Source organism: Xenopus laevis, chromosome 2S (assembly GCF_017654675.1).
Source record: "Xenopus laevis strain J_2021 chromosome 2S, Xenopus_laevis_v10.1, whole genome shotgun sequence".
In the NCBI taxonomy this organism is placed as follows: domain Eukaryota; kingdom Metazoa; phylum Chordata; class Amphibia; order Anura; family Pipidae; genus Xenopus; species Xenopus laevis.
In genome coordinates this window covers 99,876,882-99,942,283 of record NC_054374.1, presented here as the reverse complement: position 1 = coordinate 99,942,283, position 65,402 = coordinate 99,876,882, and the positions used below count along the sequence as shown (strand labels likewise).

Below are 65,402 nucleotides of genomic sequence, written 5' to 3'. Positions count from 1 at the left end.
ATCAGATCAGAATACAAAACAGATGCACAAGGCTCAGGAAACCACAAGAACTAAGTTCTATCACAGGCAAAGGGCTGTACAAAGAATGGCCCTTAAATGGCATACAATTTTCACGTCAAAACGCGCTGGCGCAAACACGCAGCGTGCCTGCGCCTCTAAGAGGCGCGCAGGCGCTCCACGCGTGCCTTAGAACAACATGGCGTCGGAGCCTTAAAGACTATGTGGCGGGCGACCCTGCTCTGCCGCACAGGTACTTTTATTACATAAATAAAAAGATCACAGTAAAATTTTGCAATTTTCTGTCAGTATTAATATGATCTTCACAGACAATAATATGAATTCATGAACCTGATGGACTAAAGTCTTTTTCAGCCTTAATTTCTATGTCGCAAATCAAAATACTGGCCACAAATTGAATCATTCTGAAATAGTATATAAAACCATTTAAGTCTCCTGCCTTTAAGTTTTCAGCCAAGTCCTGAACTGTCCTTATATTAAATATCCCTCTCCCCAAGCAGGTTAAGCCACCTTAATATTAATGCTGGGAAGCTAATGATAAACATGCTCCTATAACATTTACAGGCTTATAAAAGTTAATGAAAGCTTGATCAAAGGTAACACCATGGTGACTCCACTTAAAGTTAAATTAGTTTTCAGGATCCCCGTGAGCATTTACTACATAATAAAAATGGCGCCATTGTAAGCTCTACTGGGCAGGGCCTTCTTTACATATTGTGTCGGCTGTAATTTTGTATGTTGCCTGTAGGTTCAATGTATACACCCAACTATTCTATAGTGCTGCAGAATATGTTGGCACCTTACAAATATGTGTTAATAATAATAATAATTGTGGTGGGCAGAATTATTAATATTGAACTGGGAATACCACCAGAAGTATTCCCAGCAGTTTAGTGTTTTTTAGGAATCATCTGTCTCCCTGACTGTGATATGTAGAATGTGCCATTACCTTTGGGATAATAGTGCAGCTCAGCAGCAGCAATACCCAATCCGAATTAAGAATACCCAATGCAAATCACATGCAAGGATTAGCAATTCAGTAATTTTCTGCTTTGAAATGAATCGTTTCAGCATGGGAAATAAATTGTTAAATCCTACACTCTCTCTATGTTTTTAACATTGATACTGCTCGTAAAAAAGGATAACGAGATTAAAAAAAGCCCCTTGGTTTAGAAATGATAATGAACTTAACAATATTTTTCTTGAAAAACAGCCAATATATTTTATATGTCTTCCGAAATAGTGTATCACGCCATTGCAGTATTTATCATTACCCAGACACTGTGCATTTTCACTTGTTTGAGGCTGTTTTGTTTGACATTGCTGGGAACATGAAAATGTTTTTTTGCCAAGGAATTTTTCATTTACTGTATATTTTTGGACCAAGCAAACTGGCACTAGATCAGAAGTGGAAAAAAAAGGTTATGGGTTTGGCCTCCCCAAGGACGGCCAAATCATAGTGAGGGGGCAATTAGGTTAAGTTTTTTATTTTAAAATGTTTTGTTGTCTTGGCTATAGCTGGACCATAGGTTAACTACTGTTAAAAGAAAACTATACCCCCATAATGAATACTTAAGCAACAGATATGTTTTTATCAAATGGCATATTAAAGAATATTATCAATCAGGAATATATATTTAAGTAAAAATTGCCCTTTTACATCTTTCCCTATTTTATGATATTCTCTGTGCTGCCTCAGAGGTCACCTAACCAGAAATAATGCAGCTCTAACTGTAACAGGAAGAAATGTGGAAGCAAAATACAGAACTTTGAGTGTTAATTGGCTCATGTGACCTTACATGTATGTGTGACCTGGGTTTGTTTGTGTGCACCGTGAATCATAGGATCCCAGGGTGTGTGTCTTAATTCTGGAAATGGCAATTTTCGATTTAGTATTACCCAGTGGCACATACAACTAAGAAAGTATATTATTATGAAAATGGTTTATTTACATAAAGCAGGGTTTAACATATGAGCTGTTTTATGCAATACTGTGTGGATCCTTTGAATAATGAACTTCTCCAAAAAAGTTGTTGGTCAATAAATGGCATGTAAGATTCTATATAGATATTAATTGGGTTAATAAATGGAAGATATGGCTTCTTTGCAGAATGCCTTATAATGATTAATCAAATATTGGCAGAACTGTATGGGATAGATTACTCTTTAAATGAATAATACATTCAATTAGAGTATTCATGTAATAGGAACTTTTCATAATAGTGTCAAATCATTATGCATAGGCTAGTCTTCCACATCGTTTGTACAGGAACAGAAGGAAGAGAACATTTGACCAGCTTTTGTTACAACTTAAGGGGATAAAACCATTTATTGCATCTAAGTCATATACTGTATGATACAGTATATGCTATATCCTATTCTATATACATAAATGAAGCAATAAAGATCAGATAGAAGAGTATGCAACTTCTTGCAGTCTTTTTATTTGATTACGTGCACTCCTACAAGGTTTCAAAGAATATTCTTGCTTATATTCCTGGTTGCGTTTTTCACTGCAGTTTTTTGCGAATCAAGAAAAAAAATGCAAACTCAAATTTTGATAAACTGGCCCTGTAGTATTACCCGATAGAATGAGTACATGAAGCTTCAGATCAATAGACTGCTAGTTTTTCTTTCTTGAGGACTATCCAATAATCTGTTCAAAACTTTAGAACTTGGACACCACACTCACAGTCTCTACATTCTTTTACCCACCCAAGTTTAACTATGTAGCTGAAATGTGAATTACAGTTAGATATGGGCAGAACTAACGGGAAAATGGTACATTGTTCCCAGAAATGGTTAGTAGATATGTGCAGGGTCTTTTTAATGCACAGTTAAAACAATAATATCCTATGCTCCGGTTAATAAGGGCCATTGTTTTTGGCTCCCACCCCAGTGTAAGACTGTTCTTGTATTCCTCCTAGCTATAAAGGCTTATGGAAGCTAATTTACTGAAGCAAACTTCTTCCATTGCTTTGCTATACGATTCCAGCAGACCAGTCTTTGCTTAGAAATGTTCATTAAAAACCATGTTTAATATCTCCCTGATATGTTTATTATCTGATTTCTGCATTCGTATTCCAAAAACATGTTTCATGATTTGACCTCACACTGTTGGAGGTGCAAAAGCTTCTCTTATGGTGGTGTTAGTCATTTCAAAATTCAGCGCTTATGAGAAGAATTGATTGAAATGCAAATGTACCTTTCACTGTCCATATCAGCCACCAAGAATAGCTTTATCTAGACCTTGCAACAAAGTGCCACTTTGGCTCTTGTCTTTCAACTTTTTCGTTTTTACAGGAATGATGCTTTTAAACATGATGGGGCCTTTTCAAGATGCAAAGCAGCCTTAGGTCCCTTGAACATAAAAGAACCCTGGGAAAGTAAGTAGTCAGAGAAATTTTCTTTTACATGCAACAGTGATTAAAGAAGGGGCACAGGTCTCAGACTGCTGCCTTTTCTAATTATTTTAATCTACCTATGCAAAATAAACTCATTACACAACTGACCTGAGAAGTGCTAACCTTTGCATACAATCTAATACATAAACAAATTAAATTATTGAAATGTGGCAGTTCAAATGCCTTTTACAGTAAATGATCTACATACATGATTTCTCTGTTGTTGCTAAATTCGTTTTGAAGGAACAAAATCTGACGTTTTTTTTATAAGTTGGCAGGGACATTGAAGAAACTTTATGGCCGGACACTTAGAAATAGAAGGGTACTAAATTTAGATGCTATTTTAAGTGTTATGTTCCAGATTTATCATTTCCTCTTATGTATTAATTAATAAATTCTAATTACTATTTATTTGTGCTTTCCTTTACCACTTTGCATTAATCTTTTCAGCCCGGAACATCCTTAAATAAATCAGTTGCTAATTTTTCTTTTTGTTGGCCTGATGGCCATTTAATGCTTTCTCCCCCCTTTTTTAGGATGAAATCTGTGAGATCACTTTGATGCAGCAATACACTTCAGCCGGGTGAATTATGGGCTTTCTCATTCTGCAAATGATTAATCCTGCAGTGCTCAACAAATACAGACATTTTATCCTCTCCATTCCATGTACTTTAACACTCTGCTCAAAGAGCTTATTTAGAACTGTAATTTTTCATGGAAAAGGTTCAATTGCCTCCTCTTAATGCATTGCATTTTAATTGATCATGATCAGGACTTTTTTGACTTAGTAAGGTCAGTACTTGAAACAAATAAGGGGACCTTCCACCCCACTTTCCAAAAATTTCCTGTTGTGCCCATCACATGTTTAAAATCTGGCAATGCCCTAAGTCCTTTCCCTCCTACCTGATAAGTTCATGTGTAGTACAGTAAATGCACATGTGCAGTTAAGAGAGGGGTACTTACTCTCCACCTCAGCTCTGCCACTGAATTTAGCTTAATAATAGTCAGAAAACAACTTCCTGCTTTGCGGGTCTCTTGGATTCCACCAATTGGTTACCAGGCAGTAACCAATCAGAGACTTGAGGGTGGGGGGGGGGCACATGGGTCATAACTGTTGCTTCTGAATCTGACCTGCATGCTAAGGATCAATTGCAAACTCAAGAAACAGTTATGTCCCATGTGGCCTTCCTTACAGTCGCTGACTAACTCAGAGTTAGAGAGCTGCAAAGCAGGAAGTAGTGTTCTGTTATGTTAGACATCCGGTCACTGCGGCCTTTATATATTACTACAATACTAACTATATTAGAAACATTTTTTATTTTGCACAGCCTATTTATTCAGTTTTTATTGTTACACTGAACTGTTCCTTTAAAGGTATGCCAAAATACTCATTTTAAAACAATGATGCTAATACATATATATGCTACTTAAAATCCTGCAGTGTTTGATAATATGCTTCAATGTACAAGGTGTACATAACTCAAGGGAACCTCCGAGGTGGTATAATTTGCAGGGTTCAGTTAGCACACCACACCAATGCTTTTATTAATGCCATGGCCCAAACATGCTTGGTAAACCACCATCAGGCATGCAGAGAAACAGGCTCAGTATTGCATTCACGTAATTGATAGATTGTATAGCTCCCTGTTAGTATACAGTAGATACTGATACTCGGTTCAGTTTCCCATTCCCTGATGCTGAAAAACATCCCCACAGTATAATGTTGCCGCCACCATGTTTCACTGTGGCAATGGTGTTCTTGGGTGATGGGATGTTTTGGGTTTGCGCCAGACATAGCATTTTCCTTGGTTGCCGAAAAGTTACATTATAGTCTCATCTGACCAGAGCACCTTCATTTGGAGGGTCACCCACATGCCTTTTGGCAAACTCTAAATGTGCCTTCTTATGTTTAACTTTAGTAATGGTTTTTTTCTGGCCACTCTTCCATAAAGCCCAGCTCTATGGAGTGTACGGCTTATTGTGATCCTATGGACAGATATTCCAGTCTCTGCTGTGGAACTCTGCAACTCCTTCAGGGTTACCTTTGGTCTCTGTGAGTTTTGGTGGGTGGCCCTCTCTTGGCAGGTTTGTTGTGGTACCATGTTACACCTGTGGGGCCTTTCAGAAAAGGTGTGTTTATACTGACAGATCATGTGACACTTAGGGGCAGATTTATCAAGTGTCAAAGTGTATTTTCGAATGAAAAAAAAAATCGAATTTCGAGCTATTTTTTGTGTATTTCGACTGTCCAAATTTTTAATTCTTTTTTTATATATTTTTTCTCATTTTATTACACCAACTTAGACTATTTTGTGCAGATCCATCACATAAAATAAGATTAAGAAACATTTAAATTACAGGTTGGAATGTCACAAAACAGGTAAAAAGCCAAGGGGGTGATTACTTTTGCAAGGCAGTGTATGTCCTGGAGTGTACTGTATCTGTAGTAAAAGTTATATGGGCAGATGATTTAGAGCTAGACTTTATGAACATGTCCACAATATTAGACTTGAATCACAAGATCTGCCTTTGTACAAGCACTTTCAGGAGGTACATAATTCAGATAGTACATGTTTGTCAGTCTGGGCTGTAGAGCAGGTTCCACTGGATGTGAGGGGAAGTAATAGAGAACAGGTGTTAGATCAGTGTGAGACCTATTGGATAGTTACATTAAATACAGTGGTCCCTGATGGGTTTAACCTATACTCCCCCTTTTGATCCCTGGAACGCCTATCCCACGAGCACTACCAGCATGACTACAGCCAGACACCACAGGAAAGAAACCAAATATGTCCCATTATGGCTACAGCCTGAGTTTTAAGTCTAAAATGGTCTTGTTGATGAATATTTGGACCATGCTGATCAAATGGTTTTTATTATTTGTGTATAGTCATTATCTCCATATCACCAAACTATTTTGGCATTTTCTTTAAAAATAGTCTTTGTCTTCCACTTTTTCTGCAGCACCTAAAGCTAGTATTTTTCCTTATCCCTCATTTCTTCATATTCTTTCATGCTGATCTGATTATGAAAGGAGACAAAACATTCCTTCTTCTGAGAAACAGTACCGCTTTGCATAAACCCAAACCCACTGTACGTTTATTTTCCTCAGCAAGCGCTTGTGCCTTGTCTGCGGGGAGCACAATTTCACCTGGATGCCATTTATTCTTTGATATTCCCTTTTTCTTATAATGAGCTTGTCCTATAACCCACTACAATTATATTTTATAGAACCCTTTGTAGTTTATTTCTGGAACAACTCGGAGCAGCTCTCATTATTTTCTGTACCTTCAGTCTTCTAACATTAAGCCTGTCATTCTGAAATATATCTTAGATCTGCTAACACTTTTGATAAGCATCTACAATGGACTCCCTATAGTGCATAAATAGATTATAGTAAAGGTAGCTGGTAATATACACTTGTTATATATAATCATTTATTTTAATATGTCCATATTGTATATCTCCCTATAGTCAAATGTATGCCTAGTATATGTTTATAAAAAAATATATCCAGCTCTCGCACACCACAATTCAATTAGATATCTGGTGCTCTGTGGTAGAGGTTCGGCAACCTCACAATCTGTTTGAAGTACAAAGTATCCACGGCACACAGCTTAGTGTAAGCAAGGGTCTCCTTGCACGTTTATTGCGGTAGTGAGCAACGTTTCGGGGTCACGCCCCTTTGTCAAGCCTTGACAAAGGGGCGTGACCCCGAAACGTTGCTCACTACCGCAATAAACGTGCAAGGAGACCCTTGCTTACACTAAGCTGTGTGCCGTGGATACTTTGTACTTCTAGTATATGTTTATCCCAGGGCCAGTCATAATTAAACAAATACAAGGAACTGATTGAGTGACCACTAGCCTGTCATTTTCTATAATGTAAGTTTATAAGTTTGTGGTATACTTAAATACTCATTACATAATGTTAGCCTGTCTAAATGGTTTTAATATTCTAATGACGTTTAGTTTTAACCATTCCACACTCCAGTTTATTTTTCAATTCTTAATGTTTTCATTATTTTAAACAAAAGATGGAAACAGAAAGAAGAAGGGCAGGGGAAAGGAAATGTTCAGTAAACATGCAAAGTCAATGGGCAGCATCACCAATAATGTTGCCATAGCAACCCCTACGATCAGGGTCGGGAGGGTGCAGTGCCTAGGGTGGGGAGCAGGTCTGGGTCAGTGGAACTAGCGATACACCGAATCGGTCTGGGATTCTGCCTTTTTCAGAAGGATTCGGCCGAATCCTTCTGCCAGGACGGACCGAATCCGAATCTGAATATCCAAATTAGGGAATGGGAGGGAAATCGCGTAACTTTTTGTCACAAAACAAGGAAGTAAAAAATGTTTTCCCCTTCCCACCCCTAATTTGCATATGCAAATTAGAATTCAGTTGAATCTTTCACAAAGGATTCAGAGGTTCGACCAAATCCAAAATAGTGGATTCGGTGCATACCTAAGCGGAACCCACTGGGGGTTTTCCCAATGTCCTGCCAGCTCGGTCCCCTGCCCTTCCCTTAATCAACTTTCTTTCTAACTCAAACATTTCAAAATGACATTCCATCCTCTCTACATACAAATAAAGTGTAATTTTTATGATCAAGCCCATTTACAAATGTCAGTTGTTGCTGCCTCTCTGCTCAATTTATATTACTCTTCATTGTAATAACCTGTGTGCATGATAATTCTAATACATGTTGTACCATATTGCTGAATCTCATTACATTACTATACAGATATGGGACCAGTTATCCAGAAACCCATTATCCAGAAAGCTCCAAATTACGGAAAGGCTAGTCTCCAATAGACTCCATTTTATCCAAATAATCTGAATTTTTAAAAAGAATTGTACTTGATCCAAACTAAGATACAATTAATCCTTATTGGAAGCAAAACCAGCCTATTGGGCTTATTTAATGTTTGCAAGATTTCCTGGTAGACTTAAGGTAGGCAGATCCAAATTACGGAACGATCCATTATCCGGAAAACCCCAGCATTCTGGATGATAGGTCCAATACCTGTACTAACTTGTTTTTCAGCTCTAGAACTCAACAGGGGTTATGCCGACTTCAAAATGTTTTAGTTTGGCATTAAAACTGTCACGGCCGGCACCCAATACCAGAACAAATGCCAAGCACCCTGGTCTCGGCTCGGCTTTACCAGTAGGAGCCCTCAGCTTAATTGGGTGCCACCTGGACTTAACGAGGGGTACAAGGCGAGGAGTTCTGGCTGGCAAAGGGGCACGACCGGATAGCAAGAGTCTTTGCGCAGAAGGTCAAGGACAAGGCGTCAGGTGGAAACGAAACAGACCGGATCAGGACAGGCAGATAGCAGAATCTTTAGGCAGGCAAGGGGTCAAAACTAGATAATCAGACAGACTGGATAAGGCAGAAGGATGGTCAGACAGGCTGGGTCGAGGCAGGCGGATATCAGAATCGTCAAACAGGCAAGGGATCAAACCGGGTGATCAAGCAAGGGGTTAAGCAGGAAGAGTTGTCGTAGGCAGGCAAGGGTCAGGATACAGAATGCAGAGTAGTCAGGAACAGGCTGGGTCAAACACGGATAATCAGTCAGGATAGCAAATTCAGAAACAGGTAGCAAAAGCACAGGAAACCACAGGATAAGATCCTATAAGGGCACTGGCTACAGGTCTGAATGGGCCTTAAATAGGGATCCAATTGGCGCCAAAACGTGCGCAATTACGCGCCGTTGCGCGCTGGCGCAATCACGCCAGCGCCTTTAAGAGGCGCGCCCTAGTAATCAAAGATGGCGCCGGCAAGGGCAGGATAGGAGCGGCGCAGCGGGCGTCCACACCAAGGACGCGGCGTGGACCCTGCTGCCCACTAGACCACCAGGGTAAGTTTCTTACAAAAACACAGGAACCGTTTGGTAGAAATGTTTACATTATTATATATTTTAGGGTATTGATAGTTATCAGAATAAATCATTTTTCATTTTGCCCTAAATAAGTGTTTAATCGCTTATTTTTCTTGCATAGCAAAATGTATTTTTTTTGGTACCTTTGTTCTGGACTCTACTCCGCTTCTGATAATATGAGCAGTCCTGTGTTGCTTTATGTTTTGGAAAATTATATAGAGATTTAGGGAGTAATAAATGGAATAAAAGGTGCAATATTTGCTATAGTCCCCTAAATGCAGGCTAAATTCAGCACTCATCTGTTTGTAGGCTGCTACAAATGGGAAGATTTTTTGTTGCAGTTAAAACAACAGTTCAAATCATAGCTAGGTTAATTAACATCATTGCTGCTCAGAAATTGCTGTGATTTGTTAAGATATTATGTGGAAGAGATAAAATAGATTAGCTGAGGCAGAACAAAGAACATTATGTAAATGTGAATTATTCATATGGTATGTGACATCTGGCAGAATATCCAGTCTTCCAACCTGTTTAGTGTGTGTATACATTATGTACAGATAAGAGTTTATAAGACACCTTTACAGTTAATATAATGGCCATTACATATGTAAGAGAAACAAGTTGTTGGCTGATGTTTTATCCAAACTTTAGCTTCAATATTTGATAGACCTTCTGTATCTGTATTACCACAACATCCCTTTGCTCCAAAAAGTATTTGCTGATTTTAAAGTGGGAAACGTTGTGAAAGTCTCTCGTCAGCAGGAAAAACAAGTAAAGGTTTTCCTGGTCTAAGGGGCACATTTATCAAGGGTCCAATTTCGAGGGTTAATAAACCCTTGAATTCGACCCTCGAAGTTAAAGCCTCGAAGTTAAAAAGGATTTAGCACAAATGCTTCGATTGGAAAAAATAAACCTTAAAGTCCTTCGAATTGAACGATTTTAAGCGATCGATCGAAGGATTTTTATTCAATCAAAAAATTTTTAGAAAAGTCCTGGGGAAGGTCCCAATAGGCTAACATTATCGAATAGTCGAATAGTCGAACAATTTTTACTTCTAATCGTTCGAATCATTTGATTCGATCGAATTTGACCAATTCGATGGTCGAAGTGCCCAAAAAAATACTTTGAAATTCAAATTTTTTAACATTCGAATTCTTCACTCGAGCTTAGTAAATCTGCCCAAGTGTGTGACATTTGAAGGCAACATTATGAATTTAAAAAATGATTCTCAAGTGTTTCTCAATTTTTGGTATCTTGAGAAAAATGCAAAAAAAAAAAATTATGAACATCTTTAAACAAATGTTGATCTTGGAAATAAGGGTAGAGGGTATATAAACAAAAGGTAATTTGGATATTTTAGTGGGTTATTTATTAAAGTCTGAATGCCAAAAACTCAAATTAGTATAAAATCCAAATTTTTTTGTGAAAAAAAAGAAAAAAACTCGAAATTTTCAGAGATTTATTATACCGTGAGGATGGAAAAAGTCAGAATCTGAAAATCCGGCATCTCAGACCTACCAAGATTGTATATGTCAATGGGAGAGGTCCCTAGCCTATTTGGTAGTTTCTGTGTTCTGCTCTTGAATTAGCCTAAAAATCAGACTATTTTGGACTGAAAGGCAAAAATCTGAAAAATGTGTTCTTTTTGAGAATAAGCCAGAATAGCTGCCCCCCCCCGGGCAAATCAAACTCTTTACTTACCCCTCCGTGCAGATTCTGTCCAGCAGAGTTCACGGACGCCATCTTCAGCCGCTTCAGTAATCTTCGGAATGAGACCAGCGTTTTGGCAATTTTCGTGAGTTGTCACGAGACAGAAAGTTGCTCCAACTGTGCAAGCGCCACTTCGGAGGTCTCATTCCGAAGATAACAAGATGTCCCCAGTAAAATCGGCTGGACAGAATCTGCACGGAGGGGTATGTAAAGAGTTAGGGCCATTTGCCTGGGGGCAGCTAGGATGGGTGGGGGGAGGAGGGAGTCTATTTTTTTTAAGTAAGGGGTTGTTTCTCCTTTAAGCAATGCTTAGCATTATCCACTAAAACTATCTTACTCCAATGGGTACACATTCACCGGATCACCATTCATAAGAGTATCATATAAAACTTTTCATTTTATTGGAACTTGATTAAAAACATGTATATATGATATTCCTAAGAATGGTGGTCTGGTGAATGGACACCCATTGGAATAAGACGTTGCTATGAGCTCAGGGCCGCATCTCCTGGGCCTCCAACAACTCCCAGTGACCTGTAAACGTCTAAATCCATTTTCAAAACTTTTTTGATCTGAGGAAATTGGCTGTGCTTTCAAGTGACAGGTTTGGGGCTTGAGCACCTGAACCATATTTTTAATTGGGGTTTTTATTCATTTAAAAAAAGTGTATCCCCCGCAGCAGTGGTTTGGATGATAAGACAGTTATCCACTAAAATGATTACCCTACAAAGGGTAAATAAAACAAGGACAGTGGAATTTTGATCAAATACATTGCAATTTCGAGTTTCAGCACACAGTTGCTAACCTGGTGTGAGGTGCAACTTTGTTACCTTGAGATTCCAAGACCTCAAAAGAAACTTAAACTCCTGTGCTAGCAGTAATAATTCTAGTCCATTAAGGGAACTAAAAAAGCCCTGAAGGGGAATATAAAATCTCAGTCATGTAGATGTGTTGGCTAAGTTCAGTTGTGTTTTATTACAAGAGGAGGCCAGGTTGCCTCAAATAATCTTCATAACATATTTGTTTAAAGACAGATACAATCAAAGTGAAAGCTTAACCGTGACTAGATCTTTTGTGTAAAAACTTTAACTAGTTGGTAGATCACTCCAGTATAAATGATCACGCAGAAGAAAATGCATTGCTGTTGACCATTGTGTATATCTAATTATTCAACTTAAAGAATGCATCATTCTTATGCTTAATTATTAAGTAAATGTATTTCCAGTAAACACCATATGATTATTTGCAGCATACAAACATTTATAGCCTTTTCTGGCTCATTATTTATTGTGTTCATCTTTATTCAACAGTAAACCAAACAAAGGCGTGTTTTTTCCATGACAGTATCCCTTTTAAGAAGGACTGAAGTTGTTGGGATTTTTTTAGTCTCAGATACTATGTTACATTGCTATGCTATATATAGTAACATACTCGCTCTATTGGCCAAAGACCTTGATACTCATACCTGAGTCAACGCTTCCACTTTATTCAAAAAGTAACAAAATACTAAGCCAGAAGCCATTTAAGTGCTGAAACATTTAAAGTAAAACCCTTTACTGGCTGATTTTTAAAAGCAAGCTTTTAGGGGCCCCTTAAGCAACAATTGAATTTATATTTTTCCCACAAATCTAGAAAGATTTGTTGTTTTCCTATATTTCTAAAACAGTGTAAACTGTGGACAATGTCATTCTGTGGCTTCTAAAGTGAATAAAGTGTTGTCTTTCATGAAAAAAAGACGAGTTAAAGTGTTTTCAAAATAGTTGGGACACGGTGTAACATATAAATAAAAAGAAATTGGGATGATTTGCAATTCATTTAAACCCTACATTTATTCGTAAATAGTACAAAGACATCATATCAAATGTTGAAATAGAAAATTGTTTAATACCAGCAACATGTTTAAAAAAAGTTGGGAGAGGGGCATATTATCTAAAGTAGAAACTGTGGCACAAGTTGTTGTACCAATCTCCTAATTTGATTATTTAGAACCCATTAAATGGAATACCATCATTTCTAGGTGGGGTTCAGTTCAATTAGTTGCTGTAAATTTGGAATTGAAACAGAATAGGAACATCAAGGGGGTCCAGCCCACTGAATTCTTGAGAATGTTGAAGAGGTGCAGATATTCAGGTGTGCCTTGGGTTACTAGTAATGGAGGGATTTGCAGCACAAGGGCAATTATAGTCAAAACACAGTGGGGCTCATTTATTAACGCAGCGCAGCGCTAAAAAGAGCGCAGTGGCCAGACATTTGCCCAGCGCATGCGAGTATTTAATAATGTAGCGCACGATACCTTAACAGTGCGATTTGTGCGCTAATGTAGACACAAGACAGGTGCGACGTGTGAAACTGCGTATCAGCTGTCGCAGTGCTTATAATAAATTGTGCGCACAGGAAGATACCGCAAAGGTAAGGATTAGTTGTGCTCATGTATGAATGCGCTGCTTTAATTAGTTGCGTCACATATTGCGCATATTGCGTTCACTTAGACGCATCTGCATTTGTTTCTGTGCTAATATTTGTTTGGTTGCAAAGGTGTTTAGCCTACCTGATACCCTTAAAGGAACCTTGGTCAATATAAACATGTTGGGTGGAAGGCGTGGTTAATATGCACTTTACAAGGGTTGTTCATCTTGAATATACTAGCGCAGCTGGGCAGGAATGCGCATTTTGAAGAGCGTTACTATTACGCCACGAAGAGGCAGGCGTAAAAATTGTGGTGCTGTTGCCCGGGTGCAGTTTTGCACATATACAGACGCAAATCTGCGACGGCCGCAGTGCAAGCGCATTGTAGCCACGCCCACAGCCACGCCCCTAACAACCACGGCATCGTTTGCGACATAAATGCCCAATCTTTTGCGCAATGCGCATAAACAAAACCATCGCAAAAGCTCTGTGTTATGCGCAATATCACGCAAATATATTAGCGATCACGCTTGTGATGGCGCAGACAACCTTTTGCGTCCACTTATGCGCTGCGCTGCTTTAATAAATGAGCCCCACTGTTCACAAAGGTGTCCCTGAAAAACTCTCTCTCTCCAATACTGTGTTTCACACCTGATAAGACAGGCCAGACTAGTTTTACCTTTTAAAAACTGCAGTGTGCACCCTTTGAACTTATGAGTTGTGTCTGAAGTCGGTGTCCTGATAAAACCAACCCTAGTTTGGTATTTTCCTGTGACTTCCTCAGGGACATTAGATTTTGTCAGGGATTATATGAATGATTAAACATTCTACAGAATTGCAATCAGAGAAATCTGGCATTGACCCTGACCCAGGTTGGAACACACCAGTTGGCAACACTTCAGGTCCACTTTTCTGCAATCATTAACACCAATCACACGCAGTTGAGGCAAGGCCCAGACTAACCAACTGCACGTTCCAATCAGGAAATGGCAGAGAAGAGGACCTGATGTGGGACAGGATGGCATGTTCTGAATTTTAAAGCCAGGTACAGAAACAGAACAGTTCAGGGCTTTCCTGGTTGTGCTAAGGAAGTAGAAGAAAATCACCAATGATGGTCATATTAAAAGTAATAAGTAGCTTAAACAACATTCCTGCACAATAGTCATTTCTAATCATTCAGAACAAAAACACAGAAGGCAAAAAGCCCACTTGCATTAATATTTAATGGTATGACATTGCACTTTCATGATTTGCATAACACTGGTACTTCATATATGCGTGTCATTTGGAGATAGTCTAAACAAAGTGCTACACTGAAAAGTGTTACCGTCATTTTACTTTTTTAAAGGAACAGTTCAGTGTAAAAATAAAAACTGGGTAAACAGGTAGGCTGTGAAAATAAAAAATATTTCTAATATAGTTAGTTAGTCAAAAATGTAATGTATAAAGGCTGGAGTGACTGGATGTCTAACATAACAGAACACTACTTCCTGCTTTTCAGCTCAGCGACTGGAAGGGGGGCCACATGGTACATTTCTGTTCAGTAAGTTTGTAATTGATCCTCAGCATTCAGCTCAGATTCAAAAGCAACAGATATGACCCATGTGGTCCCCCCTCAAGTCACTGATTGGTTGCTGCCTGGTAACCAATAAGTGGAAACCAAAAAAGCTGAAAAGCAGGAAGTAGTGTTCTGGCTATTATGATAGACATCCAGTCACTCCAGCCTTTATACATTACATTTTTGACTAACTATATTAGAAACATTGTTTTATTTTGCACAGCCTACCTATTCACCCAGTTTTTATTTTTATACTGAACAATTCCTTAAACCTGAAACCGCATCGATATGTAAATGTTGACAAGAGCAGAGATTGATTCATTTCTTACAAAAGAGAAAAGAAGCAAAAACAGACACAAAAATGCACATTCACTGCAAAATCCCAACTTAACTGGGATTTGTTTTTCACAAATGCACACGGATTCTTCTCTATTGAACAATTCTGGTATATTAAAGTGTCTAAAGAGGATTATGCCAAATGGCAAGTGATCTTTTCAGTTGTCCACAGGGGGGAAAGCACAATGGTACACTATTGCAAAATAAAAGTTCCATACACCTTGCTCTTAATTTGTACCCTATGTTTTGCCTTATGCACAGATAGAGTATATAGATGTAGGGGCAAAAAAGTTTTCTTCCCTGGTCCTGTAATCCAAATCAATCACAAGTAAGCTTTTAGTGGATAATTAGCCTGTGGCTCCCAAAAATAACATGTAGCCTGCAAGCAAGATAAAATAAAAAAAAGCCAATTAGAACAACCCTCCCACTGTTTTCTACAGATTCCGTCTACAGAATAATCGAGTTCTCTGTTTCACAAAACAATTGGATGCTTTATTACTTCAGCAAATTGCAGGATGCAAACCAATCACCTTCACAATACAGGAATTTAAATGCATTAGAAGTACCAACATGATTTCAAAACCATATATGTGTTTCAATTTTTTTTTTGTTTGTTTTTCTTTTTTTGCTAACAAAATTAAAAACTTTAAAAAAAAAAAAAAAAATGCAGTGCACAATATTTCGATTTTTGCCTTCATTTGTATAAGCAGGTGTATTAACAATGTGCAAATAACACAGCTATATCGAATCTTGGATCTTCAGCAGATATTATGGGTCTGTAAGGGCACAAAGTATCTTCCTGTGCTGTAAACATCAAGCATGATTCACAGAAGCTCACACACAGAATGCACATCTATGCATGGATGGTGAATATATCTATGTATGTATGAATGAAGGAATAACATGTTATTAGTGTGTATTTTCCATATAGTAGTACATCAGTGTTTGGCATCTTTGCCATATGCTCCACCTGAGCAATTATACATAAGGTTGTGTTTAATGCGCTTACAAAGCGTTCGGGTATAACCAGAATAGGGTGGGAAGAAAGTACATGCAGCAGTATCTCCATCTTTTTATAATAATGATTGTTAACATTACCAGTAGTTTCATGACACAGCATAAACCAAGGGGGCAGCAATATCGCTTTTATAATATATTCTAGAAAGGTATGGCTAAAACCCTTGATTTCACACCCGCGATTCTTTTTATAACAGCATTTCTCATTTCATATGGACACAGTTACTCTGAATAAAGCAGCAATTCCTTTTTTGTTTCCGAGTAGGCTTCAGAAATTTGTGTTATACTACAACACCACAACTAAAGTCTTCATTCAGTAGGATGCTTACAAGAAGCAGAATATAATATTTTGTCCCATTTCACCTGTGTTTTTCTAATATGTCCAGATAATTGGTCAGCAAATCACTTCATTTGCTTCTATACAATCTTGGAGTTTCTTTTTCTTTTGGAGAAACAAATGATGGCAACCAAATGACCAGCATCTTGAGACCTCCATCATGCATGGACAAGACTGTAGAGAGCATTCTGCCATATCATCACCATGGTTCTCCCATTATTGGTTTTGTAACCAATATTCCCAAGTCCTTCTCTGCAGCTGGTCTCAGCTTGTTGATCCAGCTGACTTAAGCAAGGTTCCTTACTTGCATGCTAGATAGAATCAATATTAAAACGTCAAGCAAAATGAAGGCTTTTACAGTGAAGTCAGGTGAATCGTGGCATCTCACACTGTTCACAGCGGTTTAGTGCAGGGTGATTGAGGAAAGTACAGCTATTACAGTTCCAGGGAGACCCTTCAAAATCTTCATCTCTTGCTGGTCTTGGGCTGGACCTTTGCCTATGCACTAAAAAAAATAACAAAATGCATGTGTTTCTTTAGAATAATATGTCCACAACCTCAACAAAGCTATTGTGTAGTTCCAGAAGGGAATCACATGCAATTAAACAAATTGCCTTTTAATTGAAACTGTTATATTCTGATGACTGGTATATTTTTTTCGAGTTGTCACATACGTTATATATTTTTTTTTAAAAAAAAAAATCTCATTATGAGCTTAGGCAAATGACAGAAGCCAAAAGTGCATTGAGAAAAGGCATTGAGCTTCACTGGTTAAGGCCTGTGGTTGCTTTGGTTCCCCTTTAACCAGAATAGTAGGGGGCCGATTCACTAACTTCGAGTGAAGGATTCGAAGTAAAAAAACTTCGAATTTCAAAGTGTTTTTTGGGCTACTTCGACCATCGAATGGGCTACTATGACCTTCGACTACGACTTTGAATCGAAGGATTCGAACTAAAAAACGTTCGACTATTCGATAGTCGAAGTACTGTCTCTTTAAGAAAAAACTTCGACCCCCTAGTTCGGCATCTAAAAGCAACCGAACTCAATGTTAGCCTATGGGGAAGGTCCCCATAGGCTTTCCTAAGTTTTTTTGATCGAAGGATATTCCTTCGATAGTTGGATTAAAATCCTTCGAATTGTTCGATTCGAAGGATTTTATCGTTCGATCGAAGGAATTATCCTTCGATCATTCGATCGCACTATTTGCGCTAAATCCTTCGACTTCAATATTCGAAGGATTTCCTTCGACCTCGATATTCGACCCTTTGTGAATCGGCCCCCAAGTGTCATATTAAAAGAAGGTATGCCACATGAAACATTAACAAAAATGATTTACTTATTTTGAATTCTTGTTTTTTTATTCTCAATACTGGCAGTTGAAATTTGTAATTTATTCGGACATGGCCATCACACAATGAAAGTTGTTTACTAACCTAAATACTTCAACCATATTGTTCACATGATATGGCTTTTGTTTATTTTGATGAAAGCATTTATATTAAGACTGTGATAGTATACAGCTTTGGTAAAGTCCTAATTTTTCCCTAAATAGTAATTCCACACAAATGTCTCTGCACAGGTTAAAATGTATGTGGGGGCAGACGAGAAGTGGAAAATTAAACTAGTTCATGATGGCTTTATCTTCCATCTTAACAGGTTGTTCAGTTGTCATGTACTGAATGTTGTGCAACGCTCATCAATCTGATTCACTCACATGAAGACTTTTCAATCGGATACATCCACATTTTAAATGAAGAGAGAGCCGGTGGCCCCTGCAGGAATAATACCTTATTGGTTGCTATTGGTTACTGCTACAGGGCAAACTTAGTCTAACTCCCATATGTAATAAAACGCACTGTTTGTTTTTAATCTGTTACTATTACATCATTTGATGATTTGCAGTAATTCAGACATTATTCATGCATTGAAGAACTCCTCATTTGATTATTAGAAAATATTTCCTATAAAGAAGCTATGAGCAGTCGGCTGAGAAAATACGGTCTGATTTTCACCCCATGTGTGCGCAGTAAGTGGCATGAGGAGTTCCACCTGTGAATAGAGGTTATTGCCATTCAGGTCACTTAAAACACACACATGGGGTAGCGTTAGGTTGTATCTGCCTTTTCGTGGCAGGCAGAGAAAACATATACCATAACAATAGCCCGTGCAATGACCTTTTAAAGGTGTTGTCCGAGACAATTTGCATTCAGTTTTCATTTTTTATTATTTGTGATTTTTGAGTTATTTAGCTTTTTGTTTAGCAGCTCTCCAGTCTGCAATTTCAGCCACCAGGTTGCTAGAGTGCAAATTACTTTAGCAACCATGCATTGATTTGATTAATAGACTGGAATAGGAGAGAGACTTGAATAGAAACTCAAACAATAATATGTAGTAATAACATAGTAACATAGTAACATAGTAAGTAAGGTTGAAAAAAGACACATGTCCATCGAGTTCAACCTTTTTTTTTTTTTTTTTATTAACTACCTATTTGCCAGTTGATCCAGAGGAAGGCAAAAAAAACCATCTGAAGCCTCTCCAATTTGCCTTAGAGGGGGAAAAATTCCTTCCTGACTCCAAAATGGCAATCGGACTAGTCCCTGGATCAACTTGGACTATGAGCTATTTCCCATAACCCTGTATTCCCTTACTTGCTAAAAAGCCATCCAACCCCTTCTTAAAGCTATCTAATGTATCAGCCTGTACAACCGATTCAGGGAGAGAATTCCACATCTTCACAGCTCTCACTGTAAATAACAATACATTTGTAGCCATACAGAGCATTTGTTTTTTAGATGGGGTCAGTGACCCCCATTTGAAAGCTGGAAAGAGTCAGAAAAAGGCGAATAATTCAAAAACTACAAAAATAAAAAAAGGAGGCCAATTGAAAAGCTGCTTAGAATTGGCCATTCTATAACATACTAAAAGCTAACTTAAAGGCAAACCACCCCTTTCAAGCCCCAATATCATCAAAAAATATTAATATACATACCAATATCCAAACTAGTAGGAGCCTGTAAATCAGGAGGGTCAGATTTCATTTTGGAGGTTACACTTATTCGTCTGGCTTTCCTCTCTCCTGAAGTGGTTTCTGATGACTCTGATACAAAATATTTGCTTTATTGATATGTATAGGTTTACAAAACCGGAATTCTAAGATTACAATGGTGACTCTGCCTTGTAATAAAGTAGTTCAGGTATCGGATCCATTATTTGGAAACCCATTATGCGGAAAGCTCCAAATTACAGGAAGGCCATCTACCTTACACACCATTTTAATAAAACAAACTATTTCCTGTGTTAATAAATCAGTACCTTTAACCCAACTATTATCTAGTGAATCCTTACTGAAGGTAAAGCAGTCCTATTTGGGTTTTTTAATGCTTCAATCACTTTAACAGGCAATATATGGAGATCCAAATTACGTAAAGATCCCTTATCTAAAAAACACCAGGTCCCAAGCAATCTGGATAAGAGGTCCCATACATGTACACATATGTACTACAGTGCACTACACAGCTTCTTTTTTTTTTGTATACAAATAATTTTAAAAAGTTGGTGCTGATCTAATTTACATTTTAAGAGATAAATTGTAATAATGAACTTTTGCATGTCATATACAATCAGGATAAAAGGAGCCACTGTCTTCAATCATTTTGATGCCCGCAGCTCCTCAATCATGCCTTCAGAAATAATATTAGTAAACTTATATATATATATATATATATATATATATATATATATATATATATATATACATATATACAACCACAACTATAATACAACTAATCACTATCAAACTAAGTAACAACTTACCCTTTTTACAAGTATTAGGTGGAACAGCAGGTCCAGGTGCCAAGTTGTCATAAAAGTTACTCATTGCTTTTACATCAAGCTTTCCCATTCCTAAAAAGACAAAAGTATAACCATATCATCAAGGCACACTACAGTGACCAATGTGACCAATGTTATTTAAACATTCCAAGTTTCAATTAATTCACACTAACAATGAATTGGATTAAACACATTATAGGAAAATCACAGGTGAAACTACTTGCAGCAGTTGCAGCTAAACTATTTGTGTACACTATGATAGATGGAATTCTCTCTCCAGATAAAGGCTTTACTTCTACGGTTTCTTGGTACAGCTGCAGCCAAGCTTCTTTACCAACACCCTTATTCCACCTCCTTCATCAATGGTGTAACTAGAGATTTGATTACTGAGCCCGACAGCAAATTTATTTTAGGGCCCCCAACATATCCAATTTTTTTTACCAATATATATTGAAATATCTCATTTTACGGGTCCCCTATACCTCTGGGCCCCTCTGAAGTCGCAGGGTCTGCTTCTTCTGTAGTAACACCCCTGTCCGTTATGCATCTTAATTGTGTAATGGGTAGACATAGACAATCCATTGAACTGGTTTATTGTCACGGCAAGAATGGCCAAGAAAGCCATAGATTACACTTTCCATAATAGGGACAGCGCCTTACATTATGGTCATAGCTTCCTAGAAAGATATAATAAAAAATGCAAACATATTTTCTCCCGTACAAAGTACAAGTCTGCAAGAGACTTTAAAGTCTAGAGGCACTTTGATTTCAAAACTGCCTGATTTATGTATTACACATACACATAAAGCACAGGTAAAGTCTCCTTGTGCCTGTTTAATACTAAAAGTTACTAAAGGAAAACTATACCCCAAACTGATTACTTGAGCAACAGATAGTTTATATCATATTAAGTGGCATATTAAAGTATCTTACCAAACTGGTCTATATATTTAAGTAAATATTGGCCTTTTAAATCTCTTGCCTTGTACCACCATTTTTTTGATGGTCTCTGTGCTGCCTCAAAGATCACCTGACCAGAAATACTGCAGCTCTAACTGTAACAGGAAGAAGTGTTGAAGCAGAACTCTGTCTGTTAATTGGCTCATGTGACCTAACATGTATGGTTTGTTTGTGTGCACCGTGAATCCTACAATCCCAGGGGTGGCCCTTATTTTTTAAAATGGCAATTTTCTATTCATGATTACCCAATGGCACATCCTACTAAAAAAGTATATTATTATGAAAATTTACATAAAGCAGGGTTTTACATATGAACTGTTTTATGTAATATATTTTTAGAGCGATCTACATTGTTCGGGGGTTTAGTTTTCCTTTAACACTGTTTTAACACGCAGACGTCCACCGAAAAAAGCACTTGTGTGACTGGGATGTTTTAACTGATGCGGTTTTCTTTCATACGCCAGCTGCAGTCAAAGGACTGCGACTCAATGTATGAATTGTTAATTGTATTACCTGCACTGAAGAGGGTTCTGAGGCTCTCCCTCCATGCCTTCTCATGTATTTTTTCAAAAATTACATCCTTCTGACCAGTTTCATGTAATAGAACTTTCCTAAGGCAAGGTTCACATGGGAAAAGCAGCATAACTCTGCAAGCCATAATGAAATTGCTAGATATTTCAGAAAAGTAGTCATAGTATGCAGTTTAAGAGGCTAGGAAAGCAAACTGCTGGAAAAAAAACCTAATACAGAGTCTCTCAGTACTTGAGGTTTAATTCATGTTAAATGAAGTTTTTACTTTAACAATATAATTAATGTGCTAATGATTCAAAAATACAAAGTACATACACAAACAAATGATAGAAATATTTTACCTCGTGACTGAAGCAGATCAATTTCTTTCTGTGTACAGTCAACATTTATTTGGAGTTGCCTGTTGAGGCCTCTCAGTCTGGTCATTTCTTCTGGCTAGCAAAATAGCAAAACAAGAGATGTCCGCCAATGCAACTAGCCCCTAACATTAAGCATTGGTTCACTGCATGCTAATTAGCAGCAAACAGAGAAACATAAGAAAGCTTTAGTGGTGAATAGTAGTTATCTAATAAAATTAGGGTGAGAGTGCAGCCAATTTGTTTATGTCTTTATAATGTGGAACAAATATAATTTAATGGACGTCCTCAAGATAAGCTGCCAATATATATGCCCAGATTTGGTTCATAAATGTGGCCTGTAATGACCATACCAGTTATATATGTCAGCTCATAAAGCAGTTATGACAGATCATTGAAGCAATCAGAGTGTTAATGATCTGTGCAAATGGAAAGTTTATCTGCCTAAGCACCTGGCTGGAAGGTGCAGGCCAATGAGTAAGCTATAGACGCTACAGTTCCTCTTCACTTCTAGTCAGGTTGTAATGGAGCAATACAATGTGGTTACCCTTATGTGTAGCCACATGGGACAATATTCTTTCATTTGGTCAACTGGCTTGTGTCTGTCTGTTAGTGAAAATGTCTTCTGCAACCGACAGCAATAACAGTAACTACAAATTGTTTTTGTAGATTGTCCAGTAAAGAGAACCCCAGCATAATCTGTGTATAGAATTTGGAACCAAATAATATAAAAAAGTGAAGCAAGAAAAAAAAAAAAGACAGTGAGCCAAGGTGTTTTTGTGGTTTCCTGGATGAGGATGAATTTTAAACTAGGGATGCACCAAATCCACTATTTTGGATTCGGCTGAACCCCCGAATCCTTCGCGAAACATTCGGCTGAATACCGAACCGAATCCGAATTTGCATATGCAAATTAGGGATGGGAAGGGGAAAACATTTTTTACTTCCTTGTTTTGTGACAAAAAGTCAAGCGATTTCCCTCCCCGTCCCTAATTTGCATATGTAAATTAGGATTTGGATTCAGTTCGGCCCGGGCAGAAGAATTCGGCAGAATCCGAATCCTACTGAAAAAGGCTGAATCTTGGCCGAATCCCGAACCGAATCCTGGATTCGGTGCATCCCTATTTTAAACACTGCAGTGTGTTAGCAGAAGCATCTAATTGCACAGAAATGGTTGCCATGACATTTGCAAGTGACTACATACTTGTACTGGCACACCCCATGTGATTTCATGCAGGTGGCTAAATAGCTTGTGTAGCATGAAAGAGCTATTGTAGCATGGCACATTTTAAAGTATACTCCCATTTTTAACATTATTTTAATGAATAGGACTTGTGCTGAACATACTTTTTGCCTATTGTTTCAATCACAAAAAAACTGTTTTTTCTTACTTGTGCAAAAGGCAGTTTTTCTGTTAGATTCAGAGCTCTAATAAATCTGCTAGAATATATAAGATATATATATAAGAGATATATATATATATATATATATATATATATATATCTATATATAACTAGCACAGAGGATCCGCACTCTCAGGTCTTATATAAATATAAATTTATTTTTGTATGCAAGACTAACGTTTCGGCCTCCTCTGCTAGTTACGTATTACATTTTTGATACTGCACCCAGGCAACTTTAACTTTTATTCGTGAGTGCTGGCTATTTCGTGGATTATATATATATATATATATATATATATATATATATATATATATATATATATATATATAGAATATACAAGATATATTGGATCATTCATTTGATACCCAACTGCTGCATGAAGACAGAATGAAGAGAAACAGATGCTGAGAGAGGAATAGTGAAGATAAACTTGATTATCTCAGAAACAATGCAGAATTTTGAATTGATTGAATTTAGAAAGTTTCTTTATATTAAATTTTAATTTTAGCGATCGTTCTCCTTTAATATTTCATAATTAAAACAGGAAATAAGTATGCTTAGCACAAACCCTATTTATGCTCTAGCCCTTTTTTAAGCTAATGTTGCAAAAAAGGGGGTATACTGGGCTTTTAATCCAGTGGGTTTTTCACTTAGTAGCCTATATGTAAATGCTGCCTAGAACTTACAGTTGGAATTGCAGTTGTACAGCTCACTCGCCGGAGGCGGCGCTGCATTAGATCATGTTCCATGCCATTAACTTCTGTTTTCAGTTTTTCCAGCTCCTCTTTTTCATGTTTCAGCTCTTTAGCCAGCCGCTCCATTCTTGCTCTTTGATGCAGTAATAAGGCTATGAAAGGTAAACAAGTGAGAAAAATAAAATGAAAGCTTTACTAAAATTCTTAAATGTATCCAAATAACAATCCATAATTTTTTTAAAAAAACATTAATAACAACTTCAACATTAAAGTACGGTAAGTCATTGCTTCAGGACTATTTTCATTAAAGGAGAAGGAAACTTGTTTACCACTTGGGGGTGCCAAATGTTAGGCACCCCCCAGTGAATGTATTTACTTACCTGAAACGCCGGGCCGGTGCTCCTATCAGCAGAAAACTGCACCGGCCAGGGGTTATTCCAGCGAACACCAAGGAGCGCTTCTCTTCAGTTTCTTCTTTGTTCAAATTTTCCTGGGGCTGATGCATGCACAGTAGAATTAAAAAGCCGACTTTTTAGTTCGGCTTTTCACTCCAATGCGCATGCGCAGCCGCGCGAAGAAAGAAGAAGCGGAAGAGGATCGCTTCTGTTGCAGCTTCACTAATCGAAAACAGTCCATTACAAACCCCCATATGTAATAAAAGGCCCTAGGTTGAACCAGCAGCAGTATCTACTAATAAGATGTTTGCTTTTAAATGAACAGCTCCAATCAGCAGACCGGTGCAGTTTTCTGTGAAGCTGCAACAGATGCCCGATTCTAGCTTTGCAAAGCAAACATACAAAAAACATTTAAAGACCTGCCCCCCTCCCAAAAAAAACCTTTGTTTCTCAAACAGCATTTCTTCTTTTCATTAGAAAATGAGAGTAAAAGTAGAGGACAGTTACTGTATACTGCTGTATATTTGCTATGCCGAACCGGAAAAGCAAATACTATTGTATTGCACTGAATGTGGATTTGTCCGGTTTGCCTTTGCTCACACAATCTGCTTACATCTATCTCTCTCTGTTTATACGAGAGAAACCTTTAATGCTTTTACTAAATACAAGATACATATTATTACTAACCAAAGTACATTTCTTACACTAGAATTACTGTTTTGTATACAATTATTGCAGTAATAGATCTGACTTTCCTATCTTACATACCTTTAAAAACAAGATCCAGTGCCATTCAGACTATTTCTGTTTAGACTAGAAGAGTAATCCCATGTGGATTATGGATTAACGATAGGAGCACTTCACTGACGATATTAAAGCACTGTTATGAATGCTCTACTTAAAGGGAAAACAGAAGTAATAATAAAGTAGGTTTGACCTGTATAAATACAGTGGCTACAGTTTTTACTTTACGTGTTGCACTTAAGAATAGCAAAATGGCAACATTGTACTGCTTATTTCACCCGTCTACATTTTTAAAATGTTTGATTATTAATCATTTTTATAATGCAGGGCAGTGAGATGACGGACACTCGTATTCCATAAATTGCTTTCAGAATAAGACAGATTTGGTTACACTGGTAGCATCTAAACAGGTTGGGTGAAAAGAGTCGTGGAAGGTTGCTATTCGATCTGCCTCAAAGACTTTTTTTTAGAGGTCTCTGAGTGGATCTAAATATTTGTTTAAAAATAAATGTTTTTTTTTTTACAATGTACCTATTATTATTATAAGAAAAAAAAGATATTATAAGTCACAAAGCAATTGCATGACCATATAAAAGCCAAGGGTAAAGGCTGATTGTTTTTACACAGGTCGTGGAACTTCGAGATGCAACTATATATAGTGAATAAAGTACCCCCACTTGTAAAATATAAGGATATTATAAGTTACCGAGGAGTTTCATGACCATATAAAAACACGAGGCCGAAGGCCGAGTGTTTTTATACAGGTCATGGAACTCCGAGGTAACTTCTAATATCCTCATATTTTGCAACAGGAGGTACTTTATTTATTATAATACACAAGTTTTAGTGAGTCGTGACAGAAATGACATCAGAACTCACCGTTTATAACTGATGACATCAGAACTCACCGTTTATAAGGATATAATTTACAAGATATTCATGGCTTTTGTGTATTATATATATATATAACTCACAGGTCTTTAATGATGAAAAAAAACAATACTTTTATTGAAGCTTAGGTCACAACAGAGACCATGGATATTAAATTAGAGAGATTTGAGATTACAAACTCTGTACTTAACTGTTTAATATATACACCACTACTGCCAAACATCTCAATTCTATTAGCTTTGTAATAATAATTTTCTTCTAATAATATCAGTAATCTAATGACATTTTTCTTACCTTGGGTATATGCATAATCATCTGACCCCGAGCTTGAACTTCTGTGATATTTATGGATTCCTTTATCTCCACCAGAAACTGGCAACAAGGAAATGGGCTGTATAGGCTCTGGTGTGCTGGGATGTTGCTCTTGGTCCACTATATTTAACAAATTTTCGGTTGGGGCACGTCCAACAGTGATTTTAAACACGGTTGGGTTAGACGGAGACATCAAAACACGTGAAGAAGGGGTTGGAGACCCAGTGGTTGTAGGTGGTTGTGAATAAGTTATAAATAATGGGCTGCCACTGTATGAAGCCTTTGGCTGGCTAGATATTCCCCTTGAAGGTGACCCTGAACGTGCATTTGAACCATAAACGGGATGTTGTTGGCTTCTTTGGGCAGAATGGTTATTTATTGGTGACGGACTTCTATTCAAAGTGGGTCCAGGTCTTTGTTGCGATTCAACTGTGATTTCTATCTTGTTCATAGGTCCCTTGTTTAGACCAGGTCCATAGGGATGATACGCAAGAGAATGGCTACTTTGCTTAGGATAGGGAGGAGGTGCCTGCTGGTATAGATAAGGTGACACTGTTGATGGGCTGGGTGGCAAAAACACATGTGAAGTTTGGTGGCTCAGTTGATTGTTCTGCACTTGATGTTGTGGAGAACTGTAGGGAGAAGTGCATTGTGAAGTTGGTGGGGATTGAAAAGCAGACTGTGGAATCTGAGGCTGTTTCGGAGAATACTGTGTAGTTTGAAAACTTTGAGGATAAGGAGGACATGGATTGTAATGGGGAAGAACAGCTTGAGGTGAAGGTGGCCAAGGAGTGTTCTGCGTGGTCTGTCTGCCAGGAGAATTCTGTGATGGCTGTCTTATGTAAATAGGTGTTCCATAGGGATTGTTCTGAACTTGAGGAACTATCTGTAAAGCTCTAGGAACATTGTGGCCAGAAGGTGACACTGTTACAGTTATAGGATTTGCACTATAACGAGGTACATGCATATAAGTAGGCAGAGAAGCTTGCATAGCAGACGTGCCCACACCTGGTTGCTGAACTGGCTGTGGAGGGGGTGTTGGTGAATTTCGATTCTGGTCATTCAAGAAGAATGGATTGTAATTTTGTGCCACAACTGCTGGAGCAGAATGGGGTTCTGGAACAAGACACAAAAGCTTGCCTGAAGAGCGCTGTGGATCAATGTGTCCATCGCTTGAGCTGTGAACCAGTGGACGTCCATTAACCTGTGCCCCATCTCCTGTATGATATGAGCTACTTGGATGAATGCCGAGGTTTATGTGCAAATGATTACTGTTCATTCGTGCTTCATCTAAATTATGATATTCCATATACAGGTACTTGCAACTCTCTTGTGTAAGAGCTCTATAACAAGCATCAAGATTGCAGTTGTTCTTCAAAGAAAGAAAAATAGTGTCAACTTTTAAATTAACAGCTAAATGAAACACCTTTTTCAAGTGTTAGAACTTAATTTACTACAACTCTCACAATCCCAGAATACATGCACTGCAAATCTATATGGATTAAATAAAAAACATGTTTCACTAAACAGCCCTTTAATTTAAATTGTATAATTTTAGCAGTGAGCACCATATAATGGATTATGGCAAGCTCATGAGCTTTCTATTAACTAGTAATAAGAAAGGACATTACAGCCTTGAAGCCTTATGATATGTGGATCTGCAATTTGGGTAACACCTATTGCAAGTATTTTAAATGTCACCAAGGACTTCCACTATCATATAAGGCACATGGCCCAATGTTTAAAGGAACAGTAACACACAAAAATGAAAGTGTTTTAAAGCAATGACAATATAATGTACTGTTGCCTGGCTGTTTATATAAACTATAGTTGTGTTTCTAAAGTAAACTCATCAGTTGCACCAGTGCAGGGCAACGTAATATTTTATAGTCATTCCTTAAAAACACTTTCATTGCTTGGTGTTACTGTTCCTTTAATGCTGGTATACAGGGCAAAACTCTAACTGAATTATCTAGATATCAAACTAGAAAGTACATTTTGCATTAAGTAATTTGGTTTGAAAAATGTTGCTGAAAATCTTCTTTGATTCAATAATGTGCTAAACTACTAACGTGAAGAGAGGAAAGGAGAGGCCTAGTTGCTAAACACACTATTCAGTGAAGCACGTAAAACTGTTTTTGCTTTTTGTATGTTTTAGAATAACTTTTCAATTGTCTTTTTTAATAGTTTTTTACTTATTTGCCTCCTTCTTCCAATTCTTTCCAGCATGTGTCATCAGGGGGCGGGCCTATGATGTGGCGATCGGCCGATCACGGTGTCAATCAAGGGAATCTTGCCCGGTTTTCCTTATTTGGAAAAGAGGGCAGGAAGTTTTGACACTGGCAGCCCTTTAAAATACCAGGCTGTCTGGGCAACCCTAAATATGGGTTAGTGACTCCATCAAAAAAACAAATGCTCTGCAAGGTAACAAATGTATTGTTATTGCATCTTTATATTCAGGGCCTCTCATTCATATTCCAGTCTCTCATTAGAAGCAATGCATGGGTAATCTTTACCCTAGCAACCACACTGCGGAAATTGCAAACTGGAGAGCTGCCAAATAAAAAGCTAAATAACTCACAAACCACAAAAAATAAAATAAATATGTTCGTCATAGCAAAATGCAGAGGCATTTTCGGGAGATTTGTCGCTCCCTGTCTGGCACTGCCCTTAAGCTTTAGTTCTCCTTTAAGTTGTGAGTTCTCCCAGGAGCCTTGCTTATCTTAAATAGTTACAATTGTATTTTTGCTTATCATTAAATTGTAACAAGTGTATTGAAGCGCATATGCTCAGTTTTCTGGGCAGGAGATCAAAGAGAAACTTGGGACATTTCAGTAAGAAATCAGGGACTTCGGGCTGAGCTGTCAAAATAGGGACTGTCCCGCAGAAAACAGGACAGTTGGGAGGTATGCACATACCAATTACAATACACAACTTTGTACTAGATCATTGATATGTGGTTGGCCAGATTAAAACTAACCACACATGGTTAAACTTTATCTGATGACCAGATCAGAACAAAGCTATTCTTGTTTGTAACCTTACCCCAAGAGAAGAGCATATATATATATATATATATACACACACACACACACACACACACACACACACACACACACACACACACACACACACACACACACACACACACACACAGTGGTGTGAAAAACTATTTGCCCCCTTCCTGATTTCTTATTCTTTTGCATGTTTGTCACACAAAATGTTTCTGATCATCAAACACATTTAACTATTAGTCAAAGATAACACAAGTAAACACAAAATGCAGTTTTTAAATGAGGGTTTTTATTATTTAGGGAGAAAAGAAATCCAAACCTGTGTGAAAAAGTAATTGCCCCCTGAACCTAATAACTGGTTGGGCCACCCTTAGCAGCAATAACTGCAATCAAGCGTTTGCGATAACTTGCAATGAGTCTTTTACAGCGCTCTGGAGGAATTTTGGCCCACTCATCTTTGCAGAATTGTTGTAATTCAGTTTATTTGAGTGTTTTCTAGCATGAACCGCCTTTTTAAGGTCATGCCACAACATCTCAATAGGATTCAGGTCAGGACTTTGACTAGGCCACTCCAAAGTCTTCATTTTGTTTTTCTTCAGCCATTCAGAGGTGGATTTGCTGGTGTGTTTTGGGTCATTGTCCTGCTGCAGCACCCAAGATCGCTTCAGCTTGAGTTGATGAACAGATGGCCGGACATTCTCCTTCAGGATTTTTTGGTAGACAGTAGAATTCATGGTTCCATCTATCACAGCAAGTCTTCCAGGTCTTGAAGCAGCAAAACAACCCCAGACCATCACACTACCACCACCATATTTTACTGTTGGTATGATGTTCTTTTTCTGAAATGCTGTGTTACTTTTACGCCAGATGTAACGGGACGCGCACCTTCCAAAAAGTTCAACTTTTGTCTCGTCGGTCCACAAGGTATTTTCCCAAAAGTCTTGGCAATCATTGAGATGTTTTTTAGCAAAATTGAGATGAGCCTTAATGTTCTTTTTGCTTAAAAGTGGTTTGCGCCTTGGAAATCTGCCATGCAGGTTGTTTTTGCCCAGTCTCTTTCTTATGGTGGAGTCGTGAACACTGACCTTAATTGAGGCAAGTGAGGCCTGCAGTTCTTTAGATGTTGTCCTGGGGTCTTTTGTGGCCTCTCGGATGAGTTGTCTCTGCGCTCTTGGGGTAATTTTGGTCGGTCGGCCACTCCTGGGAAGGTTCACCACTGTTCCATGTTTTTGCCATTTGTGGATAATGGCTCTCACTGTGGTTCGCTGGAGTCCCAAAGCTTTAGAAATGGCTTTATAACCTTTGAAATTGAACTCAGGTGTGATAAACCACAGTTAAGTTATTTTTTAACAAGGGGGGCAATCACTTTTTCACACAGGCCCATGTAGATTTGGAGTTTTTTTTCTCCCTTAATAACGTAAACCTTCATTTAAAAACTGCATTTTGTGTTCAATTATGTTATCTTTGACTAATAGTTAACGGTTTTTGATGAGCAGAAACATTTAAGTGTGACAAACATGCAAAAGAATAAGAAATCAGGAAGGGGGCAAATCGTTTTTCACACCACTGTATATCAGTTTTTTGCTGAATAAACACCATTTTTTCACCTTGAATAAGACCTGTGAGTGCATGCCTTATTTGGGACAGTTATCTTATTGTTTGCATTTTGCACCCAGGCTCGCTTAACCTTTATACGTGCTGTGCTGGCTTCAAGCTAGTTTTCAAGTTCATATATATATATATATATATATATATATATATATATATATATATATATATATATATATATATATATATATATATATATATATATATTTGTACGAGAAGTGACACTCACAGGATCATTTTAGATGCAAACAGAATGTGTTTATGCCTATATATATATATATTTATACACTATACTATATATTTATACTTTATAAAATTATACATATATAAATGCTACAGACTGGTTGTATAGTTCTTATGTTAATAAATATTACCTATTCTATATCCATACCTACTTCTCATTTAATCACAACAAGCATAACAATAAAAAAAAAAAAAAAGGTCTGTAGTAATTTTAAGATTCATCACACTACAACCTACCTGCAGCATGCACCGAGAAACCACATCCCGTGGAATCTCTGGGAAGCGTTGCTGAAGATCATTTAATACCTTTATGTCAAGTTGCTGACTGCTCTGCGCCATCACAGGGCCCGGTGGCAGTGTAATACTCAGAAAAGACACGAAAGGACTCAAAAAGTCCTCCGGTGGTTATGATCTTCTGACCCTTCCTGCATTTTGTATCTAAAAGGTAAGAACATACTATGCTTTAAAATGGGAAAACCAGGATTTTTAATAATTACATTTCTAGTAGATGAACTGTGCACTTTTAAAATCATTTTCCCCTTAGTTTCTAGGCAGAAACCCACATATCTATTTTTTTTTTCATTTAAAGGTCATTTCATTGGCTCTTAGCGATAATGACTACTTTCTGTCATACTTCAATATAATAAATGAAAAGGGGTGGCACTTACTCTTTGGCCTTCCTCTGCTAACTCTGCTGGATATATGGGAGCCTGGGATCAACAAACCCAGTAAAGCTTATTTTGCACTAGAAGCACAACCTTTCTAATGAAAGTTGGACAGCAGGGATGAAGTAGAGTCCTAACTTTTGTATGCTCTAGGAATGTTACAGAATAGTCTACACAAGTAAAGGTGGCCATACACAGAGATCTGCTTGTTTGGCGATTTCGCCAAATTAGAGGATCCCTCCCCATCCTGAGGTGGGCGATATCGGGCTGATCAGATTGTGGGCCCTAGGGCCCAACGATGGGATCATAACGTCCGGACGGATCCAGATGCAGATGTTTTGCTTGGAACCAACGTGAATTCATAGACATCTGGGCAGCTCTGATTCTAAGGCAGGAGCCGCCTGAGGTTGCTCCTGCAATGCCTCCCGCCCTTGCCTGAGCGCTTATCTTTTCTTGTGCCTTAGGGCCTCTAAGGGGGGGGGGGGGTTGTTAAAAACTGCACAGGCCCAGAGTATTTCAGCAAAAGATCCTTGTTACGTGAAGGGATGGCAGCGCACTCTACTAAGGGGCCGATTCACTAACTTCGAGTGAAGGATTTGAAGGTAAAAAACTTCGAATTTCGAAGTTTTTATTGGGCTACTTCGACCTTCGACTACTACTACGAATCGAAGGATTCGTAGTAAAAAATCGTTCAACTATTCGACCATTCGATAGTCGAAGTACTGTCTCTTTAAAAAAAAACTTCGACCCCCTAGTTCGTCATCTAAAAGCTACCGAAGTCAATATTAGCCTATGGGGAAGGTCCCCATAGGCTTGGCTAACTTTTTTTGATCGAAGGATATTCCTTCGATCGTTAGATTTAAATCCTTCGAATTGTTCGATTCGAAGGATTTAATCGTTCGATCAAAGGAATTATCCTTCGATCAAACTATCTGCGCTAAATATTCGAAGTCGAAGGATTTTAATTCCTAGTCGAATATCGAGGGTTAATTAACCCTCGATATTCGACCCTTAGTGAATCAGCCCCTAAGTGTTAATTGAAGATTACTTTACCTTTTTGGGCGGTGCGTGGGATTAGAATGGATTCATATGTTAGAACAATAAAGAATCCCCTTTCTCGCACTCTGTAAATTACTTCATAATCAAAATAATTCATCAGCATAAAATAATTAATGAATCAGTTAATTATTGGAGTAAATTGATTTAAATTGATTGAGGATTTTTATTTAAACACACAAAATATATAAAATCATGTACAAAATTAATTTATCAAAATTCATGTATACCAATTAATTTACAGAATTAGATTCATTTTAACAATTCATGTATATATATTCATTTTATTTTATTTATTGATAGCAGCAGATTGAGTCATAAATAGATCTATATTAAAATAAATTGAGAGGTGTTGTAGCTCTAGCTATTTTAGCGTTCCTTAATAGAGCAGATGCATGCGTATTTCTCCATGCGTATTCATATATAAGAGTCTCGTACCATCTGCTATTGGGCTGCAAGGAAATACAATGTGTCAGTGCGGCAATTGATTTCCGCTTTATTGTTACTTAAAGGATGCACTGTAACAACGGTTAAGTGGAATGTGTAACAATTTCAAACCGATCTTGCAGAGAGCGGAACACTCCTTATTAGAGGATATTAGAGTTCCGAATTGTGAAATCACATGCGGCTCCGATGTATGCTAGTTAAATTGCTTGCCAGACATTATCGATCGATGGATTAAAATCCTTCGAATCGTTTGATTTGAAGGATTTATTAGTTCGATCGATTATTCCTTCGATCGTATGAATAGCGCTAAATCCTTAATTAACCCTCGATATTCGACTCTATGTAAATCTGCCCCTAAGAGATGGTAAGAGAATATTTTTCAACCACCAAATAATTGGATCATTGCTGCAGCTTTTAAACCCACCAATGTCAGTTAATGCATATCACTGGCAAAATCCTTCCTCCCTTTCACTTCGCATGCAACCTGAGCATACAGAACCAGCCAGTAACCTGAAGCAGTGCTATAGACACCCAAGAGCTGCAAAACAGCATATAATCCAATCACTAATTCTGCTGCTCACAAAAGGGATGTACAGAATTAAAATATAATGTATACCGTAAGTATCATTTTAAGCAGCTACAAAAAAGTGTAGGCTCCCTGTTATTATGGGTGCTCAAAAGGCCCCTATGGTTCCGCATGACATCTTTCACTACTTAATTACTGCTTAATTTTTACAATTTCTTTTCAACTGTTTTTATTTGCATTTTCAAATTATACAGTGTATAAGTATGTAATTACTATATTTTAATCGCTGTTTCTGTGGCAAAACGTTTTATAAAACAATATGACATCAATTTACAAATAAGATGTCAGTGTTCATAAAATGTATATTTAAAATCAGTATACTTTACCAAACTGACGTGATTGCCCCAGAATCTTTAAATCGTTTAGAAAAAGTTGCACAGCTGTACATACAGGTATTGGTGCTTTCTTAAAGGAAAACTATACCCCCAAACAATGTAGGTCTCTATAAAAAGATATTGCATAAAACAGCTCATATGTAAAACCCTGCTTCATGTAAAGAAACCATTTTCATAATAATATTCTTTTCTAGTAGTATGTGCCATTGGGTAATCATAAATAGAAAATTGCCATTTTAAAAAATAAGGGCCGCCCCCTGCGATCGTACGATTCACTGTGCACACAAACGGTCAGGTGATCTCTGAGGCAGCACACAGACCATCATGAAATGGTGGCTCAAGGCAAGAGATGTTAAATGGCAAGAATTACTTAAATATGTAGACCAGTTTGGTAAGATTCTTTAATATGCCACTTAATATGATGTAAACTATCTGTTGCTTATGTGTTCATTTTGGGGGTATAGTTTTCCTTTAACTGGTATCAATTTACTCAGGATACAGTACCATAAGATATTTCACATATGAGCTATGAAATAGGGGTGGCAGTATAACATTCAAAACAGAGGAGTGATACAAACTCCTTGCTTCTAAAGTATTTCTGCCTTACCCCACCCCCAGTTGCAAATTGTGATTCAAGACCCAAGTTTCAAGCTCTCTTTGAAATCTATTCGCAACAATTTTCTAAAAAATTCCAAGTGCCATTACAGTTTAAGATAACTTATACATTGAAAATGTTGTCCATAAAAGCCAGACACGTTGTCGCATCAGCTGACACACACCTTAAAGGCTCAAATTCAAACCCTCAACCCAACTCTGATCTCCCTAAACCTAGAGGGAATACTCCACCTGACCATCCCTAGAAAACTTTTGTCTAGAATCTACAGAAACCTTCTTAAAAACCAACATCAATCTTTTAAAGGAGAAGAAAAAGTTAAAATCAAGTATACCAGTAAACTCTCAAAGTAATGCTGCTCTGAGTCCTCTGTCAAAAGAAACAAAACATTTCTTTCCTTTTATTGTGTACACATGGGCTTCTGTATCAGACTTCCTGTTTTCAGCTTAAACCTCCAGGGCAGGGCTTGAGCATGCTCAGTTTGCTCCTCTCTCCCTCTCCCCTTTCCCCCCTCTCTGCTGTAATCTGAGCCCAGAGCTATGAGTAAGCAGGGAGAGACTCAGGCAGGAAGTGATGTAATACCAAGCTAAAATGGCAGCTGCTATACTAAACAAACAGAGAGCTTCTAGAGCTAAACGTGTTGCCCGCTATTTGTAACCACAAAATGTCACAAAATACCCTGCCACAGACAATAGAGATATTATCAATTAAAACACTGACATCTTTAATTAACTCAAAAAATTCCCTTTTAGGCATTTTTGAGTGATTACGCGATTTACATAGTTACATAGTTAAATCAGGTTGAAAAAAGACAAAGCCCATCAGTTCAACCCCCTCGAAAACCCAGCATACCTTATCATAAATTATATATACCCATGTGTATACTAACTATAGAGTTTAGTATCACAATAGCATTTTATATTATGTCTGTCCAAGAAATCATTCAAGTCACTCTTAAAAGCATTAACAGAATCAGCCATAACAACATCACCCGGCAGTGCATTCCACAACCTCACTGTCCTCACTGTGCAGAGCCACCTACACTGCTTCAAATGAAAGTTCTTTTCTTCTAGTCTAAAGGGGTGGCCTCTGGTGCGGTGATCATCTTTATGGGCAAAAAGGTCCCCTGCTATTTGTCTATAATGTCTTCTAATGTACTTGTAAAATGTAATCATATCCACTTGCAAGCGCCTTATTTGAAGAGAAAACAACCCCAAACTTGACAGTCTACCCTCATAATTTAAGTCTTTCATCCCTCTAACCAGTTTAGTTGTGTCATGTTTTGGAACCCTACATCAAGAACCAGTGATAGGCTCCCTGGTCTCGGCTCTTGCTTCTGTCCTCCGCTAATTGGATGCCGCCAGTTCTTAATAAGAGAGGAGCGAAGCAAAAGGTTTTGGACGAGCAAAGGGGCATAATCATTTTACCAAGGATACTGGATGGAAGACAACACAGCTAGGAAGACAGGCCAAAAAATATAGCGTGGTCAGGCAGACTGGGCAAGCACAAGCAGAGTTGAGAATAGTCAGACAGGCCGGGTCGGTGCAGGCAGAGTTCAAGGAATGGTCAGACAAGCTAGGATCAGGATTGGAGTGCGTAGAATAATCAGCAGGCAGGCAAAGATCAGATAAGAGAGAGTTCAGAATAGCCATCAGGCAGGCAAGGGTCAAAATCAATAAATCAAGTAGGATTCACAAGGAATAACACACCCAGGGAACTAATATCTAACAAAGGGCAATTTGTTCTATACAAAAGCCCCTTTAAATACATTTGAATTTCTTGTCATTGCGAAATGACGTCATCACGCCGGCGCATAAACCCGGAGGCACGCGTGCGTCATAGGAGAAACCAGTGCAGAGGAGGAAGGATGCACGTGGCGGGCGTCCCCGTCGGCCTCTGGACCACCAGGGTAAGCGTTTCTTACAAGTTGCACATCTCTGCACTCTCTCCAGGTCATTTATATCCCTCTTAAAGACTGGAGTCCAAAACTACACTGCATACTCCAGATGAGGCCTCACCAGGGACCTATAAAGAGGCATAATTATGTTTTCATCCCTTGAGTTAATGCCCTTTTTTATGCAAGACATAACTTTATTTGCTTTAGTAGCCACAGAATGGCACTGCCCAGAATTAGACAACTTGTTATCTACAAAAAACCCTAGATCCTTCTCATTTAAGGAAACTCCCAACACATTGCCATTTAGTGTATAACTTGCATTTATATTATTTTTGCCAAAGTGCATAATCTTGCATTTATCAACATTGAACCTCATTTTCCAGTTTGCTGCCCAGTTTTCCAACTTAGACAACTCACTCTGCAAAGTGGCAGCACCCTGCATGGAACCTAAAGTTCTGCACAATTTAGTATCATCTGCAAAAATAGAAACAGTACTTTCAATGCCCTCCTCCAGGTCATTAATAAACAAGTTGAAAAGCAAGGGACCTAGTACAGAGCCCTGCGGTACTCCACTAACAACACTGGTCCAATTAGAAAATGTTCCATTTACCACCACTCTTTGTAGTCTATCTTTTAGCCAATTCTCTATCCAGGTACAAATACTATGTTCCAGGCCAACATTCCTTAATTTAACCAGTAATCTTCTGTGTGGCACTGTATCAAATGCTTTAGCAAAGTCTAATTAACTCATATCCACTGCCATCCTAGAATCGAGGTCCGTTTACCTTTTTATAAAAAGAAATTGAGTTAGTCTGGCAAGATCTATTACGCATAAAACCTTGCTGGCACACAATGCTGGCGATCCGCAATAAACAAGCAAGGGTCCTCCCTGCTAGTATTACCCAAGTTGTGCCGGTGATTTCCTTTTCCTCTAAACTGTTTTAGTAGAGGCAATTCTTAGCATTGTCTGTTGCAGGGTATTTTCTGGTGTTTTGCAGCTGTCACTGCGGGCTACAAATTGCACCGTGTCATTGCCTTTAAGTTCGAATGGTTTGGTAGAGCACAGAATGATCACTGCCCTAGTTGCAATTCTCACATGGCTGATTTTGCCCTGTCCCCTTAGCAGCAAATTCTGAGCTGAAGTGTCAGACACCTAAGTTACAGAAATGGGCTTGCCCAGAGTACTGGACCTCTGGAACAGGACAGGCAGGGTATTTTCTGTTCTTTTGTAGCTGCTACATTTCACCATATGTAGCAGTGTGTGTCATTGGCCTTAAACTCAAATGCTTTGGTAGAGCACAGGATGACCACTGTCCTAAGTGTAATTTTCCCAGGGCCAATCAGCAAATTCTGGGATGAAATGTCAGAGACCTTAGTGACAGACCTGGACATGCTCAGAGTACTGCAAACAGTAGCAAGCCATTCGGAACTTTGGAACTCTTCTTTCCCATCAGTGCAGCTAGGACATGATTATGGTGCCTCTACGCAAAAAAGCATTAGTGAGATGGTTGGGCAATATAGTATGGCCAACTTTTGGAAACAGTTGGTTAATGCGGCATATGGATGCATTAGACAAGGCTTACTGTATAGCAAACTTTGGGGTGTGACTAGATCACATACTGGAGGAAATACTTTCTATTGCTTTATGCTGGTAACTAGTTCTGCAAAAATGATGCAGAACTAGTTGTGCGTCAAAAAAAATTTGATGCCCATAGACTTTAATGCATTTTGCCAAATATTTGCTGTTTCGGGAATTTTTGCTGAAGAGAAACGGGTCAGATTGGCCCATCACTACTGGTACGCCCTGTCTCTGCTGGTTGCATATATTGCTACTTTCGAGTATGCTTTACTTTGTACAAATCACTCGATTACAGTGTATGTACCATGGGTTTTAACTAGGTTTTGTAAATTAATAAAAATTGAACCTTTAAATAAAAAATAAAATAAAAAAAGGTTGTCCATAAGTAAAAGCATCTGGCATTCTTTAACCTTGTTATGCATGATAAGGATTAGGCAGTCCTGGCCATTGGTAAAATCAGTATGTAATTAACAAGTTCCCACAGGAATTATTTAATTAGTTATTTAGTATTTGGAATCAACAAGATGTTAAAAGTTTTGTAATTTTTGCACATAGAAAACCGTTAAATGTTAATGACTCAGATGCAGTTTCTATAATTCATAAGGCCATATGTTAGCTCCTCGCTGTTGAACTGATAACACTGGAGAGAATTTACAAATCATAAATGAAGGGGACTGATTCACATATTACAAAGAGAATAGAGTTAATGCAGCAACACCCTTCCACCCTTTGTCTTATAAAGCAGCCTTTTCAGGATGTTCTGCTGAAATCTGGGAAAGAAAGATTTTATAAAGCTAGAACATAATGGCAGCCTACTTTACATATCCAAAAATACACACAGCAAAACACAAACTTTCATTGCAAATATATTTGCTTACAGTGTCCAAAATATGTTGTGCATATCATAAACTGAAAGTGATTTAGTAGGGAATTGAAAGTCACAGTGCATGGGTTTAAAGCAGAAGGAAAGGCTTGGTGCACTTGGGGGGGGGGGGCAAATGTTAGGCAGGCTCACCGGTATAACCCCGGGCCGGTGCAGTTTTCTACTGATAGGAGCAACGGCCCGGTGTTTCAGGTAAGTAAATACAATCACTTGGGGGTGCCTAACATTTGGCACCCCAAGCCTTTCCTTCTCCTTTAATAGGCAGTTACATTCCTTTTGAGTTTGTGGTGCTCCCAACCAGGGTCAAACTGGAGCATTGAGGGCCAACCAGGGCTGCAACACCAAGGGCCCTCCTAGCAGTCCTCAGGGCCCCCCCCTCCTTACTTCCAAACCTCTTTGCCCCCCGCGCATGTGCAAACACCGGCCCGCTGCACATCATATTTTTTATTAGGGGTGGGGGTGGCCATTTGGGGGAGTGGGTCTGGGCCGATGAGGGCCGGGGCCCACCGGGTTTTTCCCGCTGTCTCAGTCCAACCCTGCTCCCAACTATGAAAGGGAATACAAATCACTACCTAAAGTTATCCAGACGATGCACTAACCTTGCTGTTTAGGGGCTACAGATTTATACAAAATTCTATCTGTAGTATCTTTAAATGTAGAAAATTGTGTTGCAGAAATATTTGTTTTTTAATATAGTCTTTTGAGCTAATTAATGTTTATGGAGAAGTTATATACAAGTTTGCACAAAGCCCCCCAAAAAAAGTGGTCTTTAAAAAAAAAAAAAAAAAATCTACAGCGACTCATAAAAGTATTCAATCTCTAAAAGAACATGTCAACCCCACAAAATTATTTTTGCCAAATAAAAGCAAACTTAATTCGAATTAACTTAGCAATATACATTAATGACAATTGTTTTGGTTTTCAAGTTATCTGTATATGTATTGCTATTGAAAGCAGTGTCTTTGTCTATTCTTTTCTATTCCCTGCTCTGATGGCTCAGTCTGTTGAAACATCGCAGCAGCAAAGGCCTAACTCTGCCCGGGAACTAAGTCCTTTGCAACATTTTTTTTTTAAAAGTAACAACTAGGAATTAAGGAAATGCTGCTTCCAATAGCAATTACAGTTACAAATAACATTTAAAGCACTACATTGTTAATAGATTCATATTGGAAAGTTGCTTATAATTGTGTTTTCTTTTATTTATAAAAAAAAATTTTTTGGGTTGACATGTCCTTTAACTATTTCTCTTCTTTAAGTGAATAACAAATCCTACACCTCAATGTTATTTTAAGATACTTTCTTAAAAGCACAATATTAAAATTATAGTTAAATGAAATAAACCCTATACTGCTATATGATCCATGAAGGAAGGCAACAAATCCCATCTAAAGCCTCTTCAATTTTCCACAGAGGGGGAAAAATCCTTCCTGACTTGGACCCTGGATCAACTTTGTTCTATTTTTAGTAATTTTGTATTTTCTTCCTTGCTAAAAAGATATCCAACCAATTCTTAAAGATAAAAAACATTAATCTGCTGGTACATCCACTTCATGAAGAGAATTCCACAACTTCACAACTGAAAAAGACCCTTTCTGAATATTAGGTGGAGACACCTTTCATATAATCTAATTGGAAGCCCTTATGTTCAATGGAAGGATCTACTTTAAATAAAGCATTAGAGAGTTTTATTATATGACCCCTTATATATTTATAGATAGTTCTCTTATCTTCCCTTAAGTACCTCTAATGTAAAGAATTCCATCTTGGCCAGTCTTTCCATACCATTTACTAGCTTATTTGCCCTATTTTGGACAAAATAATTAAAATATCTCATTTGAGCACAAGAATGAATTCAGAGGCATATGCCCTCCTCTAAGCCATTAATTAACAAATAAATGTGGACTTAATACATAATCATGCAGAACACCAGTGAGAACAATACTCCAACTAGAGAATGTACCACTACTTTATGTACACAATTCTTTCAGGGATGACTTTGACGTAGTTGGCCAGCTTAAATATATTACAATATATGGATAAACAATCCCTGTTTTGTTTAAAGGGGGAAGGCGTTTTTAGTAGCTTAAGGCACAAAATGTTTCAATGTCCTCAATATATTGATAATGGAGAGTGCAGAGGACTCTTGTATTTGTCTGGCTGACCAAGTTGTCAATATCTGTAAGACTGCTCATAGATTTAAACCAAACTTCACTCTTAAAACAAATTGGGTAATTAGGGCTTTTTATGAGGGAATGGCAAAGTATTAGCGTAGAGACCAATTTATTTCAGATTTTATTTACTATATCCTGTTTGTCAAAAAAGTACAACTTAATATGTAAACTGGTAGAACTTCGTGGTATTCACTTTTTCTTGAACTTTTCATTCCATAGGTATTTAAAAAAAAACAAAAAAAAGCTAGTGCCTGTGATTGTAAGGGCAAGGGATTCCATTTGAATAAAACGGGAAGGGAGTAACCTCAATACCTAATGCTTTATTAATACATTTCTCTTGGGAAAAAATGTTAGGAAAACAAGTGCAGTGTTGATTACACATGGACATGATTACTGGCTCTAAACTTGTATTTTCAGCGTGATATTTTCTGAACAAATTGCTTTACGTCAATAAAACGCAAAGCACATTAGGATTCCCTTAACTCTCTGTGAAGTTTCAGTATATTCTTTATGATTTATGCAAATGCACAAGACATATTTCAAGTGTGTGATTCTCATGAACACATCTTGCCTGCCAATAAACCCCAAAGAACGTTAGGATCACCTCCTGAGAGAGCAAATAAGCTTTTCACCCCAAACTAACCTTCTGCCTGGACCACTGGGAATCAGACTTCTAAGGAGCAGAGGGTATTATTATTAATACATATTTATAAAATACCAACAAATTCAGCAGCATTGCACAAAAAAGCGGTGAATATATTAAACATAAGAAAACATTCAAAACAACCAAAAAATATCTAGTAGCAGTAAATCTGGAGCAAGTGGACTTGCTGAGTAATTAATGAAGACATTTCACTACTTATCTGAGCAGCTTCTTCATTTCAACTGACTGGTATGGAAAGTGCTTAGCATATAAACACTTCCATTAATCCAATCACAACTATGAAACATAACTATTCAGCATAGGAGGGCGAACTCTACAAGGCTCAGCGTTCTTACTACACCTTAAAGACAAAGGAAACTCTTTTGAAGATAGCAATGTTCCTATTTTGGATAGAGAAGACCATTTGTTTAAAAGATGCTATTCATTTTAAGGGAAACCATTCTTAAATAAAGGTGGGTGCCTTTGACACCATGGGGCAAATGTACTAACCTCCGAAGTTGTGCCAGCGTTGGCTTCGTCGCACTTCGCCAGTCGCAGATTCGCCAGGACTGGGCAAATTCACGAAGATTAGAAGATGCGCACAATTTACTGATCGTTTGCGAAGTTGCGCTAGCGATGTTACGATCAGTGGTTCGAAATTACGCTAGTGATGCCTAATTTGCATACGGCGCCAAGATAAAGTACAATGGAAGTATTTGTAGCAGCAAATACATTACACAACACAAGCCTGGAAACCTTCATAAAATATAATAGAGTTGTTATATTGCCCTATATATGTACCCACTGTATAGTTTATGTGCCATATGTTAGGAAATGTAGGGAGGAAGGAGGGTACCCCCAAAAAAAATTACGATCTTTTTCAGCCTATCACCCTTAAAAAAGTAAAATGCCAGTGTTTTTTGGGACTTAGAAAAAATGTAAACTTTTTTTGAACCAAGTCCTATCTACTCTATTGCACTTTGCCTGGTCTGAGGTGGCGAAGTAAAGTCTGGCGCAAGAGGAAACGTTCACGAATATCCGCAACATAGCGAATTAGCGAAGTTAGGTCCCTTTGCCAGATCGCAAATTCGCCTGGCGTAAGGGTGCGAAGTAGCGCTAGAGTAGGTCCACTTTAATACCGAATTTACACCAGCACCAGTTAGTAAATCAGCAAGGTGGCAAAATTACGTCACACTGGCGAATTTTTGCTAGCATTAGCCACTTCGCCCTTTAGTAAATTTGCCCCCATCGGTCTGCTTCATACAATGCTGTTGTAACAGCTTTACCCTAGTGGCTTCACAACACTTCAAACCTTGATTCATGCAACTTTCATATAAGTAACAGCTAGGCTTGATAATGGGCCCACGGGTGCCCAGAACATTGCCCTTATTTTTATGTACATGGGCAAAATAAATTGCAAATCACATGCTTTCACCCACTTCAGTGTGCTACTGGACTTCTTCTGTATTGTGTGTAAGACGTGAAAGGCAGGTGAAGGTCTTCCAGGATAAGCACCTGACACCTTCACAGGTGTATAATAAGGGGGTTGAGAATCTAAAACCTATACACAAGCAACAGCTGTCTCTTTGAGCTACATGACACCTTGGTAATTCTATCACAGTAACCTCATAGCAGTCATGACTTCAGTGAGTTTCAATGCACCTCTCTGAAAAGTAGGGATGCACCGAATCCACTATTTTGGATTCGGCCAAACCCCCGAATCCTTCGCAAAAGATTCGGCCGAATACCATACCGAATCCTAATTTGCATATGCAAATTAGGGGTGGGAAGGGAAAAACATTTATTGTTTTATTTTTTTGTGTGCAAAAAGTCACGTGATTTCCCTCCCCACCCCTAATTTGCATATGCAAATTAGGATTCGTTTCAGCCGGGCAGAAGGATTCGCCCGAATCTGAATCCTGCTGAAAAAGCCCGAATCCTGGATTCGGTGCATCCCTACTGAACAGTTACATTGCACCACTGTGGTTGCATTATTGGATGAGTTTATATGCCAAATACTTCCTGAACGAGTCAGTTGAACTAAAGAAGCTGCTTGGATGAGTATTGAAACATTTTAAATGATTACTCAGCAAGTTCAGTTGCTCTAGATTTACATCAACTAGATATACCAGAATCTGGACAAATGAGAACCTTCATAGAAAAAATACAAGATTTCCTTTTCATCCACACCAAGTGAGTCTTAAAAGCACCGTACATAACCCTTAACGCACAAGATATGATTGCAACTAAATTTTGATCACAATTTTTTATTCCTTTTTTTCAGTGATCTCACCACTTAAATACAGCAAGATATTTTTTTTAAACTCAATCACATAAAACAAACAAAAAAAAACCTAGAATGTCACACTTTGCTCATGTTAGTTAATAACAGAGAGAAATTAAAAATGTGTGCAAACAGTTATGGAAAAGCATCATTTTCAGGTTACAATAAACCTGTAAAAAAAAGCTGCAACACCAAAATTTAAACATAAGCAGCAGATAGTTTATATCATATTAAAGAATCTGACCAAACTGGAATATATATTCAAGTAAATATTGTTCTTTCACATCTTTTCCTTGAGACCTCATTTTATGATATTCTCTGTGCTGCCTCAGAGATCACCTGACCAGAAATAGTGAAGCTCTAATTGTAACAGAGAGAAGTGTGGAAGCAAGACAGAACTTTGTCTGCAATTTGCTGATGTGACCTAAAATCTATGGTTTGCTTGTGTGCACCATGAATCGTAGATTCCCAGGGGCAGCCCTTTGTTCTTAAAATGGCAATTTTCTATTTAGTACTGCCCTATGGCATATATTACAAAAAAAGTATATTATTATGAAACTGGTTTATTTACATGAAGCAGGGTTTAACATATGAACTGTTTTATGCAATATGTATTTTTATTAACATTGTTTGGGGGGTATAGATTTCCTTTAAGAATTGTTTTTAAAGTTACAGAATGTATTTCTCCACAGAGAGCTAGAATTGGTCACATGAATAAGATTTCTTTAAATGGATAAAACATATGTCAAATAGGTCACTGTTTATATACCTGAAAACAAATTAGGGAAACTAAGCATATACAAAACAAGACTATGTTCAGTAGACCTATTAATTATTTCTGTCAAATTATCGCATGTAGTGGGTAATTAATCCATTATGTTACATGTTCAAATATCACATTGTAATAAATTTAAGTCACCCACAGAAGTCAGCGAATAGCTTGTGCTGACTTGGGACCTTAAAATATGGAATTTGGCCAGATCCAAATCATTTGCAATTAGAGCATCACTTCTATATTTAATATTCTACAGTCCCAAGTATTACAAAAACACCTTGTGCCTGGTAAAGCTACTCTCATGTCATCCCATCCTCAGGCACACAAAAAGATACAAATATATTATATAAATGGTAGTATTGCTTCTGTAAAATATTTAGCAGTGACCCATACTCTTTTGCTACCCAATAATCCCCAGAATTACTTAGGTTACCAGTTGTGGAATATATATACTGCCAGCTCTCACATCATGAGCCAAAAAAAAACACAGAAGAGAAAGACATGTACAGAACATATGTGCTGGTGTTAGGAGTTCAATACCATCACTTCTGCACATTAGCACAGGTTGCCTTTGTATGGATTAATATAGGCAGGTGGAAATCAGCCCGATATGGCCTACTACATGGGTGGTCAAATCGATGTATCGTGATGCAATTGCCAACTGAAATGTCACTTCAGAGACTAAAACTGTTCACACGGCATTTAATCAAATCACACAATCTAAAACAATTATTTCCAACAAAATGATTTCAGTTCGATTATAGACATGTCTGACGAAGGGGCACGCCCCCGAAACGTTACATCTGACGTAATAAACGTGCAGGGGTCACCCCCGCTACACTTGCCATCGTGTGTCTGGTATCTTTCACGGATCTTCAAGTAGGAGAGGCGCCGACCTCTCTATCCAGCACCGGGCTTAAGCTAAAGGAGAGGTGAGGAAAGGAGGACCAGTGGGAATCGTACTCAATTTCTCCTCCCTGCTTTCCTAATAGGAGATAGCCAGGGAGGAGAAATAGAGCGCTGCATGCTGGCGTTGTGTCGCCTTTTCTGAAGAGGAGCGCAAGCGGAGTTTCGGTAAGTTTCTTAATAAAGACTTAGCGATTTAAAAGTTTAATATGTCTTTGTTTTTTTTTCGTTACTACACAAACGAATTGTTTAATTAAAAAAAATTATGTTACTGATCCTTTAAAAGACTTTGCTCTTGACATTTAAAAAAACAGAATATAGAAAGGCTTTACAAAACACAATCTTGAGAAAGGGCGAGATTAAGTCCGAAACGTTGCCTGTTTTTACTGACCGATTAAACACAACTTTTCACCTTTGCAACAAAGAGGTGCTGCATTGATTTCTTTTCTACTGATCCTTTAAAGTGGACCAGTCACCCAGACACAAAAAGCTGTATAATAAAAGTCCTTTTCAAATTAAACATGAAATCCAATTTCTATTTTTTTATTAAAGCATTCATAGCTGTTGTAAGTTCATTTAAAAATCTCAGCTGTCAATCAAATATTGTCTGCCACTCCTCTAAGCTGTTGTAAGCTTATTTACAAATCTCAGCTGTCAATCAAATATTGTCTGCCACTCCTCTATGCTGTGGGCATAGAGGCGGGGCAGACAATTACTTTCACTTTCCATTCAGCACTTCTTAGATGTCACTGCTCTCCACACATTCCCCTGTTCTCTTCACCATTTAAATGTATAGCCAGGGCATGGGGATGGACATCGGGTCCCTCATTCTGGTGCACAAACAAGATTCTGAGATGATGCAAGGCTTGCCTTAATAACAGTGTCCACAAAATGGCTGCTGCCTGTTTGCTATAATTATAAGTTCCCAGACTGAAGGAAGCAAGATTCAAATAATTTATATAGTGTAATTAAAGTTAATTTTGCTTGACTAATGTGATAAAATAGGATTCTGAATAATTTTTTTGGGTGATGAGTCCCCTTTAAAAAACTTTGCTCTTGACTTTCATAAAAAGAGAATACATAAAGGCTTTTCAAAACACTTTGTTTGTTTCGATACAGCCTGCATATTTCACAAGACGTGTTCTCTAAAAAATAATGGTAGCTGTCCGGGTTTGCTTGAGTATCATATGCTTTGTTGGCCAACAAGCATGCACAACATTCCACCAGGTCTAAACATATTCATTATCCCAAAGTGTGCTATAACTATTTGGGATTCTCTCAGTCTAAGGCTCGAGAGAAGTAATATAATTAGAACTGAGTCAGACTAATAAATCTACTTTTGCACAGTTGGTTGAAATGGACCCTTGAATTGAAATGGAAACGATACCCCTAAACACTGCAGCTCTACATAAAATAACACATTCATATGCAAAACACTTTCACATAAAGAATATACTTTTCTAGATGTATATGCCATTGCATAATGATATTTTTTTTAAAAAAAACTATCATTTAAAGCACTGTGAGACACCGTTTGGCTCCTATGAGACACTGTACCCACAAATACAAGTTACACCAGCCAATGAATGGACAGAGTTGTGTTTTACACTCCCACAATTCTTCCTGTTACAGCTGCATTGTTTGCTGCCAGGTGATCTCTAAGGGGCAAAAACACAGTACCTCTTAAAATGGTGGCGTAAGGGAAAAGATGTAAAAGGGCAATATTTACGGACATGGTCATAGTATATCAGTAAGATTCTTTAATAGCGCACTCATTACAAATTGCCGGTTCGTTATGTCCATTTTGGTGGTATAGTTTCCCTTTAAATGCCTAGAATAAACCATGAAAGAACAGCAAAGAACAAAGGCCCTTATGACATCATACCGCCCAACAGTGCCGCTTTTCATAACACAGCCCGCAGTCCCGGATCGCTGTTTAAAAGTCCCGCAACGTCGTTTAAATGTCCAGCTCCAAGACCCCTTCAGGCCAGCTCACCCAGCGAATCGTCACAGTCTCGCGAGATGAGACTGTGACGTCACGCACACAAACCCTATAAGCGCAGTGACGCTGCACGCTCCCGTTTAGGCTAAGCGTCTTTTCGTCTGATTATACGGAACTGCTTCTTTGATGTGGTGGTTAATAAAGGCCGCAGTCATCTTTTTCTTTAAACTATAAAGGATAAACGAGGATGTTTTTTCCTTGGTGGTTGCTAGCAATACCTGACACCACCAGTGCCGTTGCTCCCAATAAAAATTGAATGTAGTTTTTCTCGAACACGTGTTGCTTTAAGTGTCTGCTCCCACTAGTTGTTTAAAAGTACAGTTAATACTTTTTTTCTGCTGATTAAAAGCCAGCAATACCCACTGCCATCAGTGCCTGTACTCCCACTATTTACCCAGAGCTAACTTTTTAAAATTTCTCCTCACTGGAGACCAGGGTTGCCAGGTCTAATTTTTTTAAAAAAGATTCAAAACTAGCCAAGAGGCACTTCAAAAGGTAGGACAATATGTGCAGTGAGAAAAAAAAATATGCCATTTTTAAATTTTCACTTATTTGAAAATGTTCCATGAAGTAAAATAGGGCAGATGCGCCTGTCACCGTCGTGTAACTACAGAGGTGGCTCAAGAGGTATAGGGGTCCCATAAGGCCCTAATACATATAAAATAAACCAGAATGCGTGAGAAAATGCGAGAATGCGTAAGAGGGACAGGAGACGGGTACAGAGCCCAAAATCTGGTAACTCCTGACTTCTACTAGGGTTGCCATCCGGCCGGTAAAATACCTGCCGTGGCCGGTATTACAAATTTACCGGCAATGTAGCTACCGGTAAATTTGTAATACAATTAAAAGGAGCCCTCGGCCTGTCCCCAATCCCCTGGAACATCCCCTGGAACTTACCTTTTCTCTTACTTCTTCTGGCGTCCATGGTGTCTGTGTTGTGGCCCCACCCCTTTTGACGTCACGGTCCGCCCCTTTGTGTCCCCGTCCCCGGAGCCGGTAAATTTTTTTTAAAAAGGTGGCAACCCTAACTTCTACACAAGTCAGTCCCATTGCATACTGGCTATTGTAGTCTTACATTAATCTTGTCAGTTGGCAAATTGTTAAACAAAAACGGCATTACCCAAAATGCATTGGGAGATACAGGTACATTAGGGCAACAAAAAACTTCGGCTAGTTTCCAAAATACAAACCAAAAAGTAGCCCAAATCTGTACCTTAGCTACTTTCAAAACCCACCTGGACTTTATATTAGTAGCCCAATTTGGCTGGAAGCCAGCCAACCTGGCAACCCTGCTGGAGACCCTATTTGTGCAAAAAGTAAATAAAAGACACATGTCTCCACTGCCATTATGCAACCAAAACTACACATTTTTTAAACTTGTAACTAGAGCCAGGGAACAAAAACGAATTTAGGAGCAGACAATGAATGACCTAGACCAAAAGTAATCCTGATATTTTAGGCTCCTTTTTATGGTTGTATCAGAGGGTTCAAATGGGTTTTTTTTGTGCAAATAAGAGCAAGATTTTTTAACAATTTAGGAATAAAAAAGGGCTAATTTGGGTGAATACTGGGTGGAATTGACCAAAAGTAATTACAAGATTTTAGAATCTTGTTTTTATTCAAGCACCAAAGGATCTCTTTAATGTGTAGACTAGGATCAGATTATTCACAATTCAAGAATGGCAAAACAGGCTAATTTAGGAGAAAACAATGGATAAAATTAAAGGGCACCTGTTGGCTAAAAATATTATCCCCAACAAAGGTGTTGGCTAATAGAGCCTGCACTCTGGTTGGGGGTAACAGTAGTTTTTTAATTAAAATTTCCACCTGCCAGTGCTAGGACACTCACACCGGGAGGGAGCTCCTGATGCGAGCGGCATTGCGCATGCGTATCATTCGCTTCTGATGTCACAGGCATAATGAGCATTATGCATACTGTATGTCCTTGTAGGAAGGTGCATAGGAAATGAGAGTAACATTTATTTATTAATATTTATTGTGAACATTTATTATTAAAACTTATAAAAAGTGCAAACACATCCAGTGCAAACATCTAAAAAGAACTGTAAGTGTACAAAACTAGTACAGTATAAACATCTGGAGAAATGCCCCAAGAAATGCACATTATTGCCTGCGTCAAAAGTCTACACTGAAAGTTCTGCAAATGAAGAATGTTGTGAATGCTCATATTTTTGCCATATAGAAGGTTCTGGTATGGGTACAGACCATTAGATGAAGCAGGTAAAGGCATTGGGTAAGGGTGGGCTATAGCCACAGTCATCCTTAAAGAACCAATGAGGGTACATAAAATCTGAATATGAGAAAATCTTGCATGCAGGAGCTGCTGTCCTATTTCCTGAAGCTGGCAGCATGCTGAAAGCCAAATTAAATCTGATATGGCTTTTTGGAGTGTGGTGAATATTTTTTTTCAGGGAAGTGAATTGGTAGTGTTCTGAAAAGATAAAGGATTCTCGATAGTATTGTCATCTTAACCGCTGCTATTCTCCCAAACCAGGAGAGGTGGTATGTATGCCAAATAAATAAATCTTTTTTTTAGTTTCTCTAGCATTTTGGGGTAGTTGGACTTAGAGTCCTGCGCGGGTCCATTTTTTGGAACCCGTCCCCGACCCGTCCCCGCAACCTGCAATCCGCAACCCGGACCCGCAACCCGCATTCTTACCGCTTGGACCCGCAACGGCCGCAGGTACCCTATCCACAACCCAGACCCGCGACCTGCTGACTATCAAGAATCAGGAAGTACCTGACCCGCTGCAGGACTCTAGTTGTATAGTCTTGTATAAATTGTCATAGGATGAAGTTAAGTTAATCCCCAGGTACTCTAGAGACACATGTGGGTACACAGTTACTATAATGGGCAGGATCATACCTGCCAATATATATTAGAGCCACAGTATATCACAAAAACATACCTAGCTGCACTAAATCCTTACAGGAGACATACAGTGTCTTACTGTAAGGATGGTGCTGTTTGCCCTCTCAAAAGAAGCTAGAAACTTTCCAATCACTATTGAGGCCCAGAGGAGGTTGTGTCTTTAATGTGAATATCCAGTATACCTCCCTTTGGTCTTTAAGTCTATTAATATCACCTCCTCTGGGTCCCAACCTAACTGTTTAAATTCCTTGAAACTCAACCTGTCTAAAATCTCTATGTGCCTGCATGACGAGACATTTTTTGTTTGTAGATTGTTATCATCAAAAATTCTAGGGTCTGTAGGAACAAGATGGTCTCTGACTCTCTCTTAGTGAGCTATGGGTCCTACCTACGTAGTGTATTGTTTACCACAATTGCAAGTTACTAAATATATAATTTTTCTAGTGTCACAATTAATATAATTCTGTATAGGTACTGTGTATGTTGTCGGAGTTACATTACTATGAGAAGAATCCTGTAGCATTATAAAGCCACATACTTTACATCTATTATTTCCACATATGAAATAGCCTCTTCTCCTTAACAAGGGTGTTCCTGTTTTTGGGGAAATATCAAAAGGTATTTATTTACCACATCTAGATATAGATTTAATATTGTCTAGGAGAGGATACATCCTAAAGATATAAAAATCCACCAATAAATGATCTCTTTCCAACTGCTCTTTCATAAGCTTTCTTGATAAGCTCACACTCATAATGAAATATTTGTTCCAATAACAATTTGTATTTTTAGTTGGATCTCTTTGCAAAGGTTCATAGTCGCACAATCATTCAAGTGATGGGTGAATCTGACCCATTTTAGCTTCACTGAAAATTTGCAAAATGACACGAATTTGCTGAAATGCATTTTAGTCTATGCACAACAATTTTTTTCACCCATTAAAATCTATGGCCATCATTTTCGCAGGGAAACTTGGCGGAAAATTTGCTCATTACTACCAGTTATGGTTTTGTGAAATAAAACAGTGAAGAAACTGTTCAAAAACCTGGTCCTTTCAGTCTGGCCATTGCTCTGAGGGTGGTAAGTGTTGAAAGTTATGCCTATAAGCTGACAGAAAGCATGCAAGAACTGGAACATATAGAGGAGGGAAACTCATATAGGCAGAAAATGTAACTGATAATAACCGGGCCATTTTTGAAAAATGATCCAATACCACTAGGTTGGCAGTGTAATCAGTTGCTTTGGGTATGTCAACAATAAAGTCCATGCAGATAACAGACCAATGCTGAGATGGAACTTGCAGTGGCTAAAATAACCCACAAGAGAGCAATGTATCTTCTGTAGTAGTGCAGACAATAATTAAAGGAACTTATGACATCTTGGGCAAGAGAAAGCCACCAAAAGTCTTTGGTGCTCAAGAAATGACTGCTCAGAGACTTCTTCAGAAACCAGGGACCAAGACAAAGCATCTGCCTTGACAGTTTTAGAGCCAGGCCTATAGGAAATAAGGAAATGAAATTGAATCTGTAAAATAAAAGTGCCCAACATGCCTGGCATGGATTATGTATTATGGTAGAATAAATGTGTTCCAGATTCTTGTGGTTAGTGAGGATGTTGATAGGTTCCATAGTACTTTTTCACAAAATACGCCTCTCTTTGAAGACCAAATGCATAGGTAACAGCTCATGGTTTCCAGTATCATAGCTTCTCTCGCAGATGACAGTTTCTTTGGATGGTAATTGTCTGAATGAATCAAAACAGGTGCAGGACTCCCTCAGTTGTTGCAGAACTAGCTTAACTTGAGAAATAAGCTTTAGAAAGAAAACCAGAATTTCATCTAAAGAGATCATGACATGAAAGTTTTTTTATTCCAGTGAATTACATCCATTCACTTCTAATTCTAAAGAATGTAAACAATGTGCATAAAAATGCAGTTTCTCCCACCATAACTGCCAAAAGCCTATATTTATTATCATATAAAGTTTTTTTATACAAATTCTTACTTTCCTCCAAGCTGTGACACTACATTTTTTTATAGGGTGACTGGGTGGGAAAGAGATCTCTCTTAAACATCTTCTTTCATGTGTGCCATTCTGCTCCTGAACAGTTCAGAGCCAGTTCTAATACACTCACATGTGCACCTCTATTCATACCCCCCATGAGGCAATCCTGCAGCAAATTTCCCCACATGCAACATATTTTACCTTAGGTTTCCCTGAGCTAACATGCAATATAATTAACCCATATCCATCCACTATCCAATGTGTAGCTCTATGCCAATATTTATGGACCCCAATTGCCATGGGATAGGCAGGATGGATAATAACAAAAATATCAAACAATAAATACACAACTGGAGCTGGAGGTAAAAAGGCTGCATTTTATTTCTTCCGCCTTAACTGCCAGAACCCTATAAATGTTACAACGTAAAGCTTGATTTTAGCAATAATTTTTTTTTTTAAAATCCATCAAAAAGCTTTCAATAGAATTTTTCATTCCTACTTTGAAAATATCATATACCATTTTGGAAGGATGTACCTTATCCTCATCATATAGGCCTTTCCCTTCCAATCTCTGGATCTACATGCATGTAAGTGACAAAACCAGCTTGTCTGCAATATTTGGCAACTGCATATGTCATCTTTTTCCTTGTTCTTTCTAGTGATCTGTACTCTTTTACCTCCAGCCACATCCATCTCGGTAATATCTCAGACGAAAAAAAGATTGTCCCATAAAATATAATGTCAGCTGCCCAAAATCTTGTCTTATATAAATCAATTGAATTTTTTTCAGTTTTCCAATGTCGTTGCCGCCTAAATGAATAATAACAATGTCTGTTTTACCATACGAATTTCTAATCCCTAATCATGTTAGGGGTATATTTATCAAAAAGGGAAGTTAGAGATCACCACAGTCCTCTAGAGTGAAATTCCACAGCTCTCCATTCATTTATATGGGATTTTCAAAGAGTATTTATCAATGGGTGAAAGTGAAAGTTCATCCTTTGATAAATACACCTTTGAAAAGCCCATAAAATTAAATGAAGAGTGGAGGAATTTCACTCTAGAGGACTGTGGCGATCTCTAAAATTCACTGGCTGGCCTAAATTTCTAGCGCAACCCATACCGGAAATATTTCTAATAATACAAGATATTTGGTTAAACCCATTTCATGCCAATATTCTGGCCACATTCCTGTACACTATTTTCCTGACAAATATGTTCTAAATCCAGCTGATGCTGCAGTATCATCTGGCAACACGGCTCTATCTAGAAATTGCTCTTGTATGAAACACCTCCCATTGATCCCTTCCAGAAGTTGATTCCAAAGCTTCGTAATGTCTTTAGATATTCTAATATGCCATCTTTAGTTTCTTGTTAGTGCAATCAATTGCTTATTGAAAACCCTCCCCATGGGAATGATCCTCGTGGCGTTATTTAAATTGCCTATTAAAGTTTGTATTTGATTTAATGTCCACTTTTTTGCTGGTCTAGCTATTTTGACCAAATTTTTATCCCCTCATATTTTGTAAATTTTTCATCTGGCAATTTAAATTGCATCTTGCCAGTATCTATTTCAATTCCCAGGAATTTAATGTTTTGTGCCAGGGGTAACGGTTTTTTTTTCTAAAGGAATTACACATTTTTCCGCCACTACAGCAAACAGTTTTAATAACATGTCCAGTGGCATAACGAGATATTTCTGTGCCCCATAGCAAAATATTTTTAGGCCCCAAAATATCAAGAAGTTGACCCTTTTTACTAATAGATTAGAACCTCTTGGGCCCCCTGCAACCGCAGGGTTTGCTTCCTCTGTAGTTACGCCCCTGAACATGTCCAATGTTTTCGTTCCATCCTGACCTATAAACAAAAAAAATATCTAGGTAGTGTAGAATCAAATTTAAGCTAGTAATAAATGATTATTAATAAATATTGACCATTAAAGTAAAACATAAAAGATGGTGACATTTTGGATGTATTGGTGTAATCAAAATGCTGGTTGTATGTCTGACCATTCACCTTGACCACATTGCCTTACAAGGTCAATTGCTGTATCGAAAGGTGTATAGGTATCAAACCCAGGGGAGACATTCTTTTCTCTTCACAAGATGGATCCTTAAAGGGCCCTGTCACCCTATCAAGTTTTATCTCTCTATTCATATTTTCCATGACTATTCCTGGATGTTCATAAACTCATTTTAAACTGTCACAAATGATCAGAAATGGAAGGTTTATTTCTGCTGGCATGAATTGTTTGATGCATCTTTAAGCTGGGTGTTGACTTTACAGTGCTCTTGAAATCTACATACATTTTTATTATTTTATTATATAGACTTTTCCCTAACTCTTTTAGCTCGAGTGAAATAATAGAATAAAAAAAACTTCGAATTTTGAATGATTTTTTTGGCTACGTGGACCATCGAATTGGCTACTTCGACTACGACTTTGAATCGTTTGAATATTTGACCATTCGATAAGTACTGTCTCTTTAAAAAAAACTTCGACCCCCTAGTTCGCCACCTAAAACCTACCGAAGTGCCATGCTAGCCTATGGGGAAGGTCCCCATAGGCTTTGTAACAATTTTTCGGTTGAAGAAAAATCATTCAATCGATGGATTAAAATCGAACTATTTGCGGTAAATTCTTATTTGAATGCCGAATGTAAATCCTTCGACTTCGAATATCGAAGTCGAAGGATTTACATTCGGCAGTCAAATATCGAGGGTTAATTAACCCTCGATATTCGACCCTATGTAAATCTGCCCCTAAGTTTCTGTTATCTCTGCAAATATTTTTCTGCCAGAATATTCGCAGCGACTAAGTTTACTAAACAGCGATGCGCTCAGAAGTCATTGCGATCACTTGCGGTAACTACGTTAAGGAAACAGCTTACGTTAGCGGTAATTTTAGCGAGTTGCGAATTTTCTGGTGTCAAATTACATTTTTGCAAATATTTATGTTATAAAATAGTTTTGTTTTATGGCGGTTATTATGACAATTTTTACTGTGACATTTATGGCCAGAAATGCATTTTCAAAATTCATAAACTTTATTGACTGATGATTATACCATCCAACAACATTACCAGAGTAACACCAATCAAACATTTATGCATCATATAAACACTTCTGCCAATAGAATCATATAAACAAGAGATCATACCATTCAATCTCTTTGCTTCATAGAAATGCACAGTTTAATGTAGCCAATCACAATGAAACCAAAAAAGCGTAGAGGCTGACGAATCCTTGGACTGTGATGCCCGCTGCCAATAATACGACTCTGAGCTGAACACACTGCTGCTGTTGCAACAGATAGAAGCAGAAGCCAAAACATCCTGTCAGCAATAGCTACAGATCTCTCTCCTGTCAGCAAAGAATGATGGGTAAAAAAAAAGTATTATGGGATATTTCCTGCCCCTTGAGAATTTGCTGGCCTAAAAATACTTTTACACCACTACATAGGTGGCGGTTAAATTTTGTGAATATTCTTGCGTAAATTTTGTCTTTTGCACATTTCACTGTTTAGTAAACCTGGCATTAATGTGTATGTATCGTTATTTTCTCCGAATGCGATAATTGGGGAACACATTCTTGCACAAGAAAATTTGCAAATTTATATTTACCCCAGGTTAGTAAACTGGTGAAAACATATTCGGCGATAAATTTGTCTGTATTTTGTGTGCATATTTTTACCGCGCTTTAGTAAACTGACCTCTATGTTACTGAAATTTTTTATAAAATTTGTCCTCATAAATGGCTGTTACTGGTCATTTTTTTACAAAATTTGTCCTCATAAATGGCTGTTACTGGTCCACACTGCTGTGTTTTTTGCTTCTGTGTTGGGCTGGATGGCAGTGTATTTCTTTGTACCTGTTGAGAGAGAGGGTGCATTTCTGTCAAGGATGCCATGTTAACTTTCATTGCAGTGGACTTATTGACATCATGTATTGAATTAACAGACAGGGGGTTGGGTTCAGTTTCTTCTTGACCACCAAAGCTATGGCTAGGAGGCCATGCTCTGTGTTGTGCAGGGTGCGCCATGGCTACAGCTGCCTCGTCTCACCTCCGCCATGTCATCTTCTGGAGCTCCTTCCTCATTTCACTTCCTCTCTCCCAGAAGCATCTTCTTCCATGTGTGTCATCATCTCACAGCCAGTTCTAAGACTGGTAAGCACTCACCTGTGCAACTCTATTTATACACCTTGTCCATAACTCATCCTGCAGCGAATTTCCCCAATAGATATGTTGCATTTTTACCTTAGTTTTCCCTGAGCTATCTTGCAAACTAATTAACCTTTTCCCATCCACTATTCCATGTGCAGCTCTGTGCTAATATTTATGGCCCCCAGGTGCCATACATTTGTTTTAAAGATTTACATTTCCATAAACTTTCATTTATACAAGTAGTAAAACTGAAAACATTATATACTGGCTAGATAATATACTGCACTTATAAATGTCAAATCAAGGCTTTTTTTATGTTCTGAATAAAGACCGCATGACTAAAACCTTTTGTGGACTTTTGTATTGCAAATGCATTTACAATATCACTGAAATCCATAAAATATCATCTTATATTGCCATATGTATCAAAGCATTAAAAATCTGTTCTTGCATTTGAGAGCATAATTCAAGTGCCTTTTGTACTTCAGAATCAATTTGACCTTGTGCACAGTACCTATTAATATAGGCTTTCACACACCACGATATCTTCATGATGTATGGCACTTCCAGTCACTAAAGGTGGCCATAGATGTAACAATTATAATCTTTCTTGGAAAAGATCTTTCCAAGAAAGATTGTTCGTTTCAATACACACGTGTAGAGCTGAATTGTCAGATATACAAATACATAAACAATAGGCACCCAATCAAAATTTTCCGTCCAGCCCAATCGACGAGCCGACCGATATCCAACTCTTGTGCCGAAATAGGTTGGCTTGTTTCCCACCATACACGCATCGAATATCGTACTAAAATTAGTTTAGTACAATATTATCTGTACATCTATGCCCACCTTTAAGGCATAATAAGCTAATGCTGTAGTTGTCGCTGAATAGAAACAACAGTGAAAACAAAATGTTTCCCTTAGTAGGTGAATTGATAAGCTTCTTACCACAGTTTCTCCATTTGTCATTATACACTCTGCCATTTCATTAGTGAAAGAATGTTTCACATTACCAAAGTAATATCTCTCTGAAATATTGTACTTTCCAGTAAGATTTTTAGACGTCTGGACCATGACCAGTATTCCTCCAGCAAAGTTTTATTCTGCTTTAGCCACCAATCAGTAAAAAAACTATTTTAACTTATTAACTATTGGAAATAGTTACTGTAGAAGAATATGTAGAAAAAGCAATAGTATCTATTTCAGTGGGGAGTGTGCTCAGGCTCGATGTCAATTTCTTTCGGTAATTCTGTTATTACTCTGTGCGATTACATGACATACTGTATATTTGCATCTGTTGTCTCAAAGTTATACCCAGTTCATACTGTGATGCGAGTTTAGGGCTTGCAGTTACTTTTTCTACATTATTATTCAGATCTTTAACATTTTTACTTGTATAAGGTTTTTCAGGAAACTGTGATAATGTAGTTTTACTTCTACATTTGGACCAAAACTAAGCACGCTCGGCGCTTCTGCAAGTTGAGAGCGTAATCACAGTGATTACGCTCTCAACTTGCAGAAGTGTCGAGCGTGTTTTCGCCCGCCATTTGGAGAAGCGTCGCTCGTGATTTTTAAAAAAAAGCACAAAGTTCCAAGGGACGCCGAGTGCCAAACGGACTGTACAAGGACATTTCAATGCGCTGTACCAGACTGTGTTTGTGAGTGTGTTTTTACTATTTTTATTAAAATGTTTTAAAAGCCCTTCTGCACAGGATATCTGTCTTTTATCTCTCTACCAAGACAAGCAGGAATCAGGAAGAAGGAACCTGGATGAGAGATCGCCCTCTTTGTGTTTCATATTGGTTGAAACTCACTTCTTGTGAGTATATAATACCACCGGACAGTAGCAATCCGGATGTTGTGTTGCTAACCTCACTACCCCTTAGTTACGGATCCACCCACCCATGTTTTTTCTCTTGTTAATATTGTTAATAAGGGTTAAAAGGCTATAAATGAACACATAGGGTGAATAATTTATTGTAATACACAATCGTATATTTCTCTGTGTCACAGGAGGACACTGTGGGTGTGTTTTATTTAATATTGAAATTACTACACTATATAAACTTTCCGTTATTTCCCCTCCCCTCTGAGGGATACAGCAACATCGTCTGTTTCTGTGATTTTTTTTGTGTGGCAGAGGAGGGCCCTAAAAAGAAGTTGCTGGACTTTGGGGGAACCTCAATCCCGGGACTCACTATTTTGCATTTTGGACTTATCACTTTCTATTCATACCTATGGGATTTTTAGAATCGTATTTATCAATGGAGTTCAGTATTTGATAAATATGCTTTTAAAAATCTCATAGGAATGAATAGAAAGTGAGTCAGTCTTTCTGTGGTGAGTAGTGATGGGCGAATTTATTCGCCAGGCGCGAATTCGCAGCAGATTTCCACGTTTCGCAGCCAGTGAATTAATAAGCAAAATTACTGCGAAAATTTGCCGGCGTCAAAATATTCTAACGCCGGCGTCAATTATAGGCACCTATAGACTTTAATGGGCGTTGGAATTGTCACCGGCATCAGAACTGTCACCTGCGTAAAAAATATTTTGCTGCTTGCGCCAAAATTTGCGTTTCACAAATTTGTCACCATTTCACAAATTTTTTGACAAAGTGAAATTTGCCCATCACTGGTGGTGAGTTGTAATCTCACACTTTGATAAACCTTTCCCTTAAAGTAGAAAAATTAACCCAACCTAAATGTAACACTCAGTTACCAATAAAACCAAGGCTTTTTGCAGATCTGAAGCATATCCAAAAATGCAAGCAAAATATAATTACTTTTACTAAGGGGGTTCACTCCATCACCTAGATTTTTGATGGTGAAAAGAAACTGTAATTAAGCAACTGTCCAATATTACATTCATTGCAAATTTTCATTTGTACTTGCATTTCAAAAAATACTTTATAAACTCTCTACAATTTCTGTTGCTAGATATGTTTTATTAGCCTTTAAAAGTGGCTTGGACGAATTCTTGAACAGGCACAATATCCAGTGCTATTGGGATCTTAAAGGGATACTGTCATGGGAAAAAACTTTTTTTCAAAATGAATCAGTGCTGCTCCAGCAGAATTCTGCACTGAAATCCATTTCTCAAAAGAGCAAACAGATTTTTTTATATTCAATTTTGAAAGCTGACATGGGGCTAGACATATTGTCAATTTCCCAGCTGCCCCAAGTCATGTGACTTGTGCTCTGATAAACTTCAATCACTCTTTACTGCTGTACTGCAAGTTGGAGTGATATCACCCCCCTCCCTTTTCCCCCTCAGCAGCCAAACAAAAGAATAATGGGAAGGTAACCAGATAGCAGCTCCCTAACACAAGATAACAGCTGCCTGGTAGATCTAAGAACAACACTCAATAGTAAAAACCCATGTCCCACTGAGACACATTCAGTTACATTGAGAAGGAAAAACAGCAGCCAGCCAGAAAGCATTTCTCTCCTAAAGTGAGAAATTGACAAAATGTCTAGCCCCATGTCAGATTTCAAAACTGAATATAAAAAAATCTGTTTGCTCTTTTGAGAAATGGATTTCAGAGCAGAATTCTGCTGGAGTAGCACTATTAACTGATGCGTTTTGAAAAAAACATGTTTTCCGATGACAGGATCCCTTTAAGCTCCATTGTTTGGTATAGGGTTTTGTATATCTATACATATCTTTATTTATATATATATATCTATATATCTATATATCTATATATATATATCTATATATATATATATATATATATATATATATATATATATATATATATATATATATATATATATATATATATATATATATAGCTATATATATATATATATATATATATATATATATATATATATATATAAACAATATTCTTCAAGGGCACTCACAACATATAAAGAGGAACAATTTATTGAATTACCAAGGACATTAATGCATTTTGATCCAGTTGGGACCATCGTCAGGATGAGAAACAGGAATTGAACACACAGATAGAGAGAAATGCTACTTTCAATAGCAATTGGACAAATTATGTTTAATTAACATGCAACTGAAGGTTGCTTAGAATGTCATTTTATTTAATTTTGCACTATTTAGTATGGTGTTTCCCTAACAAAATTGGATGCATTTTAGCAAGGACAGGCGACTTCATTTATGAACATTAAAAAGCAACAGTACTAATCTGTTATCTGATTGCTAGTTATGGTCATAAATTTATTTCTAACCCTTAATTGGCTGCTGAATGCTGTGGATGTTGTGATGGACTGGATGGATGGATATACTGTATATCTTTTTCTTTTTTTCCAAAATTGTTATTTTAATTATTTTTTTTTTTCTGTTACTAAGAAATATCTGCATAAAGTCTAGTGAAACTTAATCTCCATTAAAAAAAAGTCCCTGTTGCTTTTGCTCTGCTGATTATTCCCCTATAATCTAAGTTGAATTATCACTTCATTTTCCAGACTGCAGATGTTCATTAATAAACACATTGGCTGAGCTCCAAGAAACAAAAAACTAACAAAACAAAATCCTAATTGTATATATTTACATTTATTTTACATTTTGCTTATTTGTTTTCCAGTACATTTACCCAAGAACCAATAGAATGTTTCACTAAATCGGCCTTGAATAAAGGATTGGGTTTCTTTTTTCTTATTTTTCCTTTTAACCTTAGCTCACAAGACATATGCTTTGGATTCATGGGTTGCACCCCTTAGTTATCGTAGAACCCGATTTTAGGCTTCTGATTAGGTACCCTGCTGACCGCCCTGCTTAAGAATCTTGTTGGAAAAGTGTTCATGAGTTAGCCACACACCAGCAGTCCGATTGCCTCTTCATGCTCTGATGCTGCTTAAAAATATTTGCCCATTTTCATGAATATTGGAAAGAAGTTTAATAACATTGTGCTGCACAGTTAGATAAGGCAATACACGTATATCATCAATAAGACAATATAAACACTGGCCACTCTTTTATTACTAAGGCTAGAAATGACAATGGAACATTGTGACACTATTGCAGAGTGGGCTGAGCCACTATTTTACTATGTCAGCTTGGGGTTCAACATGGACAACTGTAAAACCACACATTTACCAAGGCTGCATTAAAAAAGTTAATTATAGATTCAAAGGTAATTAAACAAATGAACTAAACTGGTAAAAGAAAAAGTCAAAAAGAGATTTGGAATATACAGAAAGCTGGAAATTTACTTTTTTAGTTTGTTACTTTGTCTTTGGGAGGACTCATCCACTCATTGGGCTTTAAATATTATCTGTATGCTGATGAGATTCAAATATATTTATCAACCCCTTCATTAAAAGCAATCTGCAAATGAATGAATCAACACCATCTCAACTAAACCTAACAAAAACGAAACTGATCATCTTTCTTCTTACCCCCCTTTTTACTATAAGCCATGTATGTACTCTCAGGGGCAGATTTACATAGGGTCGAATATCGAGGCTTAATTAACCCTCGATATTCGACTGTCGAAGTTAAATCCTTCGACTTCGAATATCGAAGTCGAAGGATTTAGCGCTATTCGTTTCGGTCGAACGATCAAATGAAAAATCGATTAAATCCTTCGAATCGTCGATCGATCGAAACGATTTTTCTTCGACCAAAAAAAGCTACCAAAGCCTATGGGGACCTTCCGCATAGGCTAACATTGACTTCAGTAGCTTTTAGGTGGCGAAATAGGGGGTCAAAGTTTTTTCTTAAAGAGATAGTACTTCGACTATCGAATGGTCGAATAGTCGAACGATTTTTAGTTCGAATCGAAGTCGAAGGTCGAAATCGAAGGTCGAAGTAGCCAATTCGATGGTCGAAGTAGCCAAAAAAACATTCGAAATTCAAAGTTTTTTTCCTCTATTTACATGAGCTAAGTAAATGGGCCCCTCAGTGTTGATGCCGATACAACTCAAAAACAACTTAGTAGCTCATAGCACACTTAAAAGCACATTGATTGAAGAATGGGTCTAAAAGTGGTTCATACACTCATAGTATTGGCTGATATCAGCTATCCAATGAAGGAATGTATTCAAGTGGAAATTAAAAGTAGCATGATTCATCAAACTCGTTATTCAAGGCAAGTGGAAACCTTGTGGCTAAGATCCATCTGGTTTCTTGATGTAACAGCTTTTTTGCCAACTCCTCCCTCTCAATGTTTTGTATAGAAGAATGCCTGTGACACATCCCAAGAGTGTCTAGTAGTGATGGGCGAATTTGGGGCGTTTTGCTTCGCTGAAAAATTTGCGAATTTCCCACGAAATTCGCAAAACGACAAAAAATTCGCAAAACGGTGTCGGCGTCTAGTTTTTGACGCCAGCGTCCTTGTTTTTGGATGCCGTTTTTGACGAAATTGTGACAGCGTCAAAAAAAACAGATGCCATGTCCATTTTTTTTTTGACGCCGGGGAATTTTCGCATCGGTTTCGCAAATTTATTTGCCGGTGGCGAATGGCGGGAATTTGCCACGAATTCGCGCCGAGCAAATAAATTCGCCCACCACTAGTGTCTAGCTACATTAGGCTCAGATTTAGATTAAATGTTATTTATATGTTCTCGTGCTCTGTCTTCCAAAGAACTGCTGGTTTGCCCTACACATTGTTTATCACAGCCTTTACGTGAACTCAGATTTGTATTAGTATTATAATTAATATATTGTTTCATCTTAAACACCTTTATTGTGATGTAAACGTATCCCATATGGCAATATATTGACAGGTAAGACATCTGTGAGCCCAGAACATTGAGCCATGTATTTCCATCATGTGCAATAGTGGGAATCATGCTAGTGGACAAGATCTTTATCATACGTGATCTTCAACGTACAAAATGACACACCCTTTGTAATATGGTGTCAAGGTTTGAATCAGTTTTGAAGATATTTCTCTTAATAATCGTACAATATTGTTAAATTGAGGACTATACGTAAGTATCCATGTAACTGAATTATAAGAGGACTTGAATTAGATGTACATAATTTTTATTGGGTCTATATTTGTCAAAGAGTCTTGTAGGGTTTAAGTTTTAAAAATTGCCCTTTGGAGATATTCTGAATTAAGTAGCATGGGTCAGAGGAGGAAGCACTTAGAATGGTATTAGCAGTGCACTTCTTTCTATTTAAAGATGTGATTACTTTTTTTATTCATAAATCTTGTCAAACGACAGCACTAAAAAACGTATTTTCCTTTAAAATGTCTTTAATGGTGACATGTCAGGGCAGCAAGTACAGAGATGCAACGTTTCGAGTGGCTCCCCACTCACATATCACATGATCTTATATACCATGGGGAACACTGCCCCCTTGAGTCATCAGATAATATATTACATCCAAGTGTTACAATAGTATCCATATAGCAACATAAAGTAGCCACTTATCTGGATATCTAAATGTCCAAACAGAACATACATATACAACATAGTCCTATAGATAAAGTGCATAAGATCAATGTACAATTAAAAACTATTTAAATAAAAAGGATTTAGATAATATTCATGATTAAAACCCTGGGGGGACATAGTTCCCAATCTTCGAATCCATTGTGCGTCTCTCCGCAACAATTCTTTATAACGGTCCCCACCACGTCTCTTTTTTTGGTACAGAATCCAAAATCTGAAAACGCAGTTGACTAATGGTGTGGCCACTTTCATTAAAATGCTTGGCAACTGGTTGGTTTAATTTGTTCCTATTAGCTGACTTGTGGTCTGTCAACCTGTCCTTTGCACTTCTAATGGTTTTTCCCACAAACATTTTTCCACACAGGCATTTGATGCTCTAAAGTACATATGCTTTTTGACTTTGTTTTAATAATATCTACAAAATTCTGGGAAATATTTTTTAAAAAATTATTATATTTGTGATT

The 65,402-nt window shown here is 37.8% G+C and overlaps 1 protein-coding gene across 4 annotated transcripts; it reads right to left on the bottom strand.

The window, feature by feature from the left end:
• Positions 1-15,784: 15,784 nt before the first annotated feature.
• Positions 15,785-48,534, bottom strand: LOC108709686 (mitogen-activated protein kinase kinase kinase 7-interacting protein 3 homolog). Of its 4 annotated transcripts, none has more exons than XM_018249738.2 (8): positions 48,381-48,534; positions 31,893-32,093; positions 26,773-28,162; positions 24,440-24,600; positions 22,335-22,428; positions 20,485-20,574; positions 19,661-19,768; positions 15,785-17,173 (listed from the first exon to the last, which is right to left on the bottom strand). In XM_018249738.2, exons 2-8 carry the CDS (start codon positions 31,992-31,994, stop codon positions 17,034-17,036), a joined length of 2,085 nt encoding a protein of 694 aa, XP_018105227.1. In that variant the 5' UTR covers positions 31,995-32,093; positions 48,381-48,534; the 3' UTR covers positions 15,785-17,033. The 4 variants fall into 4 exon arrangements, with proteins under 4 accessions (XP_018105227.1, XP_018105229.1, XP_018105230.1 ...); XM_018249740.2 differs by having other exon boundaries at positions 31,962-32,093; XM_018249741.2 differs by lacking the exon at positions 31,893-32,093 and having other exon boundaries at positions 48,381-48,531.
• Positions 48,535-65,402: the final 16,868 nt, after the last annotated feature.

Coding starts and splice junctions, on each gene's coding strand:
- LOC108709686 (XM_018249738.2), bottom strand. CDS start 31,994: ATGGCGCAGAGCAGTCAGCAACTTGACATAAAGGTATTAAATGATCTT. Junction 20,575..22,334: donor TGATCTGCTTCAGTCACGAG/GTAAAATATTTC, acceptor TTGTCTTTTTAG/GAATGGGAAAGCTTGATGTA. Junction 17,174..19,660: donor TCCTACTAGTTTGGATATTG/GTATGTATATTA, acceptor TATTTTTTTTAG/TGCATAGGCAAAGGTCCAGC.